We start from the raw sequence: 72089 nt of genomic DNA, 5'->3' as shown, positions 1-72089 counted from the left end.
CCCAAGAGTACAAAAGTCTCAGGGATTCAGCACTAGGCCATGCATCAAAATTTGTTATTAATGGGCAGTGGCTTTCTATGCCCTCCTTAACTGACCCAATGGGGTTATACCGTTTAACATTTTGGAGGGCGCTGCAACTACACCATTTTTTACACTCCATTCCTAACCCTCTAGCTTTTACTAGCCCTTTAACAAGATTCGAGGTATTATGTAGGAGCGAAGGTCCCTTGGACCATAGCCTCTCTCAGATTTATGCTCTCTTGAACAAGCCAGAGGACCATCTACACCTGTCCTGTTTTGTAAAATGGGAGAGAGACCTTGGGTGTGTCTTCTCCCTAATACAGAAACAACGTATTATTACCTTGATTTTTAAAACCTCGTTGTGTACTAGGATACAAGAGATGAACTTTAAAATCCTCACTAGGTGGTATTTGACTCTGTCGAAAATGCGTAAGTGTTATCCGTCTGCCTCAGATAGGTGTTGGAGATGTGGCGAAAATGAGGGTACGCTACTCCACATCTTTTGGTCATGCCCTAGATTGGTGGATTTCTGGAAGGAAGTGCGTCGTATAACGCAAGTGTTTACAGATTTTTCCATTCCAGAAGAGGCTGGTTTTTTTCTTCTGCACCACTCCCAGATTCCTATTAAGCAGTATAAAAAATCTATTCTGCGACACTTACTGAATGCAGCAAAATCGTGTATTCCTCTTTACTGGAAACAGAGCTCTCCACCCTCTATTGCACACTGGATCAGGAAAATTGAGGATATAAAGAAAATGGAAGATCTGATTTTGACGGCTCAAAATAAACAAGAAATTTTTAAACAGACATGGGAGCCTTGGAATGTTTTTTTACTCTCGCTGGAAGGACGTAGCCTACAGGTGTCTTAAAGTTTAAGTAGTTTTATTAATTTGGCATATGTGTCATGACTTGCCATCGCGCCCCGCTTGGCCCTGCCTAGACCCATTTATTTTAACCCGAGCAGTGGGATGTTTATATAGTGCATATATCCACTTTAACATCTTAGGGCCCACCCCCATTGCCTCCAGAGAGTTTTTTTTTTTGAATTTTTTTTATTTGGTTTTACATATAAAAGGTTACAGAAGATAACTGTACAGTATATAAGCATACAGATACCAATACTTATGTAGCGAGTAGAAAAGAACCAATGGCAGAAAAGCCCCAGGTTCGGGACAAACGGACCCAAGTGGGTCCCAATAGCCTATACAATCCGAATATACCAGATATATGGGTAAAATCAGTAGCCTTAGGGTCACAATCTCTAGAATGGAGAAAGGACAATGAAACGCTCAGTCTTGATGAGAAATGTACATCTTAGGGTCAGAATGTCAAGGTGGCCTAAAGGCCGCAGGATCTCCCCGGGGAGACAGTTTGAGCCTACCCAAAGAGCCAGCAAGATTTCTTTGGAGATACCAAGCCGTAAATCGGAATGGATGCATTGCCGCCTGAATGTCAGCGTGAGTTAACGTGACCTCCATATAGTTGTGCCATCTCGCAAAGAAACGGTGTGTCGGACGAGGAGTCCTGGTGATGGCATCCAGCCTTTCCATATAGAAAAGTGATTCGATAGCCTTTTGCACTGCTAGCAATGTAGGGGGATGCTTGGATATCCAAGATTGCAGAATCGTCCTACGAGCAACAAGAAGTGCCAGTTGTGCCCAGTGAGAAACAGACGTCGGATTCCCGTCTCCCATTGGGGGAGTTTGAGGTGCCCAACCAAATACACAAAGCATAACATCTTTCGGAATCCGCTGTTTAGAAATAGATTCAACGTAGGTAGTTACTGTGTCCCAGTAGCTTGTTATAGCAGGGCAGTCCCACAGACGATGGAGTAAAGTGGGGCGGGGTGTAGAGCACCATGGACATATTTTCGAGTTCATATTACTTTTATCATTGTAGATGGGGTAGTAGGCTCTGTGAATTATCCTAAATTGTGTTTCACGCCATGTTTCGGAGAGTGTGAGTTTACGTGTTTGCCGGTATCCATCCATAATTTTAGTAGGGAGAGTTTCATCCCCTAGGAGGGTTGCCCATTTCTGGAAAGGTGTGAGATGGTATTTATCCGATTGGTATTGAATGAGGTAAGAGTAAAGGTTGGTAATCGAGTATTCCCCCGAGTTCAGCAGTGTCGATGAAGGACTGCTGGAAAGGATTCGTCTGGGGACCGTATTGCGAGCTCAAGTAGTCGATTAGCTGGCTATAGTAAAAAACATGGGTCGGAGGTAGTGAGAATTCATGAGACAGGGTCTCAAACGATTTAAACTTACGATGGTCTGCTTGATATAAAGCTTTCGTGGAGGCGAGACCCTTGAGTTTCCATTGTGAGTATGTGGCGTGCAAAGTGGAAGGGATGAACATAGTGTTCCCTTGAATGGGCAGAAAATTTGAGATGGTTGTTGGTAGTCCCAATAATTTGCGTATTTCTCTCCATGCAATGTTGGTGTCTCTGATAAGCAAATTAGATTTGAGATGAGGTGGCAGAGCATGCAGGTTGGAGTGAAGGACTGCTGCCAACGTGTAAGGAGAAGCCATAGCCCCTTCCAGATGTACATTACAATATCTAGAGTTGCCCGAAAGCCAGTCCAGACCCTGCCTTAACAAACATGCAAGGTTATAAAAACGGACATTGGGTAAACCCGCACCCCCCTCAGCCTTCAGGAGGCATAATTTAGGTAAAGCTATACACGCTCTCTTACCCGACCATATAAAGGTAGACAGTGCCTTGTACAGTTTCTGGATATCTGCGTGTTTTAGCAGGAGGGGTATGGTCTGCAAGGGGTACAATAGTCTGGCAAAGGATATCATTTTAAACAAATGGAATCTCCCGAAGAGTGAGATAGGCAGGGTCGCCCATAGTTCCAATTCCTTAACAATCCTAGACAAAAGTGGGGGGTAGTTAAGCCCATACAATGAGGCCGGTTCACGACCTATGTGTTTTCCTAGATACGTGATATGGCGTTTGGCCAATGTAAATGGGGATCGGTGTATCCATTTGGGAACCATTCTAGGATTCAAAGACAGAATCTCACTTTTGTCGAAGTTTATCAGGAAACCCGAGCAGCCGTGAAAGGTATTAAAAATTTCCTGCAACCTGGTAAAGTCGGACATGGGGTCAGTGGTAAACAACAATATGTCGTCCGCAAATAACGCTGATCGTAAAGTCTGCGGTCCTATCGGTAAGCCACTGATCCCATCTCGCAAATTAAGCAGCCTGGGGAGGGGTTCGATCGCCAGGTTGAATAATAAGGGCGAGAGCGGGCATCCCTGTCTAGTCCCTTTAGATAGGGGTATCGATTCTGATATAAAATCAGGGGTGACCAAGCGAGCTGTGGGAGACAGGTACATCCGTTTGAGAAATTGTAGAAAGGAGCCTTGAAAGCCAAACTGTGCCAATACTCTAAACAACCACGGTAAACTCACATTATCGAAGGCTTTTTCTGCGTCTAAGGAAATTATTGCTACATCCTGAGCGGGGTGGTTTTTGGCGTAGTGAAGGGCTAGGAGTACTTTACGTATATTAAGTGTAGCTGAGCGCCCAGTGACAAAACCTGATTGTGCGGGGTGGAGTAGGGAGGAGAGTATAGTGGCCAATCTAGAAGCAATTATTTTAGATAAAATTTTAGAGTCTACATTTATTAGGGAGATAGGGCGATAGGAACCCGGCATAGTGGGGTCCTTACCTTTCTTTGAAATAAGTTTTATGAAGGCCTGTGAACCTGTGGGCATATAAGGTCCCCCCTGCATAAACAAGTTGAAGAGTGTCAGGTATATAATCTATGGTGGATTTATAGAATTCCGCAGTATAGCCATCCGGCCCTGGCGCTTTGGCGGTGGACAACATTGAAATAGTATGTTTAACATCATCTAGGGTAATGGGGGCATTAAGCATTGCAAGTTGTTCCTCCCGTAGCGTTGGTAGTTGCATCCTGGACAAGAAAGTGTCCGCTTTAGTCATGTCAGTGGGGTCAGCGTCGTATAGAGTCGTGTAATAAGTGGTGAGAATGGCATTGATTTTGTCTTTGTCAGAAGTCACGGATCCATCCGAGTCTCTCATGGTAAGAATGCGAGTGGGTCGTCTAGGCCCAGCGCATAGTTTAGCCAAAAGTTTGCCCGCTTTATTCCCGAACCTATGGAAATATAACTTAGAATAAGCCAGTTGCGCCGTTTCTTGTTGCTCTGCCCAGAGGTCAAATGCCCTCTTTGCTTGAGTCCAGCTTCGGATGTTCTCGGGTGTACGACTCGCTCGTGGGCCATACGAAGCGTATGGCTGGCATTATTATATTGACGCCTATGGTGTTTTCTCAGTTGTGTAGTATAGGAAATAATCTTTCCCCTCAGAAAGGCTTTACCCGTTTCCCAAAACAAGGTAGGGTTAGAGATATGTGCATTATTCGTGATGGCGTAGTCAGTCCAGGCAGTCCGCAGCATGTCTTGAAAGTCAGGGTTGTCAGCTAGGTAAGAAGGAAATCTCCATGTCTTTGGTGCAGACGAGGACGTTGTCCGCGACAGATGTATCACTATGGGGCTGTGATCCGAGATCCTAGCGTCTAGAATTTCCGAGTCTTGTAGGGAGGGTATCAGGGAGGGGGAAGCAAAGAAGTAATCTATACGTGAAAATGATTGATGTGGCGGGGAGAAAAAGGTGTATTCCTGGCTAGTCGGGTGTTGTAATCTCCACACATCAGTAAAATGAATGGATGACATGGCTTGAGCCAGTTGGGTGGGTTTGGGGGTTGTGGTATTGAAGGGGGACGCGCGGTGGGAACTAGTCTTCAAACGATCAGTTACGGTGGACATTACAGAGTTAAAGTCCCCCCCGACCAGGTGTCTAGTTTCAGGGGCTGCGAGTATCCAACGGATCACATCTTGGAAGAAGGGGGTACCCGGAGGATTGGGGGCATAAACGTTAGTGATGGCCATGGGATTAGAGTCTACCATAATCTGTATAGTCACCATACGGCCCTCAGTGTCAGCTTTTACCGCTGTAACTTCATGGTGTATCCAGAGAGTTTTGCATGAATCCCCAGTCTACTCTGTCAAACGCTTTCTGGGCGTCTATAGACAGTAGTAGCCCTGGGGATCCGCTCTCTTTCAGTTTGTGTACAGCCAAAAGAGTTCTAATGCCATTATCCTTACTCTCCCTACCAGAGACGAATCCCACTTGGTCCGTATGGACCAGGTCATTCATTACCGACTTCATTCGGTTCGCTAATATCTTTGCAAACAATTTTACATCAGCATTCAGTAGGGAGATGGGCCAGGACTTTTCCCATTCGTGGACTCTTGGAGCATATTAAGTGTTTCTTTTTCTGTTATGGGGTCTTCCAGGGGTTCAGTTTTATCTTGGGGTATTTTTTTCAGGTCACAACTATTTTAAAAGGCTCTGGTATTGTCTAATCTCTCTTTTTGGGTTACTGAATATAGGTTTGCATAATATTCTTGGAAAGCCAAAGCAATCTCTGGGGTAGAAAAGACCCTTCCCCCTTTCCCTGTTTGTATACTTTCGATAAAGTTAGAACTGTTTTTCTTTTTTAGTTTTTTCGCAAGATATTTACTTGACATATCACCCCATAAATACCTCTCTTTCTTGAACCGATAGAAAAGATCTCTACTTTCTTGTTCTATAATTTCTTTTAGTTGCCCTCTCTTTATCCTAATATCCCCTTCTACACTGTTAGTGCCTAAAGTTTGTTCGCTCTGTTTGAGGGCATCAATTTCTCTATATAAACCTTCCCTTTTCTCTGTGGTCGCCCTTATTTTTGCAGCTTCTATCGCAATCAGAATCCCCCTAATGTAGGCCTTGTGGGCCTCCCATATCGTGGCTTCTGAAATGGAACTACTGCTATTTGTTGTAAAATACCATTCCAGTTCTCTTTTTATCCAATTGATGACCTCTTTATCTAGCAACAGTGCTTCATTCAGTCTCCACCTTTTTGCCCCCTTTCTTTCCCCCACAATCTCTAATTTTATTTATACAGGGGCATGGTCCGAAAAAACCCAATCTCTATGTCTGAACTCTGCACTGCATTCAGCATCCTATGTTCCACTACGAAAAAAATCAATCCTCAAGGATGTCCCGTGAACAGTGGAGTGGAAAGAGTGGAGTGGAAAGAATAGTTCCACACATCCACACATGCATCAATTGATGTTGGTGAAGCCTCTTTTTCAATATTTCTGCTGCTCCTTCTCCCCCTACTGTGCCCGGGACATGCTATCTACTCCAGGATCCATACTGAAAGTAAAATCCCCAGCCAGCAAGGCCCAGCCCCTTTTAAACTCCATGAACTGTTCCACTATTCCCCAAAAAAACCCTATTGGATTTCTATTAGGACCATAGGTATTTGCTATTGAGTACCTTATTTAGTTTATTCTTCCCCTTAGGAAAAAATAGCGCCCTTCTGAATCCGCCCTTCTTTCCTCAGGTACAAACATAATATGTCTAGAAAATCCTATAGTGACTCCCTTAGCCCGGTTAGTTAGGGAGTCCCCGTAAAACCAGTATGGGTACTCACTGGACCAAATCCTCAGACTGGAGTCCTGCGTAATATGCGTTTCCTGAAGTAGAATTATATCTGCCTTTGAATGTTTCATTTCTCTTAGAATATTAGCTCTTTTAGCTAGGGTATTGAGCCCCCGGACGTTGCATGACACAACCTTTATTGTAGGCATCTGAATAAAAGCCTCCCACCACCCCCTTCCATCCTATACCATTCCAAATCATGCTGCCCTCGGGCCGCTATTGCCCTCTTCCTATGTATTGGAGAGACCGTACCACCCCACCCACCCCAACAAAACCCCCACCCTTCTCCCCACCCCAACAAAACCCCCACCCTCCTCCCCACCCCAACCCTCCCCCTCCTGAACCCACTTCCCATGGGGGAATTTGCCTTGCAAGGGCTATGGGAACCTAGGTCTCTCTAGACCTTCCTATTTTCTGGGTCCCCCCAGAGGTTGAGCTCCAACGATAGGGATCCGGCAAGCCTCTGCCCCCTATTTTAGGGTGCCCCCTCCCCGCCCCACCCCCCCCTCCTGCAGCGCCTCCCCCACCATCCCCACCCCGTCTACCCCCACTCTCGTCAGTCCGGCCAGGCTCTCCCATCTGCTTTATTCTGGCTTCTTTTTGGAGGTTTTCTTTGATCTGTCTATCATATGCCAATGTTGTTGGACCGGGATATTGGGTATTTTCGCCTGTACTTCCCACCAGCCAGGAATCTCTACTACCACTATATCCAATTTATTGCAGAATGCTTCTGTATCTTCTGGGAATCTTAGTGTTGCCGATCGCCCCTCTTTCTTACCAATAAGACTAGCGGGGAATGCCCAAAAATACCGGATATTTTTTTTTTTTAATATGTCCAGTAGGGGTTTCAACATTTTCTTCCTTCTAAGCCCTTGTACACACGGTCGGACATTCTGACAACCAAATCAATTGGATTTTGTCCGCCGGATTTTGTCCTACGGATTTAGTCCGAAACTGTTGCATACACACAGTCGGACCAAGTTGTCGGAATTTGCGGTTGCCAAGAATGCGGTGACATAAGCCGTGTACGGCGGGACTAGAAAAGGGAAGTTCAGCACCACGTCCGGCACCCTTTGGTCTCCTTCTGCTGATCTCATGTTAGTAGAAGTTTGGTGAGAGACGATTCGCGCTTTTCAGATTAGTGATTCAGATCGCTACTGCTCTTCGGTTTGTGCTTGTGTGTGCGTATCTGATAATCAGTGCGTGCAGTCAGTAAGTATTTGTTTCTCATTGTGGACTATATCTTGGTATAGTACGCTTTGAAAAGCATTTCTTATTGTCTGCTTGCTTCTGCTATTCAGGTCGTTCTTTCAGGCCTTGCTGTTTATCGGTGCTTTCTGGTGTCCGTTCTGACCAGCCGACCGCTTTGAAACCATGTTTCGTCTATGTACTCGTCGTAGAGTTTGTGCTGTGCAGGGGCTTCGTGTTGGGGTTCTTACTTTGACACAAGCCTGGTCCATGAACAGGGAGGGGAGGCGTTTGTGGACCAAGAATTGGTTGCGCCAGCGTGACCAGTTCTCGCACATGCCTTTGCTCCGGGAGATCTGAGAGAATAATCCTGATGATTTCAGGAATTATCTCTGGAGGAAGGACCCCGTTTTTCACCATCTGTTGGCTTTGCTGACCCCTTATATCACCAGGCAGGATACCTGCATGCGGCAAGCCATCACTCCGGTGCAGAGGCTCATCGCCACGTTGCGCTACTTGGCGACTGGGAGAAGCCTTCAGGACCTCAAGTTTTCTACAGGCATCTCCCCCCAGGCTCTGGGGATCATTATTCCAAAGATCTGTTCTGCCATCATTCAGGTCCTGCAGAAGGACTATATGAAGCTAAGTTTTCTCCTTAAACATCACATTCTATGTATTTCATGATTGCTAATGTCTTGCATTTCTTTCCTCATTCCCTAATTACCATGATTGCAATATGCTCTAATTCATATGCTCTGCCCCTTTGTCCTCAGGCATATTTGCCTCACTAACTTTCCCACCATGCTTTTCTTGGCCCATCAAACTATAGTCTAGTCACTTACCAATGTCTTTTTGGCAGCTCCATAGTATTGCTTTTCCCTAAACACCCCCTAAAATGTCTATAAATGTGATGTGTGTGCTTCAATTCATGCAGAGTGAAATTTTTTAAATTTTTGGGCCAATCTCATTAGTAACCCCCCTCCCCTGAACTGCTAGCTCAGCTGATAGCAATCCTTTATCTGATGACTTTACCAAACACTATACCTACCTTTTTGATGATCACATTTATGGATGAATTCACCTAAGCATGTAATGCAAGGGCCTGCCTCAATACTTTCAAATGCTAGCTTTTTTTTTTTTTTTTAACCTATTAATTATCTTGATATGTAATAGCAGAATGTCAAAATGTGCTTCCATTTTGTTTTCTTTTTGGTATTATGACACTTCTTACCTGTCCGGAGGGCTGCCAATAGTGTAACTAAGGAGGGGCTTCCCAAAGTATCACACATTATTTAGGCATTCAGCTCTCAATCAAGTGGAGAGGGTTACCTGTCCTAAACATCCCCCCTCATTTTTTAGCAAGGGCCCATCAGATGGGGGGGATGGGAGGGTGGGGGAGGGATGGGGGGGTGATGACTCTCATAAGGGGACCTTATACTTTAGGCTTTAAATACTCAGTTCCCAAAATGTTATACTAATTTTGCCAAAAAATGTTGGTGTCTAATCTGCTTGCAATGTTGATTTGTCAAAATACTAATTTTTGTTCTTGTTTCACTACACAGTGTCCTTCAACGCCACAGGAATGGCAGACTGTGGCCTCCCACTTTGCCAGTTTTTTTCAAGTTGTGCTTTTTTCACCAACAGTGCAAACCCAAGTTCAGAGCGAGATGAGGGCACAGTCTCTTCTTCAGATAATGTTATTATGTTGTGGGTCTGCTACACACACACCTTGTTTTTGTAACTAATGTATGTAGTGCATTACTGACCAAAATCGTGCTCATTTTCTGCACCATGGCAGGAAAATTGCATGATTGTCCAAATTTACACCTCACTGTGGGTGTTTTTTACTAAAGGCACATCCACTATGCACTACAAGTGCACTGTAAAAGTACACCTGAAACTGCGCTTGGAGTGCAAAGTGGAGTTGCCTTTAGTAAATCACACTCCTTCTCAGCACAAACTAAAATTTTACTACAAATACATTTTTGACGCAATGAAAAAGGAAGCCACACTTTGTTGATAATTAAACTTTTTAATACAAGCACATTCACATGTGCGTTTCGAAAAGGTTTTTACAACAAACCAAGAAATTGTGTGTATCAAAAACATAATTTAATCAAAAATTTGTTTACTTGGTGTTTTTGTGTAAACAGGCATGTATCAAACCGTAAAATACAGAACACAGGAACTTACAAAGTTCAACTTTGAAAAGTGAAGACAATAGAAAACATGAGTATGTACAAACTGGGCTGATATTGCCTTCATCACATGGGGTGTGACCCCCTGAAAAATCCAAATTTGGAAGATGCACACAGTGTGTCTACATGTGCTATCTCCCATCATGGGGGATCAATGTACATGCTTTGGGGCTGCAACCCCTTCATCTCAGCCACTTTACACAAAACACGTACATTGATCCCCCATGATGGGAGATAGCGCATGTTTACACACTCTGTGCATCTTCCAAATTTGTAATTTCGATAAATACAATTTTTTTGTTTAAAATATCAAAAATAAAACCCTATCTAGTTTTTTATGTCTCACACTCTCCTCAAAACATCAATGATGTTCTTCATTTTATTTTTAACATCATTGATGTTTTGCTGTATATTTTACAAATCATGATTGCACCCCATTATCTCCCCAATCAGGATCTGGGCACTTTCACTGTTAAAACAGGAATCTTCTTCCACATCACCTACAAAACAAAGCAAAAAAACACACCATGTAATAAAAATATGGTGACATACATTGATGAGCTTACCGGAAGCTGTGTTCTCCGACACTCACCTGTTGTGGTGACAATTTGCCCAACCTTCACGATCTCTCCTTCCTCCTCCTCCTCCTGCTCCTCTGTTTCTGCTTTTGGAAGTTTCCCTTCTTTGGGAGAGGTGTGGTCCCTGGTGTCTTCATACTTGCCGAGTCTTCTCTCCCCTATGAGAATGTAAAAAAAGAATAATTAGCACACAGAGGGCAGAAATAGGAATCTGAAACATTGCTTGGAAGTGTTGTACAATTGTGTTTTTTGGCCGAGTTCCAAGGTGAGAACATTATTGGGGACACTTTGTTAAGCTGGAATACTTCCCTGCAGAACGATGTTTCTTACGAACGAATGAAACCATGAACTTGAAAGTGGCCATTTTAAAATGCACAACATGAAATCAAAGCACATGGAGCAGTATGCAAGCAAGAATAATCATATGAACACACGACAACTACTTACTTTTTTTAAGAACACGCTTGATCCTTATGTACTGCTCGTGCTCCCTCAGTTTCAGGTCTGACCAGCGTTTTCTCAGTTGATCCTTGGATCGTCATACCCCAAAATTCTTATGAAGACTCTTCACAACTTTAGACATGATCTTGGCCTTTCTGATATTTGGGTTTGGGTAAGGGCCATACTTCCCATCATAGTCGGTCCTGTTCAATATGTCCATCATCTCCAACATCTCTCCAAAAGACATATTTAAGGCCTTAAATCTTCTCTTCCTGGATCGGGACGTTTCAGGCTCTGGGCTTTCCTCACCCTCCTCCTCATGCGTTATTAGTGCGCACCTGCGTTCTCTCCGCCATGTGCTCTCCCCACTGCGCCGGAAGCGAAGGGGCAGGGAATAGTCTAGAAAGAACATCAGGGGTGGGCGGAGTTTCACACACGCACACTGTATATAAAACGCAACACGCGTGTATCGTCTGTACGATCTGTGAAGAGAGTGAGGCGCAGACGCGACGATCGTGCAAACGAAGGTAAAATTTTGAACTTGGTGCATCACTAGACTAGGCTGCTTCTATCTAGGCCGATGTTGGGACAAGATTGGGAGGGTTTTTAATGGCATTATTAGTATTTGAGGGTTTGTCTTGTGTTGTGTCTTGCAGACAATATGAATCCATTCAAAAACCCAAATTTTATGGGGCTATTCCTCGAACTCTACAAGGAGATGCCCTGCCTGTGGCAGTTCCACAACGAGTTTTATGATGACATAACAAAGTGGGATGCAGCGCTGGAGAAATTTCTTTCTTTGGTGCAGATTATGGTCCCCACGGCAGACATGGCCTATCTGAATAGGAAAATTGGGGCTATGAAGCTTACATATCTCAGGGAGAGAAAGAAGCACCCGGAGTCCTTGAGAGCAGGAGATACAGATGCCGTTTATTACCCCAGGATGGTTTACTTTGAGAGGCTGCATTTTCTGGTAGACCAGGGGGTACCCACGCCACCACTCAGGCCACCACTCTCCAGTCTTCCTTCAAGGCATCCTTCACCCCCAGCTGAGGCTTCCAATGTCCAACCTGGGCCTTCCAGGCAGCAACATGTGGTGGGGCCCAGCTTGAGACAGGTATTGCATTGTTAAACATATTTCTTGTGTTACATTTAATGATGTTAACTAGATGTTCTTATTGATCAGTAAGTTGTGATTTATCAAAGTGGTTTACATATCAAGAGACAGTAGTGACCAAAAATGATTGGGACGGGAAAGAAAAATGCTGGGCTCAGAATGATAGTCTGTTCTATTTGGTAACATTCAATTTGCAAAAGCCAGGAGCACAAAATGGTGTGATTGTTGAGCAAAAAACTAAAACTATGTCCCCTTTTCATACACAGGAAGACCTCAGTCGGGGGGAGGCTGTGGCAAGTGGCAGCCAGGAGGTCGACCAACGCCCTCCTTCTCCTCCTCCTGCCCCAACTACAGGAGCCGAGCCACATCTTCGAAGGATGCCTGGAGGGAAGTGCCTAAGGAAGACGAGAGAGTGATGGCCTGGGTTCAGTCTGGTCTGCCAGAAGATGCAGCCTCTTGAAGATCCACATCCTGGGGACATAAATGGCATCTGAATTTCCTGTTCTCTAGGACTTCTGGACCAGACTTGTCTCCCTGAGATATGTACTCCTCAGGCCCCCAATTTTTTTATATTCTAATTTGTTCATGTCTGCCCTGGGGGCCAAAGGCTGCACCAAAGTAATACGTTTCTCCAGCGCTGCGTTCCTCTTTTTATTTTATTGCGACCAAAATAAAGGTTTTTTTTGTTTGATGAAATACTTATGTATGTGTTTTACTTCCAAAAGGCCAGTTTATTTGTGAGCAGGCAGGTACATTTCAAAAATACAAAGTGAAATGAATAACAAGGGGCACCAACACTAAACAACCTCCTGTAGATTAAAAACGAAAAACCAAAGCTAAAAAATAAAATAATGTTGTTGTGGTAAGTTTACACACAAAAAACAGGAGAAATTAGCAAACTGTCTTTAAAGGAGATTTTTAGGAATTAAAAAAAAAAAACATCCAAAAAAGAATAAACAAAATCTAAAATTGTGTAGATGTGACGCAAAATAAAATTGTATTTCCGAAATGGTTAAAAAACAGTAATGAAATACGTACGGGAGAAGTGTGTGTGACTATGAGCATCAAAAGAAGTTCCTTCTTGCAGCATTGTAAAGAACAAGAGAATGCGCTTCATGAAATAATTTTTAACATTGCAGCATGACGAATGTGCTATATCGCTTATGAGCAGTAGTTTTACCTGAACGAGCGCTTCCGTGTCGGAATTTGAATGTGAGCATGCGTAGCACTTTGTCCGTCGGAGTAGGCTACACATGATCGGAGTATGTCGATCGGACCAGTTTGTCGGAAAATATTTCCAGCAAGTTGGAAAATTTGGTCCGACGGATATTCCGACGGAAACAGTCCGATGCATACCACACACAGTCGGATTATCCGACAAAACGGTCCGATAGGACACATTCCGACGGATTCTCCGACCGTGTGTACAAGGGCTAAGTGTTGCTGGTGCTAAATCTGGAGAAAATCTGTAAAGGTGACTCCTCATACTTAGCTGGGGTTATTTTTAAGTTCTTCCAGATCATCTCTTTATCCTTGTAATTGTGGAATCTTATGATCACATCTCTGGGTATTTCTGCCGACATCTGTACAGGTTTCCTAATTCTATGTATTCTCTCATATTTGAGTTTAGTTAATAGACCCTGTCTATTGTTTTATACACTACTAGTATAGGACTCAGTCCAGTGCTTTATATACTATGCATACAGGGAACATTCCTCCCATTAGGGGTCGCTGTTGTGTTCACATGTAGGTGTCCCCAGTAAGTGGATTTCACTCACTTCCGGCTTTATGGATTAAATTCATCACCCATGTCGTGGTTTTTTAAAAATAAATTAAAAACCAAAAAAGTCTGCGGTGGAATTAGGGGTGGTTGTAAACTTTGTAATGAGTGTGCTGTTTAGGATGACCTGTTGTAGTTAGGGGACAACATTAATAGTTAGATGGCTTATCCTAACACTTACCAAAATGATTTTATATTTACTTATTTTGTTACTTTTTTTTGTTCCTCTTTATTGTCAACTAATTATCGTCTGATTCCGAAAGCAAATCGGGATTTGCCTAACATAGTTACATAGTTACATAGTTAGTCAGGTTGAAAAAAGACACAAGTCCATCCAGTTCAACCTTAAAAAAACAAATAAATAAAATAAAAAAATAATCGTACAATCCAAATACCCAATTTTATGCCCACAATTAATCCAGAGGAAGGCGAAAAAAAACCCCAGCAGAGCATGCTCCAATTTGCTACAGCAGGGGAAAAAAATTCCTTCCTGATCCCCCAAGAGGCGATCGGATATTCCCTGGATCAACTTAACCTATGTTAGTACCTAGTTATATTATGTACCATCAGGAAAGTATCCAGGCCTTTATTAAAGCAATCTACTGAGCTGGCCAGAACCACCTCTGGCGGGAGTCTATTCCACATTTTCACAGCTCTAACTGTGAAGAAACCTTTCCTTACTTCAAGATGAAATCTCTTTTCCTCTAGACGTAAAGAGTGCCCCTGTGTCCTCTGGGTTGACCGTACAGAGAACAACTCAACATCAAGTTCACTATATGGACCCCTAATATATTTGAACATGTTGATCATATCCCCCCTTATTCTCCTCTTCTCAAGAGTGAATAAATTTAGTTCCTCTAATCTCTCCTCATAGCTGAGCTCCTCCATGCCTCTTATCAGTTTGGTTGCCCTTCTCTGCCCTTTCTCCAGTTCCCCGATATCCTTTTTGAGAACTGGTGCCCAAAACTGAACTGCATATTACATGTGAGGTCTTACTAATGATTTGAACAGGGGCAAAATTATATCTCTCTCTCTGGAGTCCATACCTCTCTTAATACAAGAAAGGACTTTGCTCGCTTTGGAAACAGCAGCTTGGCATTGCATGTTGTTATTGAGCTTATGGTCTACCAAAACCCCCAGATCCTTCTCCACTATGGATTCCCCCAGTTGTACTCCCCCTAGCATGTATGATGCATGCATATTCTTAGCCCCCAAGTGCAAAACTTTACATTTCTCAACATTAAACCTCATCTGCCACATAGTCGCCCAATTAGACAGTGTATTGAGGTCGGCTTGTAAATTGGAGACATCCTGTAAGGACGTTATTCCACTGCATATCTTGGTGTCATCTGCAAAGACAGAAATGTTACTTTTGATCCCAGACCCAATATCATTTATAAAGATGTTAAAAAGTAAGGGTCCCAGCACTGAACCTTGGGGTACACCACTGATAACCTTAGTCCATTCAGAGTAAGAATTATTAACCACTACTCTCTGAATTCTGTCTTTTAGCCAATTTTCTATCCATTTACAAACTGATATTTCCAAACCTGTAGACTTTACCTTACACATGAGCCGTGTGTGCGGAACTGTATCAAAGTATACCACGTCCACCGCCACCCCTCTGTCCAAGGTTTTACTTACCTCCTCATAAAAAGAAATCAGATTTGTCTGACAACTTCTGTCTTTCATGAATCCATGCTGTCTGTTGCTTAAAGTGTTTTTGTTCAGCAAGAACTCGTCGATGTGGTATTTTATTAAACGCTCCAGTATCTTCCCAGCTATAGAAGTTAAGCTAACAGGTCTATAGTTACTTGGTAAAGACTTTGATCCCTTTTTAAATATAGGCACCACGTTCACCCTGCGCCAATCCAGTGGGACTATTCCCGTCATTAATGAGTCCCTAAAAATTAGATATAATGGCTCTGAAATTACAGAGCTCAATTCTTTTAGGATCCGTGGGTGGATGCCATCAGGGCCAGGTGCTTTATCCACCTTTATTCTGTCTAAATATTTCTGGACCATATCACTTTTGAGCCATTGTGGATCATTTGGGGCTGTGTCACTATCACCCCCATTATGGACATGCGCTCCCCCATGCTCTTTTGTGTACACAGAGCTGAAGAAAGTGTTTAATAAATTAGCCTTCTCTTTGTCCCCAGTCACCAACTCTAGATTATTTTGTAAAGGGCCTACATGCTCAGACTTGACCTTTTTACTATTAATATATTTGAAGAATTTTTTGGGGTTTGTCCTACTATCTTTTGCAATCTGTCGTTCGTTTTGAATTTTTGCATCCTTGATTTCCTTTTTACATATTCTGTTAATTTCTTTGTAACATTTAAATGACACTAGTGATCCTTCATTTTTATATTTTTTAAAAGCTCTTCTCTTATAGTTTATAGCTTTTTTAACTTTGGCCGTGAGCCACATAGGTTTTGTTTTTAGCCTTTTAAACTTATTGCCCATGGGAATATACTTTGCAGTGAGGTCCCAAACAGTCTTTTTGAAGAATTCCCATTTCTGTTCTGTGCCCATTGAAGCGAATATTCTCCCCCAGTCTAAGTCCTGGAGAGTAGCCCTCATCCTTGGAAAATTTGCTCTCTTGAAGTTAAGTGTTTTTATCTTACCCGTATGTATTTCTTGTTTAGTGCTAACATCAAAGGAAATCATGTTATGATCACTGCTACCCAGGTGTTCCTTTATCTGGACATTAGTAATAAACTCTGCATGGTTTGAGATTACCAGGTCCAACAGAGCTTCATTCCTAGTTATCATTTTTTGCCCTTTAACTGTCCCAGCAGTGCCATTACTCCAGTCAATTTCTGGGTAGTTAAAATCCCCCATTATTATCACTGTCCCAGCCCTTGCAGCCCTTTCCATCTGTGCAAGGAGCTGAGTCTCCACCTCCTCATTCACATTGGGTGGTCTATAACAAACTCCAACGATTAACTTTGAACTACACCCATCTAAATGCAGTTCCACCCATAATGCTTCAGACTCATCACACTCTGCATCCACCAGGTCCTCTTTCACACTTGCTTTGAGATCACTTCTCACATAGAGACAGACCCCGCCACCTTTCCTTTTTACCCTGTCTCTCCGAAAGAGTGCATAGCCAGGAATATTAATAGCCCAGTCATGTGAGGATTGAAGCCAAGTTTCAGCAATACCGATTAGATCATAGCTCTCCTCATGCACCACAGCTTCCAACTCACCTATTTTGCTTGGCAGACTTCTGGCATTTGTGTACAAACACTTTAATGCATTATTACATTTTGCTCTGGTGTTTTTCATATTATTTTTAGTAGTACAAATTGCACTATAGTTTTCAATGGCTGTTTGCAACATGAGAAATTTCTTGTCACCTGCCATATCCCACCCCCCATCTATCCCCATTCCACCCTCCATTAATGTCTGACCCCTAACTGACCTGTCTGCCCAATGTAATTCTGGTTCACCCTCCCCCCTCAAACCCAGTTTAAATACTCCTCCAGCCTTCCCATAAACCTCTCCCCCAGCACAGCAGACCCCCTTCCATTCAAGTGCAAACCATCGTTAGCATATAGGTTACACCCCAATGAAAAGTCAGCCCAGTGCTCTAGAAACCCAAATCCCTCCTCCCTACACTCTGTTGGGCGGTATGTAACTTTTATTAATAATTGTTTTTTCTTGTTCTCTTTGAACGTGTCCCATTTCACTATGGGCATTTGCCCACTCTTAAAATGGCTGATTTGGATCAACGTCTTTCAAAGCCCAGAATGAGGTGTGATTTTCTGATGGATATATTAAGCAGTGAATCAGCATGCCACTAGTGCCCCAGGACGATGTCCGGTGTGAGGAAACGCATAGGGAGGAGCAACATGCTGACGTAACCACGATACATGGAAGTCCCTGACCATGTGCTGCTACTGAGAGACAGCCAGCTTGGATTTTACTTTACATATGATGCTTTTATTTAAATGTAAGTGCAATACTTTTTTTTTTCTTTATAAAATAAATTCTTTATGGTTTTATACTATGGGAGCTCTCTATTATTCTTTTTTGGGAAACATCTGATATAATCTTTCCATATGAGCTATAAACTACTGTGAAGACGCTGGGATCTTGGCTGCGTGCAATCAAAGGCCCAGGCTGGGTATCAAGCCATAGGCGTGTGTGATCTTCTATAATTAAGAGATCCATAGGAAATGGTAAGCAGCAGTTTGCGTGGAAGTCGAAGGCATACCTTTTTCTTATATCACCATTCCTGGGTGTTTTGTGTGATATTTGCACAGTGGAGATCAACTATCAATCTGAATGGACTATCAATTATACACTGTTTGACCAGTTTCTCACTTTGTTTGATCTAAATAATTTGATCATACCATATTTGTTATTCTTTTAATCCAAAGCGCAACTTGGTATTTTGAAATTGTTTATTGATGTGTGTATCTCGCAGAGAAGTCACAGCTGTTCACATTCACGATCTGGAATTCAGTCATTAATTTTGTCACTTGTCTTAGGATAGCGCAGTAATTACAAATGATATATATAGATACCAAATATCTGACTTGTATCTTAGTGCAAAATCAGTAAGCCAATAACTTTCAGGGAGCGTTCTGTACACCATCTGTGTACACAATGCCTCCAGGTAGCCATATTGAATTGCATTTTACACAAAATAACAGGGCTGCAGATTGAAAAGGAAAGGTAATTTTTAATAACATTCAAATACAATACGACACAATATTTTTTATTTTGCTCACGATAGTGGAGTTACCCTTTAAGGAAGGCTATAACAATGTGATAGCTTCACGTTCATGTAGCGTGTCCAGAAAGGCATAGATAATGAAAATGTTTAATTATTTTGGAAGTATCATTTGTATTGAACTGTATTTAAAGCTCTTTAACTCATACCCAATATTCAGTGTAATGTAGCCACTCCCACTTTTCACCACACAAAGTGCCCCTTTCTTCAAATTGTAAATTTGGGAGGTATGTTACTGTAGAATTGTGTACATTTCTGATGAATTCAGCATCATAAATGCCATGCATTCAGCATCATACACTAGTACTTCCAGTTTAGCCATGATAACCTAAAAACATCAAGGCAGACAGACACAATAGAACATCGGACTACAACCCAACCCCAAAAGATCACAGCAAAGAGTCTACAACAGCATTCCAGAGTGGCTGTACAGTGTGTCTAAATAGCACAGATCATAGTGGGGTTCTCAGTCACCCTGTGCCCCTAATGGACGCAGGGTGATTTACACATAAGAGGGACCGGGGAGCTGGACACTGAGTCTCCAGGGTAAGCTGAGATTCACAGCAAAGAAAAGACACAATGGGAGATGGAAGAATGCTGCTCACCCCAAACATACAACACAAGGGAGAAAGGTTCCCCCAAAGTGGGGTTTTTATGCCGCGTACACACGTAGCAGACTATCCGGCGGACTTAGTCTGGCGTATTTTCTGCTGGACTGTCTGCCCGACTTTCCGAACGAGCTACCTGCCCACACACGGTACTTTTGCGGTGGACTTATACAGCGTACTAAGTCCGCCAGACTATCCGCCGTACTTTTGAAATGAACAAACTCATCCACACATGCGGAGGAAAGTCCGCTCATTTTTTTTTTTTTCAAATAGTTTTTATTGAGATTTTAACATGGTACAAGTAATGAACAAGTACAAATAGTGGTGGACTACGAAATGGTAAGTTACAACCAAAATTAAGTGGAGAAAGAAGGAAATAGAAAAAAAAAAAAAAAAAAGAGAAAGAACTAAAAGAAAGAAAATTACGTTTTTGAACGTAGTGTAAACATTTCACCTCTAATGACATTTTCCTATTCGTAATCAATTCAATGGTATCGATTGATATACAACTATTGAGGATGTATAGAATGTTCGATTTTTGCATTGAGGGACGTCATCAGGCTCCCCGGCACCCCAACTGGGATCACGCTGTGACGGGGGCCCTCTGACCTGCCTCTAGCTCAGAAATATCACATTGTCAAACAGATTATTTCCTATACCACTCTGTCCAACACTTCCAGTGTTGGTCAAATTTCAAGCCGCTGGAATTTCTTAGTGCTAGCAATCTTTCATACTGATAATTCAAGTTCACCTGGACTAGTACTTCAGAAGGATTTGGGGATTGTGTACTTTTCCAATGACGGGCAATTATTAATTTGGCAGTAGTTAAAACATGTGTTACTACTATGCGGAATTGGGGTGGGTAGTCTTCTATACTAAGATGCAGTATCGCTAAAGCTGGATTTGGATATTGAATTATTCCGGTGATTTCGGTGAGTATGCTAAATATTTTCCTCCAAAAGCTAGAAACATTTTTGCAATGCCAAAAGATATGTAAGATAGTACCTACACTGCCGCAATCTCTCCAACAGAGTGAAGAGTGCGTGGAAAACATTCTTGCCAGTTGGTGTGGGGTCCTGTACCATTTATGAAGAACTTTTTGGTTGAGCTCCCAGTGGTTGACGCAGTGGGTGGCTGCATAGTTGTATACGAGGGCATTTCTCCATTGGTTTATATTGAATGTCTGGTTTAGATCCCTCTCCCAAGTAATCATGGATGGGGACTTCACCAGACATTGCTTATATTGTAGGGTGTTGTAAATAATCGAGATGCCTCGGGTTTTGAGGGTGGGAGATACAAAGTACTGCCATATTGGGCTGTTGATTTCAATGGTTGGTGGGGGATATTTTTTTAGAAAAGATGACACCTGATTATATAGATATAAACTAGTTGGGGGAATATCGTATGCTTGTCGTATGGAGACGAACGATTTTATAGCATCTCGAGTATATATGTCATCTACCCACTCTATGCCGTTCTCCTTCCATTTTGAGATATTGCTGTATGGAATCAGTATTTCCAAGGTTTGGATCGGGATCCTGACTACCGTGTGGGGTTGATCTAATTTTTTTTTTTTTGCAAATATAAGTTTTATTCATAAAGTTTTCACACATACAGGGTAAAGCCCTGAAACAAGAAAGTACAACGTAAACCATGAAGGTCGCAGCCTCCGGGATGTGCATAACAGTAACAGATAGTACGACTAAAAGCCACTTATCTCACCGTGAAAAGTAAGTCGACCCCACTAACATCCGACCCCTAGCTGAATCTGGCCAGGGGGTAAAGGGTAAACCAAGTCCAGACAATACCGCCTGGTCTACACCCGTGGTCAAAGGTCGAAATCGTCGTAAGCCGGCCTTGAGATCGTATTGGTAAAAAAAAAAGGGAGGAAGTAAGTGCACACCCAAGAGAAAGAGAAACGGTGGGGGGGGGGGGAGGAAGGGGGGGAGGAAAATAGGGGGGGGGGAAATACGGGTGAGGGAAGGAGGGACGGGGAACAGGACAGGGGAAGGGAGTGGTGGTGTTCTGGTGGGCCCCTCATGGGCTCTTATAAGCACCTATTTGCCAAACAGGGTCTTGCCTTCCGTCGAGTACACAAACATATTCCAGAGCGACCAAGTCCTACTATAAACCTCCCGTCGATCTTGAGCAGTCATTATAAGATCTTCCATTTTGTTAATCTCCTCCACTTTCCGCAGCCACATTGCTACCGTAGGGGGAGTTTGTTGCTTCCAAAGCAGGGGTATACATGATTTGGCTGCATTGGTGAGATGGCGCAATATTGACCGCGCATATTTCCTAGGGGGCAGGGTTGACATATGTAAGAGGAAGAACGCCGGGTCGTTCGGGATTTGCCACTCCGTAAATTTTTGGGATACGGTTCGGACTGCCGTCCAAAAGTCCGTGAGCTTGGGGCAGGACCAAAAAATATGCAGAATCGTACCCCTATCCTCCCCGCAACGCCAGCAAAGTGCCGGCGTGTCCGGGAACATAAGGTGAAGACGGCTAGGTGTCAAGTACCACCTCATAAGAATTTTATAGTTTGTCTCCTGCGTTTTGGTACATATGGACGATTTCAGTGCGAATCGTAGGACCTGCACAACTTGCATGGGCGTAAAGGTGTAACCCAAATCCTCTTCCCATTTCACGAGACTCGAGATGCTGTGCGGCAGCTTTGGTGTATTCAGTAGTACATACATCTTAGATAGAAGACGTGAAGTGGGTTCCGTATCAGAGAGGTATTCCTCAAACACTGTCAGCGGTCTGGAATACTCCAACGGGTTTGGGAGGGACTGAAGAAAGTGATGTAGACGCGCGGCATTCCAAAAATGCAGGCAATAGGGTCCCATGGGGTCCATAAGGTCACCCATAGAGACCCAGCCGTCCCGTACTACAAACTGTGAGGCCATGGTAAGGTTGGAGTCCCGCAACTGTCTGAATTGCAAGGTCGGTAGGCCCGGCGGAAACCTAGGGTTCCCAAGGATTGGTGTCAGTGGCGATGCCATGGACGTCAAGGAGTGCTGTAATGCCGCTTTCTCACCCTGGCACAGAGTGTTGCCTATAAGAGGATGAGATTTCACCTCCCTCGGCAACGCCCCTCTGCACCAGAGAGCAGACCGCAAAGGGACTAAACATTGGTGCTGCTCAATTTGGGCCCACAATTTAGTAGATAGATTACGACCCCAATCAATGATTCTACTCAAATGAGAGGCACGGTAATACTGCTTAACATCTGGTAACGCCACGCCCCCATACTGTTTCGGGAGTGATAGTTGGGAACGGGGTATCCGAGGCTGCTTTTGTGCCCAGACAAAGCGGGTAAACATTGCCTGTACCTGCCTGAAATATACAGGTGGGATTTTGATCGGTAGGGTCTGAAATAAATATAAAAATTTTGGCAAGATGCACATTTTCAGTAAATTACATCTACCGAACCAGGAAAAGGTCCCCTTGTGCCATGAGTCCAAGAGCAGCCGCGTCTTGATAAGCAAGGGGGGGAAATTGTATGTGTATAGGTCCGCCAGGTCCGGGGGGATGTTAGTGCCCAGATAGGACAAAGCAGTCTCCGTCCATTTAAAATGAAAGGTGGACCTTAGAGTAGTGAGCAATCTTGGTGGTATCAATATCCCCATAGCCTCAGATTTGGTGAAGTTGATCTTCAGATTAGAGAACTTTCCGTAAACCTCAAATTCCTTGAGCAGGTTAGGTAGGGAGACGCCGGGGTTAGTCAATGAAAAAAGCATGTCGTCAGCATATGCCGAGATTTTATGTTGCGAACCTCCCACAACCACACCCCGTATGTCAGGGTTCAGTCTAACCGTGGCTAAAAAGGGTTCTAGGGATAACGCGAACAGGAGAGGAGACAGAGGGCAACCCTGTCGCGTCCCGTTGGTAATTGGGAAAGGCTCTGACAATGTCCCGTTAACCTTAACTCGGGCCGTTGGGTTGGAGTATACTCCGGAGATACGAGCTATCATCTGGTCCCCCAACCCCACGTGACGGAGCACTGCAAGCATAAATGACCAGCTCACACGGTCAAAAGCCTTTTCAGCATCCGTGTTTAACAGTACGCACGGAGTATCCGCCTTTCTAACCACATGAATCAGGTTGAGCACCTTCGTGGTACTATCTCTGGCCTCACGGGAGGGAATAAACCCAACCTGATCTAAATGGATCAGCTGTTGGAGATGGTCCGCTAACCTGGTAGCTATAATTTTGGTGTAAATTTTAAGGTCTATATTCAGGAGAGAAATCGGTCGGTAACTACCACAGGACGCCGGGTCCTTCCCCTCCTTATGAATCACCGAGATGTGAGCAGCCAAAGAATCTTTAGTGAATTCCCCATCTGATCCTATGGCGTTAAATAATTTAAGCATAGGTTGCCCTAGCAGGTCCAATAGTTTTTTATAATATTGCAATGTATAGCCGTCCGGACCCGGAGCTTTCCCTAGCTTCATTGCCCCAATAGCCCTTTGGATTTCCAGCAAAGTAATGGGGGATTCCAGCTCTTCCCTCACCTCTGGTGATAAAGAGGGCATTTGGGACTTCGCAACGTAGTCGGATAAGGCCGATGGAGGGGGGGGATGCGTCCGCAAATTGTACAGGTCCGAATAAAAATTCTTGAACTCACGGGTAATGTGCATGGGCAAATGGACCTTCCGTCCCCCCGACGCCATGATATGGGGAATATATGTCAGAAGTCTACGTTCCCGGACTAGTCTCGCCAGTAGTTTCCCGCATTTGTCCCCCGACTCGTAAGTCATCTTGCGGCAGGTTTGAATGGCAGCTTTAGCCCGATAATGAAGTATATCCGTAATTTGCTTCCTGACAGTCAGTAGGTCGATTTCAGAGGACTGCGCGGGTGCGTGTTTGTGCCTGGCCTCTAGCACGCGCAGCTGGTCCAACAGTTGGCCCAGCTGTTTGGTGCGTTCACGTTTTATCCGTGCCCCATGTTGAATGAGAACTCCGCGCACCACCGCCTTGTGAGCCTCCCAAAGAACACCCGGAGCACAGTCCGGGAGGTCATTTTCTCGAAAATAACAACGTAAAGTCTTGGTAACCTCATCCAGAACTTCTGGAGTTTGTAAAAGACTCTCGTTTAGGCGCCAGAATCTATGCGTCAGGCATGATACATCAGACAATCTGAGGGTGAGAAAAATCGGCGCATGGTCTGACCACGTCCTATCTCCAATAGAGGAGCATTCAACCGCGTGTAATTGGGAGTGGGGGATCAGAAAGTAATCAATTCTGGTATAGAGTCTGTGCATGGGGGAGTAAAACGTGTAGTCCCGTTCGCCAGAATGTTGGAGCCTCCAAACATCAATAAGTTGTGCGTCATGTAGCGTCTTCGCAATGCGTTTAAGCTGAGCAACCGGCATGGAGGACCTACCCGTCGATGTGTCTACAGATGGGATCAACGGGACATTAAAATCTCCCCCCAGCACCAACTGCCCAACTTTAAATTCCTGTAATTTTTCCATGGTTCTCTCAAGAAAAGTGGCTTGAAGTTCGTTAGGGGCATATATAGCCGCCAAGGTCACTTGAACTTGGCCCACCAGCCCTCTAAGAAAAACATATCGGCCCGAAGGATCCAACAAAGATCCCTGGCAACGCCATGGGAGTTTACTAGAGAGGAGTATAGAGACCCCCTTAGATTTAGCTAGCGGGTTGGTCGAGTGATACGTCCACGGATAGTGTCTATTGCGTAAGTAAGGTAGTGCATTTGGTTTGAAGTGTGTCTCCTGAATAAAGGCAATATCGGCATGTACTCTTTTTAAATCAGCTAGAAGGATGCGACGCTTTTCCGGCGTATTGAGGCCCTTCGCATTAAGCAACAGTATGTTCACTTTTGATATTGACATCGTCAAACCGAGAACACCACCAAGCCCAGAAGGCGGGGGGTGGGGAAAAAGAAGGGGGGGGGGAGTATCAGGGAAGACTAAGTGGGATCAGGGAGGAGGGAGGGAGGCGTCAGGAGGGGTCAGAGAAAAACAGGGGAGGGGACGGGGACAGGGATGGGGGGTGGGGGAGGGGAAGGGTCTAGAAGGGGAGGTAGAGCTGGAAAGGAAGAAATAAAAAATACAAAATTTGAGAGGAAGTAGAGGAGAAATGAAGGGAAGACAACCCCCACACCGGGTGTCAGTGTAGAAGGAAGGGAGAGAGAAGATAGAGAGGGGGGGGAGGAAAAGAAATAAAGAACCGTATCACGGGAGTGGGCCTATTGCCCTGGTCTCCCTTTAAAAGCAAATAAAAGCATATAATTCCCTAGGGGGAGCCAATCACACCCCCCAGTGAAATATGCCAGCCTATTGGTGGGGACGAGGCGGACAAGGAACCAGGTAGCTAGCTCCAGAGGCCCGCCTCCCACCCCGTACAGATCACTGGTGTACTACGCAGAACACCTCAAAAAAAGACATTAAACCCAAACATATAAAATAAATATTGAAGGCAAAGGATAACAATGCAGGCAAACCCCAGCAGCAAAATAAAAAAAGAAAAAGAAAAAGGCAACAAATACAGAACAATGAGCATCAAGGCAGGTGAAGGGGTCGGCAGATAACCTCGTAGCCGGGTTAAGTACCCAAAGCCCGCAGTAAACAGATACATCAAGCCTCCCCTCCGAGCTCCACAACCCGTGCCGCCCACTGAACCATACAAATAATCATATCCCCTCCAACACAGCAATTAGAAAACACAAGGATATACAATGCTTGATCTAATTTTTGATGTTGAAGTAGATGCCTCCATGCAGTGATTGTTGCTATGATCGTGGGGGAAAGATGTATCAGGGATCTAGGTTTCCAGGAATCCGCTATGAGTAGGAGACTCATATGGTGAGTATGTGCTATACATTCTTCTAAGCCTACCCATAGTTGATCGGGGTTAGGTAAGAACCATAGTTTAGCTTGTGCTAGTATTACTGCCCAGTAGTAATCCTTAAGTTCCGGAAGACCCATGCCACCCACCTTTTTATGCATGACAAGCTTATGAGAAGGGCATCTCGCTCTCTTACCCTGCCATATGTACTTCTTGAGGAGTTTATTCAACTCCGTGAAGTGCGCGGATTTATAAGGAATTGGGAGGGTTCGGAATATATAAAGAATTTTTGGCAAGATTAGCATTTTAAATGCCGCTATTCTTCCTGCCCATGATAATGTAATCTTAGAGATACGGGATATGGTCTTTTGAATTTCTTGTGTAAGATATTTAATGTTAAGATCTGCAATATTGGATAAATTGTTGGATATCTGTATGCCTAAGTAGGTGATATGTTTGGGCGCCCAGACGTATGGGAACGCTTGTTTGAGGTGGGAACTCACGTGCCGATTTAGCCCTAAGTCTAATATGAGAGACTTTGTAAAGTTTACTTTATAATAAGAAATCCTACCGAATTCCTCCAGGATCTTATGTGTATGTGGAAGTGACACGACCGGGTTTGATAGGAACAGTATTATATCGTCCGCAAATAGATTGACTATGTGGTCCCTTCTTCCGGCTTTAAGACCAGTAATATGCGGGTGAGATCTAATGGCCTCCGCCAGGGGCTCTATCATCATATTGAATATCAGGGGCGACAAGGGGCACCCCTGGCGGGTGCCGTTTGATATATGGAATGTTTTGGACACTAGCCCCATGGTATACACCTGGGCTGAGGGTGTAGAGTATAGCGCCAGAATAGCCGACAGAGCCTCATGCCGAAAACCGAATTTTATAAGTACTTCTGTCATGTACTCCCAATGGACTCTGTCGAACGCCTTCTCCGCATCTATTGAAAGAAGCAGAGAAGGCGTCCCATGAGTCCCAGCTTGGTGAATGAGGCCCAGTAGGCGTCGTGTGGCATCAGAGGCCTGTCTCCCCTTCGTGAATCCAGTTTGGTCTGGTTTGATTAAGTTTGGCATAATGTCAAAGATTCTGTTTGCGATTACTTTAGCGTATAATTTAATGTCTCCATTGAGGAGAGAAATGGGACGAAAGTTGGCGGGCGTGTCTGGAGATTTCCCTGGTTTAGGTAGGGTGACAACAAAGGCTTTGAGCATTTCGGCTGGAAAGGAACCTGCTGTTCTGGCTGCATTAAAAATAGAAAGGAGGTGTGGGGATAAGATTTGGCTGAATTTTTTATAGTACACATTAGAAAGCCCATCTGGGCCTGGTGATTTTCCGGAAGGTAAGGAGTGAATAGCTTTATCTAACTCAACGGGGGAAATTGGAGATCTTAGTTCCTGAAGTTGGGTATCAGTTAGTGAGGGCAATTTTACTTTATCGAGGAAAGATGCTATAGTTCCTTTTGTAGGTGGTACTGTATTGGGGTCTGTATGTAGATTATAAAGTGATGAATAATAATCTGCGAAGGCGTCCGCTATTTTTTGGGGATGCTCCACTTTGTCTGCTGTCTTAGGGTCAAGTAGATAAGGAATCGATGTTTTAGTGCGTCTGTCTTGTAAACGATTGGCCAGGAATTTACCTGCTTTGTTATTGTTCCCGTAATAACTAAGCCGGAGTCTTGCCATAGCCTTATCATGGATCGTGGCATACCATTCTCTAATTTTATATCTAATTTGGGATATTTGCGCTGCTAGATCTATAGATGGGTTTTGTTGATTACGATGTTCTAAGGAACGGAGTTCAGTTAGTAGGCTGTTTAAGTTAGCGGCACGGGTCTTCCGGATTCTTGAGTTAATTTTAATAAGGGCTCCCCTAATGAAAGCCTTATGGGCATTCCAATTTGTAAAAGCATTAGTGTGAGTAGGGTCGTTAAGATGAAAGTATTCTACAAGTTGTTGGGATATTTCGGTATGGTATTTTGGGTCTTGCAGTACCGTTTCATTGTTTCGCCATATGCGAGGCGATGCGTGCATTCTACCCCCTTCGATAGTTAGTGAGACAGGTGCGTGGTCTGACCACGTTATATCAAGGATAGAGGATCTGGTAGATCTGTGCAATAGATCTAAGTCTGTGAGGAACATATCTAATCTGGAGTAAGTATTGAATCTAGGAGAGTAGTACGAATATGATCTTTCATTTGCGTTCAGACAACGCCAGGCGTCAAATAGACCTTCCTGGTGTAGAAGTTTTTTAAAATTAGGTAGATGGTTCCTTACTCCAGATGAGGTATCCAGTTCACTATCTAAAATCATGTTAAAGTCACCACATATGAGTATGCTCCCAGCACGCACCTGCTCGATTTGTTTGAGTACTTTCCGTAGAAATTTTAATTGGTGCGAGTTAGGAGCATAAATGCAAGCAAAAGTAATAGCAATCATGTTAATATTGCATACCATAATGATGAACCTACCATCAGGATCTACTACAGAGGATTTAAGTTCAAATTTAACCGAGTCCCGTACAGCAATCATAACCCCTCTTTTTTTTTGCTGCAATGGAAGAGTGAAGGATGTGTGGGAACTTCTGGTGTGAACACCTTGGCATGGCCAGCTTATGAAAGTGTGTTTCTTGCACAGCCAATATGTCCGCGTTCTGCTTGAGTGCTTCTTGCCAGAGAGATCGCCCTTTGGCCGGGTGGTTTAGGCCTCGTGCATTAAGGGAAAGAATATTAATGCTCATTGTGGCTAATTAGGAATGATATGGGCCGATCGGTTCGAGGTTTAAATGTGAAGACTCGAATGACTGCTAGGCTGTATACAAGAGAGCATGTGTGCCCGTGTTTGAACGATGCTAGTCCTTGGGCAGTTGGTCCAAATTGTTCGCTCCCGGAAGAAGAATGTGGAGGTTCCATAGGTCTCTGTCTTCTAAGGCGATGCATGATATCTGCTGCTGAATACTCTTTGATTGTGAAGTAGAAGGGCAGGTCTAGGGAAAATTCGTAGAGTGGGCTCGAGTAATCAAAATGTGGATTTTTCATACTGCCATTGGGTATTTTGTGATGAGCAAAGAGCAAGTATAGGCTTCGATTTTTAGAGGTGAAAAACAAAACATAAAGAAAAACAGCAAACGCAAAATAAGAATAGAAAAGAAAAAAATGAACTGGAGTTTGCAAATAAGAAACAAGACCCATATGGGCCAGGCAACAATTGCCCAATGCGAGGGCTAACGGTACGCTGTTGGGTACCTGGGGCGCTCAGGGAATCTGAATTGAACTATCGCAGAAGAAGCATTTGCGTAATCAGATCAGGTGAGACGGACTGTAGATCTCCGGTTTGGTTTCGTTTGCCAGTCGTTGGAAATCTTGGCTAAAGTTTGCCTCGTCGGTTGAGGTGGAGCCTGACCCGGGTCCGGAGCTAGGATGTTCCAATTTTTCAAGAGCTGCATCCCTTCTTCCAGTGTGCGAATGAGATGAATGGATCCGTTATAGGAAACTTGTAGCTTGGCAGGATATTTCCACTTATACATAATGTTGTGGTTTCTCATGGCTTTGGTTAGTGTAGACATGTTGCGACGGAGCTGCAAGGTGTATTGTGACAAATCAGGTAAGATTTGGAGTGCAGCAGCCGCTTCTGGGATGTTCTCCCTTCTCCGTAGCTTGTCAAGTATTTGTTCTTTGGCTGTAAAGAAATACATTCGTAGTAGAACATCACGGGGAATTTCCTGAGGTAGGAACCCTGGTTTTGGAACCCTGTGGATTCTGTCTATGGACAAGTCCAATGGTGATAGCGTTGGGACCAGGGCTTTAAAAAGATCTTGGGCATAACTTAGAAGTTGTTGTGCCGTCACTGTTTCCGGGACCCCCCGTATTTTTAGATTATTTCTGCGGGAGCGGTCCTCAAGGTCCGCCATTTTGAGATGGATCATTTCTATAGCCTCGTGATGTACAGCATGAGAGTCTACCAATGCATTGAACGAGGAGGTGACATCACACATTCTTGTTTCTACCTGATGCACTCTCTCCCCTAGTTCGCTGATTTCAGTTTTACATTGCTGTAAGCATGACAACATGTCTGTCTGCAACGATGTACGTAACAACATTAACAGTTCTTTCAAAGTTGTATCAGATATGGGCTGACCTGTTGTCGGGAATTGTGCAATCGGATCCGCGATTTGCTGGGTGATCATTCCGCCGCCACCTGTCGCCATGTTCGACATCGCTGTACTGGGATGTAGACTATTATTAGACTCCAGCCTGGGTCTAGATTTCACAGGACTCCTGGTCGTTGGGGAGTTATTTGGAGAATCGGACTCAGAGGACTGTACTTCAGATTCCTCATCCATCTCCTCTGTGCGCTCTGCTCTGGGCGTCTGCTCCATTGACGTCGCTGGCGTAGGCACTAATGCTGGAGGCTGTGCTTGTTTCGCTGCATGCTGTCCTCCGCCGCCATCTTTGTGTGGCCCGCGATCCAAGGCCGGAAAAAAGTCCGGTAATTTTAAGGCGTGCGGTTTCTTTTGGGACCTTTTCCGCATGGTGGATTCGTCGGCGGGTGTCTCCGGGATCGGATGCGCACGGTTCGCCGGTTGTAGAGATCGTGTAGCGGGCTTGTGAGTTGTTGTTCCCTGAGCGCGGAGCAGAGCTCACTTAGCATGCGACCATCTCGCTGCGCGGTCGCCACGCCCCCTCAAAGTCCGCTCATTTTGAGCGCGTCTCCAGGTAGCTGGGGCCAGTGAAGGAGGCGTCGCTGGCCCCGTCACCTGGTATGGACTTACAGGGGAATTCCTGCGCTGAAATTGGCATGGGGTACCCCCCTAGATCCATATCAGACCTTTATCCGAGCACGCTACCCGGCCGGCCAGGAAAGGAGGCAGGGACGAGCAAGCGCTCCCCTCCTGAGCTGTACCAGGCCGCGTGCCCTCAACATGGGGGGTGCCTTGGGAAAGGGGGGCCGCGCGGCCCCCCACCCCAAAGCACCTTGTCCCCATGTTGATGAGGACAAGGGCCTCTTCCCGACAACCCTGGCCGTTGGTTGTCGGGGTCTGCAGGCGGGGGGCTTATCGGAATCCGTGAGCCCCCTTTAATAAGGGGGCCCCCAGATCCCGGCCCCCCACCCTATGTGAATGAGTATGGAGTACAATGTACCCCTACCCATTCACCTGTAAAAAAAAAAACACAACACACAAGGGTTAAAATAGTTTATTGCACAGCTCCGGGGGTCTTCTTCCGTCTTCGGGGGTCTTCTCACCGGACTCCTCCGCTATCTTCTGCTAGCTCTTTTACTACCGGAGGAGCCCGGCTTTCTTCTTCACCGCTGCCCTCTTCTTCCGACTTTGGGGGTCTTGTCCCCCTCTTCGGTTCTTCTTGCCGGGCCACCACACCTTCTTCTAGCTCTTTTACAGGCGGTGGCCCGCTCTTCCGTCGGGCCACCGCCTGTAAAAGAGCTAGAAGAAGGCGCAGTGGCCCGGCAAGAAGAACCGAAGAGGGGGACAAGAGCCCCGAAGAGGGGGGCAAGACCCCTGAAGTCGTAAGAAGAGGGCGGTGAAGAAGAAATCTGGGCTCCTCCGCTAGTAAAAGAGCTAGCAGAAGATAGCGGAGGAGTCCGGCGAGAAGACCCCCGAAGACGGAAGAAGACCCCCGGAGCTGTGCAATAAACTATTTTAACAGTTGTGTGTTGTGTTTTTTTTTACTTTTTTTTACAGGTGAATGGGTAGGGGTACATTGTACCCCATACTCATTTACATAGGTTAGGTGGCCAGGATCCGGGGGCCCCCTTATTAAAGGGGGCTCACGTATTCCGATAAGCCCCCTGCCCGCAGACCCAGACAACCAACGGCCAGGGTTGTCGGGAAGAGGCCCTTGTCCTCATCAACATGGGGACAAGGTGCTTTGGGGTGGGGGGGGCGCGTGGCCCCCCTTCCCCAAGGCACCCCCCGTGTTGAGGGCCTGGTATGGCTCAGGAGGGGGGGTGCTCTCTCGTCCCCACCCCCTTTCCTGGCCGGCCAGGTAGCGTGCTCGCATAAGGTTCTGATAAGGACCTGGGGGGGGTCATTTCCACAGTAAGGCAGACTGGCACACACACGGCCGGATTGTCCACCGAAATGCGAGTCTGGGTAAAAAAAGTTTGCCGGAGCCCACACACGGGGGGGGGGGGGGGATTGTTTGATCGTGTGTATGAGGCATTAGGCAGCAAGGTGAAAATATTAGTCAATATTGTATCAAAAAAGAGTTGTTTATTAGTAGTACGAAAGGGCATAAAATGATGGTTAAAAAATTAGCTCCAATAGGAAAATTAAAACTAAACCAAATATACACTTGCAGACAGGAGTTTCATAGCAACATTAACCACTTAGGCTGACAATTGGTCCGAGGCTTAAGGACCAGAGGTCTTTTTACAATTTTGCACTGCACTACTTTAACTGGTAATTGCACAGTCATGCAATGTTGTATCCAAACAAAATTTGCGTCCTTTTCTTCCCACAAATAGAGCTTTCTTTTGATGGTATTTTATTGCCTCTGCGATTTTTATTTTTTGCGATATAAACGGAAAAATATTTAAAATTTTGAAAAAAAAAAAGATATTTTCTAATTTTTGTTATAAGAAAAATCTAATAAACTCAATTTTAGTGATACATTTAGGCCAAAATGTTTTCAGCCACATGTCTTTAGTAAAAAAAAATGTCAATAAGCGTATATTTATTGGTTTGCGCAAAAGTTATAGCGTCTACATACTAGAGTACATTTTCTGGAATTTACACAGCTTTTAATTTATGACTGCCTATCTCATTTCTTGAGGTGCTAAAATGTCAGGGCAGTACAAACCTCCCCCCCCCCAAATGACCCCATTTTGGAAATTAGACACCCCAAGGAAATTGCTGAGAGGCATGTTGAGCCCATTGAATATTTTTTTTTGTCCCAAGTGATTGAATAATGACAAAAAAAAATATTTACAAAAAGTTGTCACTAAATTATATATTGCTCACACATGCCATGGTTATATGTAGAATTACACCCCAAAATACATTTTGCTGCTTCTCCTGAGTACGGGGATACCACATGTGTGGGACTTTTTGGGAGCCTAGCCGCGTACGGCACCCCGAAAATCAATCACCGCCTTCAGTATTTCTAAGGGTGCAAATTTTTGATTTCACTCCTCACTACCTATCACAGTTTCGAAGGCCATAAAATGCCAAAATAGCACAAACCCCCCCAAATGACCCAATTTTGGAAAGTAGACACCCCAAGCTATTTGCTGAGAGACATGTTGAGTCCATGGAATATTTTATATTTTGCCACAAGTTGCGGGAATATTCAAAACTTTTTTTTTTTTTGCACAAAGTTGTCACTAAATGATATATTGCTCACACATGCTATGGGCATATGTGGAATTGCACCCCAAAATACAGTTTGCTGCTTCTCCTGAGTATGGGGATACCACATGTGGTATTTTTGGGAGCCTAGCCACATACGGGTCCCCCGAAAACCAATCACCGCCTTCAGGATTTCTAAGGGCGCAAATTTTTGATTTCACTCCTCACTACCTATCACAGTTTCAAAGGCCATAAAATGTCAAGATAGCACAAAACTCCCCCAAATGAACCCATTTCGGAAAGTAGACACCCCAAGCTATTTGCTGAGATTCATAGTGAGTATTTTACAGCTCTTATTTGTTTTTGAAAATGAAGAAAGTAAAGGAATTTTTTTTTCTTTTTTAAATTTTCAAAACTTTGTGACAAAAAGTGAGATCTGCAAAATACTCACCATACCTCTCAGAAAATAGCTTGGAGTGTCTACTTTCCAAAATGGGGTCATTGGGGGGGGGGGATGTGCCATCTGGGCAATCCATGGCCTCCGAAACTGATTGACAGTGAGGAGTGAAATAAAAAATTGACACCCTTAGAAAGCCTGAAGGCGGTGCTTGGTTTTTGGGGTCCCGTACATGGCTAGGCTCCCAAAGTCTCACACATATGGTAAGCCCATACTCAGGAGAAGCAACAGAATGTATTTTGGGGTGTAATTTCACATATGTCCATGGTATGTTTGCGTAATATATCATTTAGTGACAACTTTGTGCAAAAAAAAAAAAAAAATTTCCTGCAACTTGTGTGAAAATATAAAATATTCCATGGACTCGACATGCCTCTCAGCAAATAGCTTGGGGTGTCTACTTTCCAAAATGGGGTCATTTGGGGGGGGGCTTTAAACTGCCCTGGCATTTTATGCACAACATTTAGAAGCTTATGTCACACATGACCCACTCTTCTAACCACTTGAAGACAAAGCTCTTTCTGACACTTTTTGTTTACATGAAAACATTTTTTTTTTTTTGCAAGAAAATTACGTTGAACCCCCCAAACATTATATATTTTTTTAAAGCTCCTACAGATTAAAATGGTGGGTGTTGCATTTTTTACCCACACAATATTTGCGCTGCGATTTTTCAAACGCACACTATATTGCCCAAATTTTTGCTGAAATAAAAAAGATGATCTTAGGTCGAGTACATGGATACCAAACATGACATGCTTTAGAATTGCGTGCAAATGCGCAGTGGCGACAAATTACATACATTTTTAAAAGCCTTTACAGGTTACCACATTAGATTTACTGCTAAAATTACTGCCCTCAATCTGACCTTTGCGGTGATACCTCACATGCATGGTGCAATTGCTGTTTACATATGACACCAGACCGACGCTTGCGTTCGCCTTTGCGCAAGAGCAGGGGGGACAGAGGTGCTTTTTTATTATTATTATTTATTTTGATTTTTTATTTGATTTTTAAACCGTTCCTTCCAATTTATTTATTTTTTTATAATTTTTATTGCTATCTTAGGGAATGTAAATATCCCCTATGATAGCAATAGGTAGTGACAGGTACTCTTTTTTTGAAAAAAATGTGGTCTATTAGACCCTAGATATTTCCTCTGCCCTCAAAGCATCTGACCACACCAAGTTTGGTGTGATAAAATTCTTTCCCAATTTCCTATTGGCACTGTTTTTATCCGGGAGGGGGGTCATTCCCTCCCATTGCTTGTAAATGCAGTCTAGAGTCTAATTTGTCTCTAGGATTGCTTTTACATGAAAGTTGATCACTGGCTGAAAAGAATGATACCAAGATGATACCTAAACCCACAGTCATCATTCTAGTATAACCAAAGTCCAGCAACATACCAGTACGTAGCTGGTCCTTGTTGGACATATATTGTAATCTTTTTTTTCATGCAGCCTGTTGGCTAAATAAAAAAAAGAGATTAATCAGTGGGTATGCCCACCATTAGAATACCTCCCTTCATCCACCCACTTCTAATGATGGGCATACATGCACCATTTATATACGCCGAAGCATGGGGGCATCCTCCTGCAAAAGTTATGCCGCGTACACACGGTCAGACAAGGGCAATTCTCCGTTGGAATTTCAACTGTATGTACGTGGCATTAGGAGCAAATCTCTCCTCCACCCCTGCTGCCCCCATGCTTTGGCATATATGCTCTTTTTTTAACTGTGGTGGTAAAATCACCTCCTACAGCATTGGAGTCGCTGCTTTATGTATCGTGGGAGCAAACGCTGTTGCTGTCAAGATAAATAAATCCACACTGCAACTGAATGGCGTACCTGCTAAGCAAATTATGGTTAACATTAAAACAAAGTAACATTACAGTATAACAGTAAGACCTTACCATACCATACCTGCAAAGCAAATACCAAAAAAAAAAAAAAAAAGAAACATAGTAAAAAATAAAAAATTTTTTAACGCAACCTGTGCCTAAAATTTATATATGCCGGAGCATGGGGGCATCCTCCTGCAAAAAAGTTATGCCGCGTACACGCGGTCAGACTTTTCCACGGACAAGCCTCCGTCCGAATTTTGACCGTATGTAAGCGGCATTAGGAGCAAAATCGCTCCTCTGCCCCTGCTGCCCCCATGCTTCGGCATATATGTTCTTTTTTTTAACTGTGGTGGTGAAATCACCTCCTACAGCACTTGAGTCATGGCTTTATGTATCGTGGGAGCAAACGCTGTTGCTGTCAAGATAAATAAATCTGCGCTGCAGCAGAATGGCGCACCTGAAAACAAAAAAATTGGTTAACAATAGAACACAGTAAACAGTAAAGTATAAAAAAAATTACATAACTGAAAAGCAAGCATGATAAAACATAATAAAACATTGCAGAATAGAATACAGTAAAAAAGAGCAACAATAATAGAGTAGAGAGAGAGAGAACATTAAAACGACAACTATTTTTTTTTTTTATTTTATATATTTTTTGTGTTTTTTATTTTTTTATTTTTTATTTTTTTACACTTTTTTTTGGTCCTAGTCTGTGAAATGCTGTACCCTACGCTAAAACTTCACTAGTGTGTGGTAGCGTTCAAAACATTCACCAATGCAAAGACCAGGATTGTCAGGACAGTGTGAACAATAATAATGGGTGTCACGCCTATATCCACGCTTGGTACAGACACAACATCTTCTTTGGGGGGCTCCTTGGGTATGGGTACTCTGGAGGAAAATGCCTCTCATGCAGCCGGCTTACTGCATTTGGTTAGGAATGGTGAGGTGCAAAACCGTCTGGATACAGAAGGTCTGTGACAATCTCTTCCTGAAATGTAAGGAATGATAAAGTCTTGCCTGAAGCTCTGTATAGCACATGAGCATTCAGCAAAGCCGATTGAAATAAGTAAACAGACACTTTTTTGTACCAGCGTCTGGCCTTACAGGCAGCTAGATAAACTTTTATCAGGGGGGTAGGGGGCTACCCTGGACCTAAAGCTAACTGCCCTAAAACTTTTTACAGTCACAAATTACACTAAATGCAGTGATCAGTAAATAAATGACCACTGCAATCAGTGACACTGTGACTGGGGGGTTAGGGGGTGATTGGGGGGTGACTCGGGGGTAATTTGTGTGCCTATAATGTACCTATGTGTCAGTGTACTGTTGGTGCACTTACTTGGATGTCTTCTCTCCTTGCTGTTCCAGTCAAAAAGACTGCCACGAGGAGAGTGACATCACTTCCTCCTGCCTGTGTTTACAGTTCACAGGCAGGGGAAGCTTCTCATTCGCCCATAAGCGATCGCGAGGGGGTGGCCAGAAATCCACGGCGGCCCCCTCATCACGGATCGCTCCTGAAGCAAAATGGACTGCTGCTGCCAGCGGGACCCCCCACCTGCTGGAAGGCAGGCACGTACAGGTACATGCACGTACCTGTCCGTGCCATTGTGTCGACGTATATATACAGGCGGCGGTCCTTAAAGAGGAGGGCCGGTTATACAAAAAAAAAAAAAAAAAGTCAGCAGCTGCAAACACTGCAGCTGCTGACTTAATCAACACACTCACCTGTCCAGGGTGCCCGTGATGTCGGCCGCCCGAGGCCCACCCGTCCCTCGGCTCTCGGGTCCCGGTGCTGCCATTCCTTGTAAGGGAAACAGGCAGTGGAGTCTTACGGCTTCACTGCCCGTTTCCTACTGCGCATGCGCGAGTCCCGCAGCTACTGCGCATGCGCGAGTCCCGCAGCGCTTTCTGAATGGGACGCGCTGTGTTCTGGAACACACAGTTCCCAGAACACAGCGCGACTCATTACCCAGAAGACGCCGCGACGAAGACAGAAGACAGAAGATCTCCGCGGAGGAGGAAGAGGAAGATTAGGAGAAAGTGCCTAGCAACAGGCATTTCTGGTAAGTAAAAAAAAAAATTTTTTTTCATTTTTTTTTTTTTATATTTTTTTGTAATTTTTTATATTTTTTTTGTTTTCAGGGTGGCCCTCCACTTTAAGTGGTTAATAATAAAATGTTGACAGTATGAACGATTGGGCTGACGCGTTTCAACCCATATACCAAGGGTCTTCTTCAGAAGATCAGTCTGCTACGAAAAATATATATATATTGTAGGTATACATGTCAAAATGATATACGCACAATAGAAGAACAATAAATATCATACAGTGCAGACATGTAATATAGTTACCAAATAGTGTATGTTCAACAAGGAAAAGACTTCCTACATGGAGATCCTTTAAAAGCTTTTTTCCTCTCCCCAGGTGGTCCCAGAGCACCCCACAGTCCCAAAAACCAAGCCGGGGCTATAATCCAGCTATATGGCTTACGAGAAGTCACACTGAAAATGACCCCCCAACAAACAAACGGTGGTCGGAGAGAGGTTGGGTCACACCTATGGCAGAAATCCAGAGTGAATTAGATAACCTGCCCATAGTGTAAGTGAGCAGTCAAACAACAAATTCACATGGCAACACCAAGTTACTCAAATAGAGGATGCAACAAAATAAACGCATGTATACATATATATTATAATATAATACACATGCATATATGGGCCTCTGGTCATTCAGACAATATGTGCATAAAAGTAAGCAAAATAGATAAAATAAAATAACCAGAGGGTCAGAACGACACTAAACATCAGATCTATAAGTGAAAATAATATGCCATAAACATAATACAATATTGACTAATATTTTCACCTTGCTGCCACTTTCTCCACTTGAACCTCCCCACCCAAGGTGACTCCTGTCACACATCTCCCCTTTTGGCAGGAGACTAACACAGGAGGAGACCCCAGACTGGTTGACTCCGAAGTTAGTCTGTAGTTCCAGTCCCCCAATGCTGGTATCCACACAGTATCCCAAATAAATTGTCCCAAACATAGCATTACTCACCCAGCCAACCTCTGCCTCTCTCAGAGAACATGCATGGACTGGCCCTTCTCCCTGGAGTCCTTTCAGCCACAGGAGAGAAGACAGGGTGACTGGGCTCAATCCATCATGCTGTTGGGGATCTGGGCCAACTGCCCAGCATCCCTGTAGTATACAAGTGGAGACTGAAGTGCTATCCAGTTTTAGTAGCTGAAAATTGCCCCATGCTTGCAAAGCATGGATGACTTCCTCCTGTCTCAGTGCCGTGCCATTTTCTGGGGTTGTGTCAGTGGAGACCGAAGTCCCCTCCACATTCACAGGGATGCCCTCTTCTGTTAGTTGAGGGCAGAGGCTAACAGCACTCTGCTGTATTGCCAGCCCTTTTGCTGGGTTGCTGTGAGTGGAGACCACAGTCCCATCCACGATATCAGCTCAAGCTGCAGTTGTGTGTAGAGGGCAGTAGCACTTCAGCTGAGGTCCCCACATCATCCACTCTGGCTAACTGCTGGGGCGGGAGGCCGGCTTTCTCCACTACCATCTCCATCTCCTTCTCCCCCTGGACCTCCGGAACTCCCACAGGTGTGGGGCAGAGGTCTTGGATCCTCTGTTCGGTTGCCAGCGCTTCAGCTGGAGAAGTTTGTTGTAACTCCACAGATGCTGCTGGCAGAAAATCCCATGTCCCTCTCAGTGTTATGGGAGAAAGGCTGACTACCCCTTCTCTCAAGAAGACCAAAGCCACTGTAGGAACTAGGCAGAGGCCAGCGGCACTCTGCCTGTTGCCAGCGATTTAGCTGGGAGTAGAAGCTTCACTACATCCACTTGTCGGTGGGGAGAGGGGCCAACTGTCCCATCTCCCTGGAACTCTGTAGTTGTTGCCGGTGCTGGGCAGAGGTTGGTAGCAAAAAAGGGGTCATTTGGGGGGTATTTGGTATTTGGAGTTGGTAGTTGCCCTGTTGCAAGCACTTCTGCTGGGGCCTCCACATCATCCACTCCAGCTAACTGTTGGGGAAGTCACCATCACCTTCTCACCATGGGCCCCTGGCACTGCTGCAGGTGTGGGGCAGAGGTCTTGGAACCTCTGTCTGGTGGCCAGCGCTTCAGCTGGGGAAGTCTCTGGTAACTCCACAGATGCGGCTGTTGGTGCTGGGCAGAGCTCGGTGAAGTTTTTCTTCTGGAGGCTCACCAGGTTGTTGTTCTTCAGCAGAACAGTCTATCAAATCCCCAATCTCTAACTGGTGTCTGGGGATAGCGATTCATCATCTTCTGTCCGTAGAACGAAGAACAGGTTACTGGTGTTGGGTAGAGTTCAGCGATGTCTGGTCTTGATGCCAGCTCCCCTGCTGGGTTGGTGGCATCATTTTGGGGTGCCATCTGCTGCTGGAAAGTGACCATCTCCTTCTCACCTTCGGCCTCTGGAACTGCCGCAGGTGTGGGCCAGAGGTCGTGGAACCTCTGTCCAGTTGTCAGCACTTCAGCTTTGGAGATGGCAATCTCCTGAGTTTCCACTGCCGATTCTCCGGCATGCTGCTGAACATTTTCTAGCATTTTTTCTGTATTCCCTTTCCAGATACTGTTCCTTCCTTAGCAAATAGTCCAGGTCAGGTCTAAGAGACCCCTGCAAGACCGAGCATAGCCTCTCTGTATTCTCACAAGTCTTCAAGGGTAGGTTCCCCTTCATCGCTAAACACAAAACAATCTGAGAGGCTCTTCCACAGCAATCCAGGGCCGCCAAAGTCATATCCCTTCGGAAAGCATTCTGTTGTCTCCTCTAAAACTTCTTCCGTGCCATTGCAGAGCCCAATACAGATTGTCCAGCTCTATCTCCTGCTGTACCAGCCTGTCCAACTCAGTCACCCATTGCTCCTGGGGCCACTCTCCCAGGAATTGCATTCGTAACTCCCGTTGTTCACTGGCCTGTTGCTCTGGGGTTGGAAAGCACTTGCCCGGTTGAATACCAGCAACCTGGAGGGCTCTAATCCAGATTCCTTCCCGAATCTGCTGCCCGACCTCCAGGTAGTCATCCACAGACACAGACCTGGTGTATCCTGAAAGGACGATCTGCAGCAGCCCCGGAAACTCTGATGCCAGATCCAATTCTCTGCTGGGGTGACTGAAGTATCCTGATCTTGGATCCAGGTGGAGGTTTGGATGTGTTCACAGCCAGGAAGCATGATCCTGCTGCTGCTAACTAGTTGTGGCAAACCCCTGTCCTCAACAGGTCTATGTCTGCTGTAAATGCTTCCTCTGTCCAGAAGCAGCACTATCCAAGGCCCCTTAGCTCACCCAGTCACCAGGCGCAACAAAGTGTAGGGTGAACAACATCAAACTCCTTCATTCAAGCACATTGTATTACCACAGATATACAACTCAGAGACACTCCCCCCCATCATTGGATTCAGGGCGGGGCAAACTGTCCAGGCACAATAGACAGACAGGTCAGGTGTATTCAAATTTCTCATCAGTAAACAGTCTTATCAGCAGGGAGAGCTGTTGGGGGAATTCGCCCCCACCAGTCTCACAGCTAATCTACATACACATCCCATAATATCCAAGGCAGACAGACCCAATAGAACATTGGAATACAACCCCACCCCAAACAATCACAGCAAAGAGTCCACAACAGCATGAGACAACACACAATATATACAATATTTCAGTGTAACTGTACAGTGTGTCTAAATAGCACAGATCATATTGGGGTTCTTAGTCACACTGTGCCCCTAATGGGCACAGGATGATTTACACATAAGAGGGGGCAGGGAAGCTGGACACGGAGTCTCCAGAGCTCTCCAAGGTAAGCTGAGTGTCACAAACCCCCCACCCAAGGTGACTCCTGTCACAGTCATACTTACCTCCACTGTGCAGCTTGTTTTGCACAGAGTGGCCCTGATCATTGACTTCTGGGGTCCCTCGGCAGCTCTCACGGCTCCTCCTCTTATCAGATAACCCCCTAGGAGAAGCACTCTCCTGGGGGTTACCTTGTGGTAGACACGAATGCCGGACTCGGCCCTGCCCCCCAGCGCTTGCATCATTGGATTTGATTGAGAGCAGCGGGCGCCAATGGCTGCACTGCTATCAATCTATCCAATCAAGAGCTGGACCCTGTGCAGAGAGGGAAAGCGTGTCTCCGCTGAGTGAATGAAGGGGCTCAGGTAAGTAAAACTGGGGGGCTGGTCACTGCCAGAAGTTTTTTTAACCTTAATGCATAGGATACATTAAGGTGAAAAAACAAATATTTAATTCAATCTAATTTAATATATTTAAATATTTAGACAATATCTATGAAGACTGTCCAAAACATATACAGAATACAACTAATTTAAAAATCTATGAAACAAACAAAAAATACCTTAGTACAATGTTTAGTAACTGTGCCATCTGCTGACCCTGAGATTATCCTCAAAAGACGAGAGGGGCAATATATGGTTTCCTGGTTGTAAAACATATACTGGGGATGAGGTTGGTGAAGGCCAGATAAGGGGTTTTTATTTATTTATTTTTGTTTATATCAATAGTGACATATATTGACAGATACAAGCAATATGTACATATACAGTGTAACATAGCTGTGATTGTTATAAAAAAAAAAAAAAAAAATGTGATCACCACTATATATGAAATTAATATTGATGATTTTTTGAAAAATATTTAAATGTTTCATTAGTGGCGTTCCATTGAGGTTTTTTTTTCTCTCTCTGTTGGGACAGCTATCCGAAACAGGGAGAGGAATTTTTTAAAAAAAAAATCTATACAAAAAGGAGGACTGTTTAACCACTTGCCTACTGGGCACTTAAAACCCCCCTCATGACCAGTAGGGATGAGCCAAACACCCCCCGGTTCGGTTCGCACCAGAACTTTCGAAGGGACCCCAAATTCGTACGAACTTTAGAACCCCATTGAAGTCTATGGGACTCGAACGTTCGAAATTAAAAGTGCTAATTTTAACGGCTAATATGCAAGATACTGTCCTAAAAAGGGTTTGGGGACCTGGCTCCTGCCCCAGGGGACATGGGTCAATGCCTAAAATGTTTTTAAAAATGGCCGTTTTGGTGGGAGCACTGATTTTAATGACGATTAAAGTGAAAAAAAAGTGAAATATTCCTTTAAATATGGTGCCTGGGGGGTGTCTGTAGTATGCCTGTGAAGTGCCATGTGTTTCCCGTGTTTAGAACACTCCCTGCACAAAATGACATTAAACGGAAATAACATCATTTAAAACTGCTTGCGGTTTTAATGTTATATCTGGTTCCTGCAATATGGTTGAAAATCATTGAGAAAAATGGCATGGGTAGCCCTCCCTGCCCATTACCAGCCCCTTTGGGTCTTGTATGCATATTACGGGGAACCCTGTACCCATATTAAAAAAAGGAAATGCGTGTGGCCCCCAGGCCCTATATACTCAGAACAGCAGTATACAGGCGGTGCAAATAAGACAGGGACTGTGTAGGTTTGTTGTGTTAAGTTGAATCTGTTTGTAATTTTCAACTGGTACATTTTTAAAGTGTAGCTCCAGTCAAAAAAAATATTTTTAAGCTTTTTTGAAAACATAGGGAAGGGTTATCACCCCTGTACAATTTGTTTTGTCGTCCATCTTTTTTCATCTCACTTGCTGTTGTCTCCTTCCGTTTGCAAGTAGGAGATGTTTGTAAGTTGGATGTTTGAAAGTAGGGGCCTGCCCTATATGCTCTGCAGAAATGGCGGAACAAGGTGTTGGTTTTGCCACAACATTGTAAGCCCTCAAAGTGACTCTTGGTGGGCGCTGGGGTGCCCTGCTGTGAACGATTATATCAAGAATTGTAATTACATGCCATTGTTGAACAGTGGTAGAAAAATTGACCTTTGGTGGTTGTGGTGCTGGTGCCACAACACTATAAGTCCTCACAGTTACTCTGGGTGGGCACAGGAACGGGCCCTCCTGTGAAATATTATATCAAAAATTTTAATTAAATGCCCCTGTTAAACAGGGGCAGAAAAATTGGTCCTTAGGCACTGGTGCTGGTGCCACCACACTGCAACCTCTCCCATATACTCTAGTTTTATTGCAGGAGTTAGCCCTGCTGCAAAGCATTGCATCAAAAATTGTAATTAAACAACCCTGTTAAACAGGGGCAGAAAAATTGGGCTGATGGCATCACCCAGAACCAGAAATGTTCTTCCAACATATCAGCGGAGGAGGAAGAGGATAGACAATCAACATAACAGGACAGTCACTCAGCATCAGCATAGGCAGTCTTGAAGGGATGTGATATTTGCAAAAAAATTATTCGGTTACATCAGCTTCAGGTGCTTGGTAGCTGTGGGTTATCCAAGACTGATTCATCTTGATGAAGGTCAGTCGATCAACTGCTTCGGTGGACAGGCGCACCCTGTGATCGGTAACAAAACCACCAGCAGCACTGAAGGTGCGTTTCGAAAGAACGCTGGATGCAGGACAGGCCAGTAGCTCAATTGCATACTGTGCAAGCTCTGGCCAGTGATCCATCCTCAAGACCCAGTAAGCCAGAGGATTTTCGGTGGGAAAGGTGTCCAAGTCTGACCTTGCCCCTAGGTATTCCTGCACCATGTAAATCAGACGCTGGCGATGGTTGCTGGAACCGATCATACCTTGGGGCTGCGGACTAAAAAATTGTCTGAAAGCATCAGTCAGATGGCCACCTTCTCCACTGCTCCTTCTGACCGATGCCTCAGCAACACGTTGTCCAGGACCAGGAGTTTGTAACCTCCCAGTCTCTGGGAACGCGTTTCACAGACCTTTCTGCAAGGCCTCCCGGAGATGTCTCATCCTCTGCTCCCTCTGTGATGGCAAGATAAGGTTGGCAACCTTACCCTTGTACCGTGAATCAAGGAGAGTGGCCAGCCAGTAATGGTCCCTCTCCTTGATCCGAAGAATACGAGGATCCTTCCGCAGGCTTTGCAGGATCAGGGAGGCCATGCAGCGTAGGTTAGCTGAGGCATTCGGTCCTCTGGGTCACTAAGGACAACATGATCCGCAGCTACCTCCTCCCAGCCACGTACAAGTCCACGGGTTTCTTGGGACTGTAAATCATCCCTACAAGACTGCTGCTGCTGCTGAGTGCCAGCCTCCACCTCCATGCTGACAGAATCATCCTCCTCCTCCTCCTCATCCTTTTCCTATGTGATGGGTGACACAGCAGGAACACTGTCTGGATAAAGGGGGCCTTGAGAGGCAAGGAAGTCCTCCTCTTCCTGCCTCTGTTCTGCCTCAAGTTCCCTGTCCATTATTCCATGCAGCGTATGCTCCAAGAGGTGGACAAGAGGTACAGTGTCACTGATGCATGCACTGTCACTGCTCACAATCCTTGTGGCCTCCTCAAATGGTGACAGGACAGTGCATGCATCCCTGATCATGCCCCACTGGCGTGGTGAGAAAAAACCGAGCTCCCCTGACCCTGTCCTGGTGCCGTAGTCACACAGGTTCTCATTGATGTCCCTCTGCTGCGTGTGCAGCCGCTGCAGCATGGCCAACGTTGAGTTCCACCTGGTGGGCATGTCACATATAAGGCGGTTCTTGGGCAGGTTCAACTCCTAATCGGCGGAAATGCACACAGACTTTCCTGGCCTGCTTCAGGACATCCTGTAAGCCCGGGTACTTGCCCAAGAACCGCTGCACCACCAGGTTAAGGACGTGAGCTACACAAGGCACATGGGTCGGTTGTCCCTATCGGAGGGTGGGGAGGAGGTTGGTGCCATTGTCGCAAATCACCATTCCTGGCTTAAGCTGGCGTGGCGTCAACCACCTCTCGGCCTGCCCCTGCAGAGCTGACAAAACATCCGCCCCAGTGTGGCTCCTGTCCCCCAAACAAACCAGCGCAAGTACGGCATGGCATCGTTTTGCCTGCGTACTTGCGTAGCCCCTGGAACGCCTACGGAGCACCGCTGGTTCTGAGGACAGAGCACTGGAAGAGGCCATGGAGGAAGAAGAAGAGGAGGGGGTGGAGGAGAGAGGTGTGTCACAACCAATAGTAGCATTTTGGAGGCGTGGTGGTGGAACAACCTCCAACACTACTGCACCTTGTCCTGCATCCTTCCCAGCTGCCAGAAGAGTGACCCAATGGGCCGTGAAAGACAGGTAACGTCCCTGTCCATGCCTGCTGGACCATGAGTCAGCGGTAATATGCACCTTACCGCTGACCGCCCTGTCCAGCGAGGCAAGGACATTGCCTTCCACATGCCGGTAGAGAGCCGGAATCGCCTTCCGTGAGAAAAAGTGGCGTTTGGGGACCTGCCACTGAGGAACCGCACATTGTACAAACTCACGGAAGGGGGCCGAGTCTACCAACTGAAAAGGCAGCAGTTGAAGTGCTAGCAATTTAGCCAAGCTAGCATTCAACCGCTGGGCATGTGGATGGCTGGGAGTGAACTTCTTTCGCCGGTCCAGCAGCTGGGGCAGGGACATTTGCTTGCTATAATCGGACGTGGGTGTACTGCTGGCAGAGTGCCCGGAAGCACTTGGCTGTGACACACCTAATTCTACACCTTCATTCCTCTCAGAGCAGGTTTCAGAGAGGACTGAAGGTCTAGTGGGGTTGGAGATGCCAGCTGGTGAGGAGCAAGGAGAGGTCCGCTTTGTTCTTTGGTGTGGGTCTTTGAGGTACGCTTGCCAACGAGCTGCATGGCAGGTCAACATATGTCTGGTCAAGCATGTGGTGCCCAAGCGGCTGATGTTTTGGCCACGCGAGATACGCTTGAGACTTATGTTGCAAATAGCAGCGGTGCGATCTGATGCACTCGTCTCAAAAAAGGCCCACACCAAAGAACTTTTAGAATAACACGCAGAGGCAGCGCCCTGCACAGGCGGAGCTCTGCGGTGTGATTCAGTCGGTGTGCTGCCCCTAAGCTGGCCCCCAGAGGGCATCCTGCCTCGTTGGACATGTGCCTCCTCCTCCTCCTCTCTCCTACCAGGCACCCACGTGGAGTCAGTGCCCTCATCATCCCCTCCCTCTTCATTGCTGTAGCAAACCCGGCAGTATGCTGCAGCTTGTGGAACATGACTGCCAGATTGCTGTCCTTCTTGAGCATCCCCTCTCTCTGCATTCATGCTACTGCCTTCCTCTAGCTGAGTGTCATCCTCAGAGCCTACAAAACACTGGGCATCCTCCTGGAGCATGTACCCAACACTGTGCTCAAAGAGTTCAGAAGACTCCTCAGGAGGACGTGGTGGGTCTAGGGAAGGAGTCACTGATGATGACACTGAGACGAGGGAAGACGATGCATTGGCAGCTGCTTTGCTAGTACCCTGAGATTGGGTGAGAGAGGATGAGGAGGATGAAGAGGGCTTAGTCATCCACTCTACCAAGTCGTTGGCATGTTGCGGCTCAACATGTCCAGCTGTCGAAAAGAAGGACAAGCGTGTCCCATGGCCACGTGCTGATGACGATGCACCGCGTCCATGACCAGCACTGTTGTCTCTAGACACAGAGCCTGCTTGCCCTCTTTTATTGGCTTGCGCCTGTCTGCCTCTCCTTGCTGGCCTTCCAGAAATGGTAATGGCCTGAAGGGAGTTGGGTAAAACAGCAATTGGGTAGTGTATATTGTGCTGGAGGCACACAACACCCACTAACTCCTGCAGATGCCTTTATTATAGAACACCAGCAATAAAGGGTAGATAAAGGGGTATACTGTACTGGAGGCACACAACACCCACTAAGCCCTGCAGATGGCTCTATTAGAGAACAGCAATAAAGGGTAGATACAGGTGTATATTGTGCTGGAGGCACACAACACCCACTAACTCCTGCAGATGCCTTTATTATAGAACACCAGCAATAAAGGGTAAATACAGATGTATACTGTGCTGTGCTGGAGGCACACACAACTTCCAATAACTCCTGCAGATGGCAGATGGCTCAAATAGAGAAGAGCTATGTAGGTGGATATAGCGGTGTGTACTGGGTACAGAGCACGCAGACAGCACGCACAAGCTCCTAACACTGACTGCAAGCTCTATTATAAAAGATAGATATATCGCTAGCTATATAGGTGAGGTGAATATAGCGGTGTATACTGCGGTCAGGGCACGCAGACAACAACCACTACAAAAGAGCAAGATCGAAAAATCGGCCGATAACGATCGGTGTATACTGTGTTGAAGGTACATAGAACACCCACTAACTGCTTCAGACGCCAACACACTACACAAGGCCGCCGCGATGGCGGCCTTATATAGTGTGGGGCGTGTACTACACAGCCTGAGCTATGATTGGCCACAGGCATCCTGCCTGTGGCCAATCATGGCTCTCCTCGCTGCCGGCGCTGTGATTGGCCAAGCATGCGGGGCACAGTGCATGCTTGGCCAATCATGAGCCAGCAATGCACTGCGGCATCGCAGTGCATTGTGGGCCGTGAGCGCCACACGAATTTGGCGCGAACGGCCCATGACGTTCGGAATTCGCCGAACGGGCGAACAGTCGATGTTCTACTCGAACGTATGTTCGACTCGAACGCGAAGCTCATCCCTAATGACCAGACCAATTTTCAGCTATCAGTGAACTTACATTTTGAATGACAATTACTCAGTAATGTTATACTGTACCCAAATGAATTTGTTGTCCTTTTTTTCATACAAATACAGCTTTCTTTTGATGGTATTTTATCACCTCTGGGTTTTTTATTTTTTGAGCTATAAATGAAAAAAGACCGAAAATTAAAAAAAAAAAAAACACATTTTTCTTAGTTTCTCTGATAAAAATTTGCAAATTACACATTTTTCGTCATAAATTTTGGCCATGATTTATACTGCTACATATCTTTGGTAAAAATAACCCAACTTAGTGTACATTATTTGGTCTTTGTGAAAGTTAGAGAGTCTACAAGTTGTGGTGCAAATAATAAAATTTTTTATCACACCTGATGTACTGATGGCCTATCTCATTTCTTGTGACCCCAACAAGCCAGGAAAGTAAAAATACCCCCAAATGACCCCTTTTTTGAAAATAGACATTCCATGGTATTTAGTAAGATGCATGGTGAGGTTTTTGATGTAATTATTTTCCCACAATTCTTTGTAAAATTAAGATTTTTATTTTTCCCACAAAATTGTCATTGTAATAGGTTATTTCTCTCACATGGCATGTGTATACCACAAATGACACCCCAAAATACATTCTGATACTACTCCTGAGTATTACAGTACCACTTGTATGGAACTTTTTCACAGCCTAGCCACTTACAGAGGCCCAACATGCAGGAAGCACCATCAGGTGTTCTAGGAGCATAAATTACACATCTAACTTGTTGATAGGGATGAGCTTGGTGTTCGAATTGAATTGAACATGTTCGCCCATTCGGCAAAGCCAGAACTCTGTGGGCCATTTGCGCCAAATTCAAGTGGCGCTCACGGCCCACAATGCACTGCACCATCGGAGTGCATTGTATGCTTCCAGCGCAGTATACACCTGTATCTACCCTTATTGCTGTTCTCTAATTGAGCCATCTGCAGGTGTTAGTGGGTGTTGTGTGCTTCCAGCGCAGTATACACCTGTATCTACCCTTTATTGCTGTTCTCTAATTGAGCCATCTGCAGGAGTTAGTGGGTGTTGTGTGCTTCCAGCGCAGTATACACCTGTATCTACCTTTATTACTGTTCTCTAATTGAGCCATCTGCAGGAGTTTGTGGGTGTTGTGAGCTTCCAGCGCAGTATACACCTGTATCTACCCCTATTGCTGTTCTCTAATAGAGCCATCTGCAGGAGTTAGTGGGTGTTGTGTGCCTCCAGCGCAGTATACACCTGTATCTACCCTTTATTGCTGTTCTCAAATAGAGCCATCTGCAGGAGTTAGTGGGTGTTATGTGCCTCCAGCACAGCACAGTATACACCTGTATCTACCATTTAATGCTGGTGTTCTCTCATACAGGCATCTGAAGTAGTTAGTGGGTGTTGTGTGCCTCCAGCACAGTATACACCTGTATCTACCCTTTATTGCTGGTGTTCTATCATACAGGCATCTGCAAGAGTTAGTGGGTGTTGTGTGTCTCCAGCACAATATGCACTACCCAATTGCTGGTTTTCCCATCTTCCTGCAGGCCATTACCATGTCTGGAAGGCCAACAAGGAGAGGTAGACAGGCAGGAGCCAATAAAAGTGGGCAAGCAGGCTCTGTGTCTAGAGACAACAGTGCTGGTCGTGGACGTATCGTATCGTCATCAGCACGTGGCCATGGGACACGCTTGCCCCTCTTTTCGGCAGCTGGACGTGTTGAGCTGCATCATGCCGAAGACTTGGTGGAGTGGATGACCAAGCCCTCTTCATCCTCCTCATCCTCTCTCACCCAGGCTCAGGGTACTAGCAAAGCAGCTGCCAATGCATCCTCTTCCCTCGTCTCAATATCATCATCAGTCACTCCTTCCCTAGACCCACCATGTCCTCCTGAGGAGTCCCCCGAACTGTTTGAGCACAGTGTTGGGTACATGCTCCTGGAGGATGCCCAGTGTTTTGAAGGCTCTGATGATGATACTCAGCTAGAGGAAGGCAGTAGCATGAGCGCAGAGAGAGGGGATGCTCAAGAAGGACAGCAATCTGGCAGTCATGTTCCACAAGCTCCAGCATACTGCCAGGTTTGTTCCAGTGATGAAGAGGGAGGGGATGATGAGGTCACTGACTCCACATGGGTGCCTGGTAGGAGAGAGGAGGAGGAGGAGGCACATCTCCAATGAGGCAGGATGCCCTCCGGTGGCAAACTTAGGGGCAGCACACCGACTGAATCACACCGCAGAGCTCCGCCTGTACAGGGCGCTGCCTCTGCGCGTTATTGCAAAAGTTCTTTAGTGTGGGCCTTTTTTGAGAAGCTATTTGCAACATATGTCTCGAATGTATCTCGCATGGCCAAAACTTCAGCCACTTGGGCACCACATGCTTGACCAGACATATGTTGACCTGCCATGCAGCTCATTGGCAAGCGTACCTTAAAGACCGACACCAAACAACAAAGCGGACCTCTCCTTGCTCCTCATCAGCTGGGATCTCCAACCCCACTAGACCTTCAGTCCTCTCTGAAACCTGCACTGAGAGGAATGAAGGTGTAGAATTAGGTATGTCACAGCCAAGTGCTTGTGGGCACTCTGCTAGCAGTACACCCACGTCCGATTGTAGCAGGCAAATTTCCCTGCCCCAGCTGCTGGACCATAGAAAGAAGTTCACTCCCAGCCATTCACATGCCCAGCGGTTGAATGCTAGCTTGGCTAAATTGCTAGCACTTCAACTGCTCTCTTTTCAGTTGGTAGACTTGGCCCCCTTCCGTGAGTTTGTGCAATGTGCGGTTCCTCAGTGGCAGGTCCCCAAACTGCACTTTTTCTCATGGAAGGCGATTCCGGCTCTCTACCGGCATGTGGAAGGCAATGTCCAAGCCTCGCTGGACAGGGCGGTCAGCGTTAAGGTGCATATTACCACTGATTCATGGTCCAGCAGACATGGACAGGGACGTTACCTGTCTTTCACGGCCTATTGGGTCACTCTTCTGGCAGCTGGGAAGGATGCAGGGGACAAGATGCAGTAGTGTTGGAGGTTGTTCCGCCACCACGCCTCCAAAATGCAAAATTGCGCTCAAGGGGCTACGCAAGCAAAAAGATGCAATGCCGTGCTTGCGCTGGTTTGTTTGGGGGACAGGAGCCACACTGGGGTAGATATTTTGTCAGCTCTGCAGGGGCAGGCCAAGAGGTGGTTGACGCCACGCCAGCTTAAGCCAGGAATGGTGGTTTGCGACAATGGCACCAACCTCCTCTCCGCCCTCCGACAGGGACAACTGACCCATGTGCCCTGTATGGCTCACATCCTTAACCTGGTGGTGCAGCGGTTCTTGGGCAGGTACCCGAGCTTACAGGGTGTCCTGAAGCAGGCCAGGAAAGTCTGTGTGCATTTCCAATGATCATTTAATGCCTGTGCTAGGCTGGCTGAGCTCCAAAAGGAGTTGAACCTGCCCAAGAACCGCCTTCTATGTGACATGCCTACCAGGTGGAACTCAACATTGGCCATGCTGCAGCGGCTGCACACGCAGCAGAGGGCCATCAATGAGTACCTGTGCGACTACGGCACCAGAACAGGGTCAGAGGAGCTTGTTTTTTTCTCACCACACCAGTGGGGCATGATCAGGGATGCATGCACTGTCCTGTCACTGTTTGAGGAGGCCACAAGGATGGTGAGCAGTGAAAGTGCATGCATCAGTGACATTGTACCTCTTGTCCACCTGTTGGAGCATATGCTGCGTGGAATAATGGACAGGGAACTTGAGGCAGAACAGAGGCAGGAAGAGGAGGACTTCCTTGCCTCTCAAGGCCCCCTTTATCCAGACAGTGTTCCTGCTGTGCCACCCATTACACAGGAAGAGGATGAGGAGGAGGAAGAGAAGGAGGAGGATGATTGTGTCAGCATGGAGGTGGAGGCTGGCACTCAGCATCAGCAGCAGCAGTCTTGTAGGGATGATTTACAGTCCCAAGAAACACGTGGACTTGTACGTGGCTGGGAGGAGGTGGCTGCGGATCATGTTGTCCTTAGTGACTCAGACGACTCCGGACTGAATGCCTCAGCTAACCTATGCTGCATGGCCTCCCTGATCCTGCAAAGCCTGCGGAAGGATCCTCATATTCTTCGGATCAAGGAGAGAGACCATTACTGGCTGGCCACTCTCCTTGATCCACGATAGAAGGGTAAGGTTGCGGACCTTATCTTGCCATCGCAGAGGGAGCAGAGGATGAGACATCTCTGGGAGGCCTTGCAGAAAGGTCTGTGCAACGCGTTCCCAGAGACTGGGAGGTTACAAACGCCTGATCCTGGACAACGTTTTGCTGAGACTTCGGTCAGAAGGAGCGGTGGAGAATGTGGCCGTCTGACCGATACGTTCAGACAATTTTTTAGACCACAGCCTCAAGGTATGATCAGTTCCAGCAACCATCGCCAGCATCTGATTTACATGGTGCAGGAATACCTAGGGGCAAGGTCAGACTTGGACACCTTTCCCTCCGAAAATCCTCTGGGTTACGGGGTCTTAAGGATGGATCACTGGCCAGAGCTTGCACAGTATGCAATTGAGTTACTGGCCTGTCCTGCATCCAGCGTACTTTCGGAACGCACCTTTAGTGCTGCTGGTGCCTTTGTAACCAATCACAGGGTGCGCCTGTCCACCGACTCGGTTGATCGACTGACCTTCATAAAGATGAATCAGTCTTGGATCACCACCAGCTACCAAGCACCTGAAGCTGATGTAACCGAATATTTTTTTTTAAAATATCACATCCCTTCAAGACTGCCTATGCTGATGTTGAGTGACTGTCCTGTTATGTTGACTGTCTATCCCCTTCCTCCTCCGCTGATATCTTGGAAGAACATTTTTGGTTCTGGGTGATGCCTCCAGCCCAATTTAACAGGGGCGTGTAATTACAATTTTTCATGCAATTCTTTGCAGCAGGGCTCATTCCTGCACTCCAAATAGAGTATATGGGAGAGGTTGCAGTGTTGTGGCACCAGCACCAGTGCCTAAGGCCCAATTTTTCAGCCCCTGTTTAACAGATGCGTGTAATTACAATTTTTGATGCAATGCTTTGTAGCAGGGCTCATTCCTGCACTCCAACTAGAGTATCTGGGAGAGGTTGCAGTGTTGTGGCATCAGCAAGCAGTGCCTAAGGCCCAATTTTTCAGCCCCTGTTTAACAGGGGCATGTAATTACAATTCTTGATATAATATTTCACAGCAGGGCCCGTTCCTGTGCCCACTGAGAGTAACTCTGAGGACTTATAGTGTTGTGGCACCAGCACCACCACCACAACCACCAAAGGCCCAATTTTTCTACCACTGTTCAACAATAGCATGTAATTACAATTCTTGATATAATCGTTCACCGCAGGGCGCTCCAGCGCCCACAAAGAGTCACTTTGAAGGCTTACAGTGTTGTGGCAACACCAACACCTTAGGCCCCCATTTCTGCAAAGCATATAGGGCAGGCCCCTACTTTCAAACATCCAACTTACAAACGTCTCCTACTTGCAAACGGAAGGAGACAACAGGAAGTGAGATGAAAAAACATGGACGTCAAAAACAAATTATACAGGGGTGATAACCCTTCCCTACGTTTTCCAAAAAGCTTAAAAATAGATTTTTTGACTGGAGCTACACTTTAAAAATGTACCAGTTCAAAATTACAAACAGATTCTACTTAACACAACAAAACAACACAGTCCCTGTCTTGTTTGCACCGCCTGTATACTCCTGTTTTGAGTATATAGGACCTGGGGGCCCCACGCCTTTCCTTTTTTTAATATGGGTACGGGGTTCCCTTTAATATCCGTACAAGACCCAAATGGGCTGGTAATGGGCAGGGGGGGCTACCTATGCCATTTTTCTCAATGATTTTCATCCATATTGCCAGAACCAGATATTACATTAAAACCGCAAGCAGTTTTAAATTACTTTTTTTCCGTTAAATGTCATTTTGTGCAGGGACTGTTCTAAACACGGGAAACACGTGCCACTTCACAGGTATACTATAGACACCCCCAGGCACGATATTTAAAGGAATATTTCACTTTTTTTTCACTTTAATCGTCATAAAAATCAGTGCTCCCGAAAAAACATGTCCCCTGGGGCAGGAGCCAGTTCCCCTAACCCTTTTTAGGGCAATATCTTGCATATTAGCCATTAAAATTAGCACATTTTATTTCAAACGTTCGAGTCCCATAGACTTCAATGGGGTTCTAAAGTTCGCACAAATTTTCGGTCCTTTCGAAAGTTCTGGTGCGAACCGAACCGGGGGGGGGGGGGTTCGGCTCATCCCTACTTGTTCATTACCTATTACACTTTTGAAGGCCCTGGAGCACCAGGACAATGACACGTGACACTGATGTGGCTCTGATGACATGTGACACTTATAACAGATGGCACGTGACACTGAAAACAGATGGCACGTGACACTGACAACAGATGGCACGTGACACTGACAACAGATGGCACGTGACACTGACAGGTACTGGGGGCACTGTATTTTCTATTTTTTGTGTGCACTCTCAAGCTGCAGCACAGAAGCTCTTCCTCCTCACACGTGGTCTCTTTGTGAGGAGGGAGAGCCAGTAATGAGAGATGATCTCATATCTTTACATATGAGATCATCTCACATTGGACATTTTGATCGAGTGCTAAATGGCTGCTGTGATTGGCCATTTAGCACGATCTGTGATTGTCTGTGTCCAAGGGACACGCCAAACATAAGATTTCCCCAATGCCCACCCACGCGGCTCACAGAGGGGAACTAAAGAGGAGGACGTCCAGGGACGCCCTCCCGGCAATTGGGCACCGCGCTGTAGCCGTCTTTCAGCTATAGCGAGGACGCTTAGTGGTTAAAGTTTAATTCCCTTATTTTATTATATGTGTACTGGTTTTATTGTATAGGATTTAGTTATTTGTAGTATTTGTGATTTTTGTCTATTTTGTTGCAGAAACCTCAGATACAAGGGTGAATTGGCATAATCAATCACTGGTTTATTTCAGCTGAGTATATGCTATAAAAGGGTTATACTTTTGTACACCTTAAGCATCCCTGCATCCTTTCTGCCCCCCCTTCCCATGCCCAGACCCTGACCTTTCCATACCCAAGTCGCTCCCCGCAAGTTGGAGGTCTTATCTAGGCTGCGACCCCAGGGGTTTTACCCTTTCAAACCACTCCTACTATAATATCCAGGTACAGCAGCCATCTTTCTACACCTTATTACACCTACGTGTTTGATTTGCTCTCTGAGTGGACTCTCAAGCTATTTATCTATTCATTTATACTTTTGCGAACGCCGCTCCAAGCTTTGCGTTCACTGACCGCTATACCCTACAGACTGCCTCTATATAGATCCCGGTCGTATGCTCTCTATTTGTTCAAGATCTCGTATACACCTCACCGGGCAACATGTAGCCACTCACCAGTATTTAAACAGTCTATATTCCTGAGACGGGGTCTATAAGATGATCTAAAGTCAAAATCGCATTCATTCGGGGACGCATGCGAGACGCGATGCAGTTCAGCATCTATAACTAAAAAATATTTTGATTCAGTGAGGATTTACCACAAACTGTAAGGATTTATTACATCAAAGAGCCATATTCTCTATAAGCATCCCTACAGTTCATACTAGTGCATGCCGTCGGGCAAGAAGGCGTACAATCGCCATGCGCAACAGCACTCCTTAATCACATACCTATTACACAATAAGGAGCAAAAGAATATGGCTCACAAAGGTGCCAGTTCATCGCCAGCACACTCTCCCACAGCCGCTAATGGCCCTCCATCCAAATCTTCCTCATCTCAAAATAACAGCGATCTCCCTTCCCAGATCACAAAAGCAGACTTGGATTCCAGCTTATCCAAGATCTATAAAAAACTCGTAGAAAAATACAATGTGAACTCCAAAAAACAACAAACACACTCACTCAAGAAATCGTAACCTTGGGAGGTCGCACAGATGTCCTAGAAACCAAACACAATGAGCTTTCACTTACACATAATGATCTCAGAAGGGACTTTGAACTCTTAGCGGAAAATCATTATTTTCTACAATCACAAGTGGAAGATTTGGACAATCGAAACTGTAGGAACAACCTGAGGATTTGCGGTATCCCAGAGTCTGTCACCGAACTGACACCAGCAGTATCCAAGCTGTTCCACAATCTCCTCCCTGATTTATCTCCATCCTTATTTGTCTGTGACAGGATTCACAGAGCCTTGCGTCCCAAACCACCCCCCGACAAACCTTCACGGGACATTATTTTGTGCATGAAAGACTTCATCACCAAAGAAAGCATACTTAGAGCATCTAGGAACATGCATAATATCGAATTGGATGGCACTAGAATTCAGATATTCCCAGATATCTCACAAGCTTCCCTGGAGAGGAGACGCAAAATGAAGGAGATAACCTTAGTATTACAAGCAGCCCACATTAGATACCGGTGGGGTTTCCCATTCAAATTGACGGCCCCACACAATGGTACCACTTATACAGTTTTCAACATCCAGGAAGGTAATGATCTCCTTGTTAAGTTGGGTCTTTTAGATCCGGGTACCATTGCAAGACCTCCTACCACTCCTCACACCTCTCCTATCTGGGCCACTCCGGCTACACATTGTGGACAAGGAAGATTGCATCCATCATTCAGAAATTTGGATGCCTGAACCCACATTAGACTCATACCGGTGGCTGTGACTTCACTACTTTCTCTGTTACCTCTCACAAGATCTTAAAAACAATTCTTTATAGATCTTAAAACGCAAGTTTTAAAGTTGAAATATTAAGATTACTACTCAATGGTTTTACACCTTCAATAGTTATTGGGTTGGTGTTACTTATCTCCCTCCCTACGATCTTAAGTGATCTTAGTTCCCCCCTTCCCCCCTTTCCCCTTTTTTAATTTTTATTTTATTTTTTCTCCTCTCTCTCCCTCTCCCCCCTCCAACTTGTCACAATATGCTCTTAGAAATTTTTTGTTTATAGCATCCTCGCTGAGGCTGTTCTGCTCCGCCTCTGCTAGTTTGTCCCCCTACTCACAAAGGGACTTCTTATACATGGTCCAACTAACAGATACAGTTCTATGTTTAACCCTGTTGTCCATTGTTTTACTGGTGGATGTCCCATTTGTGAGTAATGGACAGTTTTGTCCGCATCAATATTTTTCTTGGTCAGCTAGTGCTTCTCACACTGACCCCCGAACTATTAACAATACTTTTCATAATTACACTAAAATGCTATATTTTTACATACTTTTGAAAAGGTAAAATATATTCTTTATTTTACTTAAGGCATTATGATGTTGCATTATTGTGCATTTTAGCACCCTCACGTTTCAAGTGTTTTTTTTTGGGTTCTATAGTTTAAGCACCCTAATCTACATGGTTCATTGGTATAGTTACAAAATGTTAATTATTAGAAAAAGATCAACTAGAAAATGCATATGTACGAGGTTTTTGAAAAATCTGATATATGGTGTCTCTAACAAGGCAGATGGCGACATAGTGCTCACCAGATTTTTCGCCATCTCAGATGATTTTACTTTTTTTTTTTAACAAACCAGAATGTTCCTTTATTGCAATCAATTAAGACACAGTACAGTAGGTAGACCAACATGGACCAAATCCAAAACATAGTAAGTATACATTAGGCAAGCAGTACATGTAAGTGTATAACATTTCAACGGATGACAAGTTATATTGCTAGTGCCGGCGTGGCTAACCCACGCCACCCACCGACATCCATTATTCCACCACCAACAATTGATTAAGACTTGAAAAAACATAGGAGGTACAAAAAGTATCCAGGGGTCCCATTTCCCCCCGTGAACCCCACCCATTAGGCCGTCCATGCCCTCCAGACCTTGCTGAATTTCTGGGGGCAATTCCTATTCATATAGGTAAGTTTTTACAACGGGAGCACAGTAGTAATCGACTTCTCCCACATTCCAATCGTAGGGGGGGAGGAAGCATTCCACCTCAGTATAATTTCCCTTTTGGCATAAAACAGAAGATAGGTCAACAACAGTTTAGTATATCTAGGTCTTTGGTCATCATCCTGGATCCCCAATAAGGCTAGCTCCGGCGACAGGGAGAGCTCCAACTGGAGATGCCCATTAATAGTGTCAACTACTTGAGCCCAGTAATCAGCAATCTTAGGACAGCCCCGGAACATATGCAGATATGTGCCTATAGACTGTCTACATCTGGGGCAGTCCCTCGACCGCTGGGGGTACACCTGATGGAGCCTCTGAGGAGTATAATATACCCTATGCAAAAATTTAACCTGGATCAACCTTTCCCTGGAGGATATAAGGGTAGCTGCACTATCTGCCAGACATTCCTCCAAATCCGATCTGTCCAGCCCAGGTAAATCTGCCTTCCATAAATCCCATAATTTGTGTACCTTAGCAGAGTCCGTCCGCAATAGGTCCAGGTATAATGCAGACAAGGGCTTATCCAGTCTCTCCTGCACTAACAGCTCCTCAATCGGGTCCATGCGCAACCTAATCGGATACGGGAATTGGGCCCTGACAGCATGGCTGTCACGTACCTGGTGGTAGAGCCCGACTTGCAGAGGGAGACCTCTCTTGCAGCTCCGACTCGAGAGCCCTGGTAGTATATACAGGTGACTCAGGAGTCAAGAGGAGCACGAGTGTCTGGCAGGATCAACAGCTGGGTAAGGAATGCTGGACCGGAGGGGAGCTGGAAAGCAGGCAGGTGCAGGACACTGAAGCAGGACAGCAGGCAGGGAGGTTGTAGTCGGACACGAGTGCAGGAGTTCTGGCAGAGGTAGGACTTCAGGCAGATGCTGGAACCAGTACAGGAGATGGGCAGCGGATGGCACCGGAACAGAAGGCTGGAAGCAGAGTCGTCAGGCAAGCCGGGTCGGAGGTCAGGCGGACAGCAGAAGTACCGAGGATCAGGCAGGTGGATGGTCGGACGAGCCGGGTCAGTAAGCGGACAGGCAGCAAGGTACCGAAGGGATAAACAGAAGGGAGGTCAGGCAGGCCGAGGTCAGATGCAGGCGGATAGCAGGAGCAGTAGGTAAACAAGCCGGGTCAACAGGTCACAGGAAGCAGGCTCTCAGGATCAGGGTACTAGCACGCTGTAGATCAGACAGCAAGAACTGGATGTGACCAACAGGACTAAATAGCCCGCCTGGCGCGCACCCGCGGACGCGCGGCGGAAGGTCCAGGCTGATCGCTGCTGGCAGGATCTTCGTGACATTGCCCCCCCCTCAAGGGGCAGCCTCCGGATGCCCAATCGGGCCCATCTTTCCGGGTGCAATCTTCTGAAAGCTTGGATTAGGGTCTTTGCATGGATATTTTCCACAGGCTCCCAAGAATTCTCCTCCGGGCCGTAACCTCTCCATTTAATTAAAAATTGAGCTTGGTTATTCCTTTTCCTACAATCCAGGATAGCTTCAATTTCAAATTCTTCCTCCCCGTTCACCATTACAGGGTCTGGGGGGGTTCACATTCCGGTCGGGAAAAGGATTGGGGACAAAGGGTTTCAACAGGGAGACGTGAAAGACAGGGTGGATCTTGAGTGAATCCGGGAGCTCCAGCTCGTAGGCTACCTCGTTGATCCTCCTCCTTACAGTGAAAGGGCCCAGGAATTTGGGGCCCAATTTCCTGGAAGGACACGACAATCGAAGGTTTGCGGAGGATAACCATACGCGGTCACCTGGTTCGAGCAGCAATTCACCCCGCTTCTTCCTGTCGAACACTTCCTTATTCTGTTCCTGGGATCTTGCCATGGTCTTCTGTAGTAGTTGGTTGTTTGAAGAGAAAAAATTTATAGTCTCCAAGACTGCTGGCACCGAACATTCGGGAATGGAATTAGGAAGGAAAGCTGGATGAAACCCATAGTTAGCAAAAAACGGACTTTGCTTGGTAGCAGAATGCACGGAATTATTATAGGCGAATTCGGCCAACGGGAGCAGTGTGATCCAGTCATCTTGGGAATAGGATGAAAAACAACGGAGGTATTGCTCGAGAGTCTGATTGGTCCTCTCGGTCTGACCATTCGTCTGAGGGTGGTAAGCGGTGGAAAATGACAGCGTAATTCCCAGGACTCTACACAGCGCTTTCCAAAACCGTGAGGTAAATTGCACTCCGCGGTCAGACACTATATTAGTCGGGATTCCATGGAGTCTAATTATTTCCCTGATAAACGTCTGGGCCGTTTCGGATGCAGAGGGGGTACCCTTCATCGGGATGAAGTGGGCCATTTTAGACAGCCGATCTACCACCACAAAGATGGCATTATGCCCAGCTGCAGGGGGCAGGTCGACGATGAAGTCCATAGACAACATCTTCCACGGCCTATCTGGGATGGGCAGAGGTTTCAGTAACCCCCAAGCTCTGGACCTACAGGTCTTGCTCCGGGCACAGGTGGTGCAGGACTCCACGTAACTCCTACAGTCCTTAAGTACTTGGGGCCACCAGAAGGTACGTTGAACAAGATCCGCAGTCTTATAGGCACCAAAGTGCCCTGCTAGAGCATGGTCATGGCAAAGTTCGAGAATGCTCACTCGCAAGCATTCGGGTACAAAGATCTTGCTGCCGTACCAAAACAGTCCATCCCTGGCCTGTAACTCAGTTCCAACGGTGGGTGTTGGTCCCATGGAAGCTTGTTTCAACCGCGAGAGCAGATCTTCCTGTAACAGGAGAAAGTTCCCAGGGGCCAGGATAGTGTCAGGGGGTGGAGTTCCTTCGGATTTGTGGAACATCCTAGAGAGGGCATCGGGTTTCGTGTTCTTGGAGCCGGGCCGGTAAGTAACATGAAAAGAGAACCTGGAAAAGAACAGGGCCCACCTGGCTTGTCGCGGTCTCAGCCTCTTTGCAGATTTCAGGTACTCCAAGTTCTTGTGATCTGTGTAGATCAGGATAGGATGAGCAGCTCCTTCTAACAGGTAACGCCATTCTTCCAGGGCAGATTTAATGGCCAGTAATTCCCGATCGCCTACGTCGTAATTTCTCTCCGCGGGGGACAGTTTTCGGGAAAAGAAGGCAATAGGAAAAAGTGAGGCTTTGGGACCTTGTCGTTGGGAGAGGACAGCTCCAACAGCGATTTCAGAGGCGTCTACTTCCAGGACAAATGGTAGGGAAGAATCGGGGTGTTTTAAGACATCCGCGGAGGTAAACAGTCTCTTGAGGGACTCGAAAGCGACTTGAGATTCCGGGGACCAGTGAAAACGCACCCCTTGCTTGGTTAGCTGCGTGATTGGGCAGATGATAGCGGAGAACCCCTTGATAAATTTTCTATAGAAATTGGCAAAGCCAACAAAACGTTGGACCCCTTTCTTGTCAGTGGGAGCTGGCCAATCAAGGATTGCAGAAATTTTTTGTGGATCCATCCTTATTCCTTCAATGGAAATAACTAGGCCCAGGAATGAGATACTCTCTTGTTCAAACGCACACTTTTCAGCCTTGGCGTACAGCCCGTGTTGCCGGAGCCGGTTCAGGACACATTTAACGTGTTTGCGATGGGAATCTAGAGAAGGGGAAAAAATGAGGATATCGTCAAGGTAAACAATGACAAATAAATCTAAATAGTCCCGGAAGACATCATTAATAAAATACTGAAAGGTAGCGGGAGCGTTGCACAGTCCGAAGGGCATCACCCGATATTCGAAATGCCCAAAGCGGGTTCGAAAGGCTGTCTTCCACTCATCCCCACTTCTGATACGGACCAGATTGTAGGCCCCTCTGAGATCCAGCTTAGTGAAGATAGAGGCAGTTCCCAGTCTCTGAAATAATTCCGGTACCAGAGGAAGCGGGTATCGATTCTTTATAGTTATCTTATTTAACTCTCTGTAATCGACACAGGGTCGGAGGGTATGGTCTTTCTTTTCCACAAAGAAGATGCCTGCACCCGCTGGAGAAGTGGAGGGTTGAATGAAGCCTTTCTTCAGGTTTTCGTCTATGTATGTCTTTAGGGTTTCCTGTTCCAGTTCGGTCAGTGGGAAGATCCTGCCAAAGGGAATTTCAGCCCCGGGAAGAAGTTCAATGGGACAGTCATATGCCCGATGGGGCGGCAGAGATTCTGCCCCCTTCTTACTGAAGACATCTAGGTAGTCGTGGTATACTTCGGGAACGGATTGGCGAAGCTCGCAATCGGAATTCAGACATAGTAGGGTAGAAGGTTCGCCAGAATTTTTCAGGAGACAATACTGCTGGCAGTAAGGAGAAAAGAACGTGATCTCCCCAGTGACCCAGTTAATAGCAGGGTTATGGGCCTGCAACCATGGCATGCCCAGGATGATTGGAAACAAAGGAGATGGAATGATGTCAAAGCGGAGCAGTTCCTGATGCAGGTTAGAGACAGAAACTGAAATGGGGGTAGTTTCTTGCGTAACTGGTCCAGATCTTATCGTGGAGCCATCGGCCAGGTAGATGGAGAGTCCTTGAGCCTTGCACAGCAAAGGGATTTGGTGTTTACTGGCAAAAGAAGAGTCCATGAAGCAACTACAAGCCCCCGAGTCAATGATAGCGGGGACCTGCAAAGTCTTTCCTGGGAGCTGCAACGAGACAGAAAGGGCGAGGTGAGAAGAGGTCTTAAGCCAAGCAGTAGTAGAGCCAGACGAGACAGACATGCACTTACGAAGCTTGGCCGGACAGTTCCTGACGTAGTGCCCAGGTTCTCCGCAGTAGAGGCACAAATTGTTGACCCGACGACGTTGGCGCTCCTCTACCGTAAGAGCAGGGCGAAGGACTCCGAGCTGCATAGGCTCAGAGGTATCAGGTGCTGGAACAGGACCAGGAATGGGAGCCGGATGAGAGTAGTTAGGTACGCGAGGCAGCATCCAGGTGGGGCGAGTGAGCCCAGGACCTCTTTCAGCTCTTCGCTCCCTCAGCCATCGGTCAATTTGGATGGCCAGGTTAATCAAGGCATCCAGAGTTTGTGGGATTCCCACACGGGCCAGTTCATCTTTCAGTGGGTCTGAGAGCCCCATCCGAAACTGGTAGCGAAGGGCCGCATCGTTCCAGTCCGTATCAGTACTCCAACGGCGGAACTCAGCGACATAGTCCTCTACGGCCCTACGCCCTTGCTGAAGGGTATGCAGGGCGGCTTCGGCCGTGGCGGAGAGTTGAGGGTCCTCGTAGAGCTGGGCCATCGTATCGAAGAAGGTGGTCAGGTTGGTTAGGACCTCTGCTTTCTGTTCCAGTAAACGATGAGCCCAAGCTTGAGGATCTCCCAGGAGTAAGGACACCACGAATCCCACCTTGGTGGCTTCAAGTGAGAAGGTGCGAGGCTGAAGGGCAAAGTACAGTTCACAAGAGTTCCGGAACGCTCTGAATTTACTTAGTTCCCCGGAAAACTTTTCAGGCATGGGAACCCTTGGTTCGGGAGGCAGCATTACCACCGTCGGAGAAGGGGTGCTTGAGCCGGCAGTAGACGGAAAAGACCCCTGAGCGGTTGTGGGCGAAGTGAGAGCTTGGACCCTTTCCTCCAAACGCGTGTAACCCTCCTGGAGACTCTTAACAGCCTGGGTGAGGCCAGCCAGATGCAGACAAAGTTCGTCCATGGGAGAGGCTCCCTGCGCGGGCTCGGACATGGCTGTCTGATACTGTCACGTACCTGGTGGTAGAGCCCGACTTGCAGAGGGAGACCTCTCTTGCAGCTCCAACAAGAGAGCCCTGGTAGTATATACAGGTGACTCAGGAGTCAAGAGGAGCACGAGTGTCTGGCAGGATCAACAGCTGGGTAAGGAATGCTGGACCGGAGGGGAGCTGGAAAGCAGGCAGGTGCAGGACACTGAAGCAGGACAGCAGGCAGGGAGGTTGTAGTCGGACACGAGTGCAGGAGTTCTGGCAGAGGTAGGACTTCAGGCAGATGCTGGAACCAGTACAGGAGATGGGCAGCGGATGGCACCGGAACAGAAGGCTGGAAGCAGAGTCGTCAGGCAAGCCGGGTCGGAGGTCAGGCGGACAGCAGAAGTACCGAGGATCAGGCAGGTGGATGGTCGGACGAGCCGGGTCAGTAAGCGGACAGGCAGCAAGGTACCGAAGGGATAAACAGAAGGGAGGTCAGGCAGGCCGAGGTCAGATGCAGGCGGATAGCAGGAGCAGTAGGTAAACAAGCCGGGTCAACAGGTCACAGGAAGCAGGTTCTCAGGATCAGGGTACTAGCACGCTGTAGATCAGACAGCAAGAACTGGATGTGACCAACAGGACTAAATAGCCCGCGTCTCCAGGTAGGCGGAGTCCGGCAAGAAGACCCCCCGAAGACGGAAGACCCCCAGGGCTGTGCAATAAACTATTTTTACCCTGTGTTGTGTTTTTTTTTTTTTTTACTTTTTTCACAGGTGAATGGGTAGGGGTACATTGTACCCCATACTCATTCACATAGGGTGGGGGGCCGGTATCCGGGGGCCCCCTTATTAAAGGGGGCTCCCGGATTCCGATAAGCCCCTCGCCCTCAGACCCCGACAACCAACGGCCAGGGTTGCCGGGAAGAGGCCCTTGTCCTCATCAACATGGGGACAAGGTGCTTTGGGGTGGGGGGGCCGTGCGGCCCCCCTTCCCCAAGGCACCCCCATGTTGAGGGCACGCGGCCTGGTACGGCTCAGGAGGGGGGGCCGCTCACTCACCCCCCCTTTCATGGCCGGCCGGTTAGCGTGCTCGGACAAGGGTCTGATGTGGACCTGCGGGGAACCCCCACGCCGTTTTTTTCGGCGTTGGGGTTCCCCTTTAAGTCCATACCAAGTGGCGGGGCCAGCGACATCTCCTTCGTGGGCCCCGCCTACCTGGAGACCCGCTCGAAATGAGCGGACTTTTCTCCGGGCGGAAAAAGTCCGTTCATTTCAAAAGTACGGCGGACTGGCATACACACGGCCGGATTGTCCGCCGAAATGCAAGTCCGGCGGGAAGATTGGAGTGCAAAACTACTTTCTAAGTCCGCCGTACTTTCGGGTCAAAAAAGTCTGCCGGAGGCTACACACGGGGGGATTGTCCGGCGATCTTGAGTTTGCCGGACTTTTCCACCCGATTGTTTGATCGTGTGTACGCGGCATTACTCTATCTAAAAAAAACATTGGATTCTTTACAGAGATGTCAATAAATTTATTTGGCTAAATAAGAAACCCAGATTTAGTTATCCCTTACGTTTAGACCCCAAATAAAAGGAGGCCTCGGCATCCCCAATTTTTGGCTTTATTATCTTTCTGCCAGACTCACCCAACTTGCCCAATGATACGCTCCTTCACTCCAAATACCTTGGCTTCGTTTTGAGGAAGAATCCATCCTACCCTATAATTTACAAGGACTCCTCTGGTCCAAATCAACCCCACCACAAAAACTAAGACAATTAAACCTTATTGTCACCCATACCCTCCAACTATGGAACAGACAAATCACTAAATTCGGTTCGCTCTCTGAAGCCCCCCCCCCCGGCTTCTTTTCTAGGTGACCCTCGCTTCTCCCCTCTTAGCTGCTCTCAAGATCCAAACCTTCTAATATACTGGAAGATACATAATCTAACACATTTAAAATCGCTCTCCCACAATAATTATTTTCTTACTTTCTCCAGTCTACAAGCAAACTATGATCTCCCATCTACCGAACTGGAAAACTATACAAAAATAAGACAATTCTATCAGAAATATAATTCGCTTATACTCCACCCACCCTATACACAATTCGAACAAATCTGTATCTCCTCCCCTCGTGATCGGGGCTTAATCTCCAGAATTTAAAAAATGGTTAAACGGAACCAATATGCCTGAGAAATCACACACCATGCTACAATGGGAATCAGATTTAAATACCACTTTTACCCCTGATCAATGGGATACTATTTTCAAAAACTTACACAAATGTACCAAAACAACCTCAATTAGAGAATCTGCCATCAAATTACTCTCTAGATGGTATCTCACCCCTGCGAAACTAAACACATTTTATCCCTCACTTTCCCCACTCTGTTTTAGGGGCTGCCCCTCACAGGGAACACTTCTACATATCTTTTGGGACTGTCCCCACATAAAAAACACTTGGCATAAGGCCGGTAAAATCATAGAAAAAATATCCGGCAGAAAAATTCCTCTTACACCACAAATATGCCTTCTATTCCTCCCTATACAAGATATCCCCATGATTACCACAAGGCTAATCCACACACTTTTTAGCTCTATTCATTGGGCCATAGCCTACAACTGGCGCTCTACTACCGTACCTGGGCCACAAATTCTCAACCGCATGATGCACATAGTTACATAGTTACATAGTTAGTCAGGTTGAAAAAAGACACAAGTCCATCCAGTTCAACCTTAAAAACAAATAAATAAAATAAAAAATAATCGTACAATCCAGATACCCAATTTTATGCCCACATCAAACTCTCGGAAAGAATTCACCACACGTTATATGGCACAATGCCCCTCTATCAAAGGAAATGGATCCTCTGGGATACCTCATCTCTGATTTAGACATAAAGGATGGTGGGAGGGCACGTGGGGGGGGGGGGAGAGAGTAAGAGATTAAGTACATTTTTGTATTGTTTTCTTGTCTTGTTTTGTTGCCCTTCCTCCCTTAAGAACATATATATATTTGTCAGTAGGGAAAGGAAAAAAAAAAAATAGGGGGGAAACTTCAATACTTTTGATTGGCCTGATCATAACACCATGTACAGTATATCATCTTCTGGTTTATCTGACTAACCACAACCCTATTACACTTCCTGTACATCACATAATGTCAAAAATATTTGTATATTCACATGTACTATCGTTGTAACAATTTTATAACTTGATCTTTTCCATCATAAAAATCGTTTGTAAACAAAAAGGGTTATACTTACCAATGTTTGTCAGATTATGACTAAGCGAATTCCAATTTGTGAAACGTGTTAATCTCTGCCAGGTCTGCATTGATGTCATGATGTCTACGATGTTGTCTGACGATTTTTATCTTCAATAAAGTCTTCACATTTGCTTCAAACCTTTTGCTGTTCCAGTGGTGAATTTACTGATTATGTATAGCTTCAGCACTGTTTGCTGAGATCCTATTTTATTCGTCACTTAATTATTTAGACAATATCAATGGAGGATCCATTCAAAACATATATAGAATACAACTAATTAAAAGATCTACGAAACAAACAGAAATATACCTTAGTACAATGTTCAGTAACCGTGTCATCTGCTGACCTAAAGATTGTCAAAAGACAAGAGAGGGAATATATAGTTCCTGGTTGTAAATAATATACTGGGGATGAGGGTGGTGGAGGCCAGATTAAGTTTACATCATTGTGTTTGCAGGAACAAGAATCAGATTTGCTTTAGAGCACATTATAATGGGATCAGTTGGGCTCTGCAATGCATTTTATATGTGGGTAGTGTCTATGTATATCCTGGCTGGCTGCTGCAAACAGAAAGCACACAAGAGGATAGGGAAACATTTAGAACTTTGCACGTTTGCCCTGAAAATCATATCATTATGGTGTAAAAATAGAAATCTTTGCAGATTCCTGTGTGTATCCAGTCAATGGGCCGTCAATCTTGATTTGGGTTAATTGATTACATTTTATGCACCTATATGCAATATATTTTACTCCCTTTACTTTAAAGTCTGTGGTAAAGGGGTCATTTTAGAACAATTGTAATGTCATCTAATCTTTTTTTTTTTGACAAACAATTCTTCACTTTTCCAAACATTGTGACATGACTTTACGGGTCCATGCACACTGGGCTTAAAAAAAAAAACGCTGCTTCTACAGGAGTTTTGAGGGGTTTTTTTTCTCTGACTGTACAAGCAACTCAATGTTATTCAATGTGTACATGCACAATAGGATGTTTAGAGGCATATTTTAAGCTCAGGGTTGAGAGGCAGAAAAAACCCTTTTGGATTTTTTGAGAGCAGTTTTCTGGCAGAAAAAACGCTAAGGTTGGGTTCACACTATCTTTGCATGCAGCTCAAGGCAGGAGTCCAGTGCATCCCCGCTCACTGTTTCAGGTCCGCGTTCAGTCTAAATTTTTGGCTGACTTCGGACCTAAAATGGAAGAAAAGACACACGGGGCTCCTGTGCAAGTTCACACCGGAGATATGTGAACCGGCTCCATAGAGAGATGAACAAAATCACCTGCTATTGCGAATTGGATGCAGAGAACCGCATCCAATTCGCAATAGTGTTAACCCAGCCTAAACACATGTACAAAGCCGCTCTTTATGAGAGGTTTTTTTACTGCCAAAAGAACTACCTTTTTTTTAAGCCAACAAGATGGTGTGGGAACACAATAGTAAATCATTAGTTAGATACATACAAAGCCATAGGCTTTTGGTCCAATAATGATTGTCAAGTGTATCTAAAACTTTTGTCTTTTAGTTTTGCATAGCATAGAGAAGGGTTAAAAACCCTGTTAGGTAGTACTGCTAACCAAGGCTCCATTTGAAAGATTTTTCTCTCACCTTCTGTGCTGGGGACAATGTTAAAAATATCTACCCAAAAACTATTTTTTGACGTGCACTGTAAAAATAAAATCTACAATAATGAATGGGAGATTGTGACATTCATCTACTCATCCTTCAATCACTAAAGGATACGCCTTACATTCACTAAATAGAATGAGTGGAGGAAATGGAGTGCAAGCAACCCGAGGTGATCTGGATACTTCAGATTTAACTGTAAGCATCAGCGCTGAACATTTAGCACTGACTCCACTGTAGTGGGCTAACGTAAATTCAGTTTTACATAATGCTGTGACCTAGACACATCGGACACAATTCATTAGTGTAGATTTTTTTTTTCTTACAGTGCACGTCAAGAAAAAGTTGCTGGCTGGAGTTCAACTTTAAGACTGGGTTCACACTTGAGAATGCAGCAGCTCACAGCAAGAGTCCTGTGTGTCTCCTTTCCCTGCTTAAGGTCTGATTTCAGCCCGAATTTTGGGCTGAATTCGGACCTGAAATGGACCAAAAGAAACACCGGGCTCCTGTGCAATTCTCACTGCAGCCACTGCAGACACGTGTGAACTGACTCCATAGAGAGCCAGTCACAATCTCCTGCTATGCGAATTGTAATGCGGAGAAACCACATCCAATTTGCACTGGTGTGAATCCAGCCTAAAGCAGAACTAAACTCTCTCAATCAATATAAACTATTTTTAATCCTTATGCTTCTATCCTTAGTAAATACATTACTGTATATAGGAAGGTATATTATATTTACTTGTTTTAAACTTTTTTTTATTATTTCTTTTTTCTTTTTTACATTTCATCAGTTGCTCCCTGGTTTCTGGCCAAAGCTAAAACAATTTCATGCATTCCATGAGTCTTCATGGGTAATTTTTTCTGTCTCCTGTAGGACAGGCTTTCTAAAGCCGCGTACACACGGGCGGACTGTCTGGCCAACTAAGTCCGTCAGACAATCCGACAGACAGTCCGTCCTACTTTTGAATGAACGGACTTGACCACACACGATGAACAGACAGTCCGTTGAAAGCTTGCGCGATGACGTGTACAGCACGTACGACGGGACTAGAAATACGACGTCCAATACACTGCAATGCAACCTTCGGCCGTGTAAATCCTTTCTGAGCATGCGCCATACAATATTACGGAAATTCCGAAAGACTTAGTCCGCCAGACTGTCCGCTGAAAAAGTCAGCTGAAGCCCACACACGAGCGGACTGTCCGCTGAAATGTGTTTCAGCGGACTAAGTTGGACGGACAGTCCTCTCGTGTGTACGCGGCCTTAGCTTATCATGCCTTTCTGCCTGCATGCTTGAGCTAATGGCAGAGGGGTCCCAGGAAGTAGATGCTACATAAATTAGCTGCCCTTACTCAAGATGGCAACATATAGAAATGCTAGAAGGATGATTTTCAAAGTAATTTCTCAACAAAAAAGCATAGAGACAGATTGATGAGTGAGTTTGATTTTATATTATATTATCACATCATGTATGACACCACTTACCCCGAAAGCATTGCATGGCCCCTAAAATACCCCTGAAATAGTGGGGCATTGTCAGACATGCAGTGCCTGAGTTAGATCCCTACATCCTACATAGCACCTAAACTAGAACAAACTATGCAACATTTCAAAACACAATTCAATAAGCAACAGGGGTGATGGGGAAGAGAGATAAGGGAGGAAAAAATAGTCTGTACTACTGATTTTGAGCAATTTGTACATTACTCCATAACATTTTATACATACAATTTAGATCAATACAGCTAAGGTACAGCTGTGAACTTGAAAAGGTTTATCCACATGAGGCTCTGAAGAAGAGGGTTCAGGAACACAGGATACACGGTACAGGAATACAGGTTTCAGGATAGCAAATACATGTCAGGGCTCAAGGAACAATATCAAGGTAATGAGTGCAAGCATCTGCTGGGAATAAGTACACCTCCTGCAATCAGTCTCAGGTGACACCTGATTGCAGGAGATGATGTCAGCTCCAGACTGCCAGGGGACACCCGCTGGTGGACACCAGTACTGCGGCCCATAGATCTGACAGTTAGAGTCTAGGGCAGTGATGGCGAACCTTGGCACCCCAGATGTTTTGGAACTACATTTCCCATGATGCTCCTGCACTCTACAGTGTAATGGAGCATCATGGGAAATGTAGTTCCAAAACATCTGGGGTGTCAAGGTTCGCCATCACTGGTCTAGGGTCTCCAGCGCTCTTGGCGAGAATCTGTATCGTACCCCCCTCCCCCGGCACCCCCCCCCCCCTTCATTAAAGAGTTAGAATTTCAGTTGTTTGTTTTTTTTACATCAATTTCCTTTAACCACTTGATCACTGGGCACTTAAACCCCCTTCCTAACCAGACCAATTTTCAGCTTTCGGTGCTCTCACATTCTGAATGACAATTACTCAGTCATTTAACACTGTACCTATATGAATTTTTTGTCCTTTTTTCACACAAATATAGCTTTCTTTTGGTGGTATTTAATCACAGCTGGGTTTTTTATTGTTTGCGCTATAAAAGAAAAAAAGACAGAAAATTTGGTAAAAAAATGTATTGTTCTTAGTTTCTGTTATAAAATTTAGCAAATTACACATTTTTTTAAAAAAATTAGTCCAAAATTTATACTGCTACATATCTTTGGTAAAAATAAGTAAAATTGGTGTATATTATTTGGTCTTTGTGAAAGTTATAAAGTCCACAAGCTATGGTGCCAATATCTGAAAATTGATCACACCTGAAGTACTGACGGCCTATCTCATTTCTTGAGACCCTAACCAGCCAGGAAAGTACAAATACCTCCCAAATGACCCCTTTTTGGAAGGATGACATTCCAAGGTATTTAGAAAGATGCATGGTGATGTTTTTGAAGTTGTCATTTTTTTCCAACAATTCTTTGCAAAATCAAGATATTGTTTTCTTTTTTTTTCACAAAATTGTCATATTAGCAGGTTATTTCTCACACACAGCATATGCATACCACAAATTACACCCCAAAACACATTCTGCTATTACTCCTGAGTATGGCGATACCACATGTGTGAGACTTTTACATAGCGTGGCCACATACAGAGGCCCAACATGCAGGGAGCACCTGCAGGCGTTCTAGAGCACAAATGACAATTCTGACATTTCTCTCCTACATGTCAAAATCATCATTTATTTGCCAGAAAATTATATAGAACCCCAAAACCTTATATATGATTTTTTAGCAAAGACCCTAGAGAATACAATGGCGGTTGTTGCCACTTTTTATCTCGCACAATATTTGCGCAACAATTTTTTGAACGCTTTTTTTGGGAAAAAAACAGTTTTGTGCTTTAAAAAAACAAAACAATAACAACAAGTTAGTGTAAAAATTTTGCATAATGTGAAAGATGAAGTTATGTTGAGTAAATAGATACCTAACATGTCTCCCTTCAAAATTGCACACACTCGTGGAATGGCGCCAAACTTCGCTACTTAAAAATACCCATAGGTGACGCTTTAATTTTTTTTACTGGTT

The sequence above is a fragment of the Lithobates pipiens genome, unplaced genomic scaffold (genome assembly GCF_037356315.1).
Source record: "Lithobates pipiens isolate NorthernLeopardFrog02 unplaced genomic scaffold, aLitPip1_a1.2 Scaffold_23, whole genome shotgun sequence".
NCBI classification, from domain to species: domain Eukaryota; kingdom Metazoa; phylum Chordata; class Amphibia; order Anura; family Ranidae; genus Lithobates; species Lithobates pipiens.
Note: the sequence above shows the minus strand (reverse complement) of the source record.